The sequence below is a fragment of the Aotus nancymaae genome, unplaced genomic scaffold, assembly GCF_030222135.1.
Source record: "Aotus nancymaae isolate 86718 unplaced genomic scaffold, 86718_ANA_hifiasm-v0.15.2.pri h1tg000033l, whole genome shotgun sequence".
Taxonomy (NCBI): Eukaryota; Metazoa; Chordata; class Mammalia; order Primates; family Aotidae; genus Aotus; species Aotus nancymaae.
This window is the reverse complement of record NW_026988447.1, coordinates 12,062,389-12,134,477: the sequence shown is the minus strand read 5'-3', so window position 1 is coordinate 12,134,477 and position 72,089 is coordinate 12,062,389. Positions and strand designations below refer to the sequence as shown.

At 36.4% G+C, this 72,089-nt stretch overlaps 1 protein-coding gene, 1 long non-coding RNA gene and 1 pseudogene across 6 annotated transcripts; 1 reads left to right on the top strand and 2 right to left on the bottom strand.

Annotated features, from left to right (window-relative positions):
• Positions 1–21,175: 21,175 nt before the first annotated feature.
• Positions 21,176–47,806, bottom strand: MAP9 (microtubule associated protein 9). Of its 5 annotated transcripts, none has more exons than XM_012448503.3 (15): positions 47,722–47,796; positions 46,708–46,803; positions 46,099–46,165; positions 45,852–45,936; positions 44,384–44,704; positions 40,032–40,249; positions 37,098–37,191; positions 35,199–35,446; positions 32,273–32,343; positions 30,525–30,693; positions 29,878–29,967; positions 28,031–28,192; positions 27,764–27,909; positions 27,450–27,582; positions 21,176–21,662 (listed from the first exon to the last, which is right to left on the bottom strand). In XM_012448503.3, the coding sequence occupies exons 2-15, from the start codon at positions 46,773–46,775 to the stop codon at positions 21,540–21,542; spliced, it is 1,995 nt and encodes a 664-aa protein (XP_012303926.2). In that variant the 5' UTR covers positions 46,776–46,803; positions 47,722–47,796; the 3' UTR covers positions 21,176–21,539. The 5 variants fall into 5 exon arrangements, with proteins under 5 accessions (XP_012303926.2, XP_012303927.2, XP_012303928.2 ...); XM_012448504.3 differs by having other exon boundaries at positions 40,032–40,246; positions 47,722–47,795; XM_012448508.3 differs by lacking the exon at positions 21,176–21,662 and adding an exon at positions 21,669–24,978 and having other exon boundaries at positions 27,426–27,582; positions 47,722–47,806.
• LOC105714547 (uncharacterized) lies at positions 29,063–35,492 on the top strand. The gene is made up of 3 exons (XR_001106837.3): positions 29,063–29,219; positions 31,905–32,024; positions 35,316–35,492. It is a non-coding gene; the product is annotated as an uncharacterized LOC105714547 (long non-coding RNA).
• Positions 47,807–49,556: 1,750 nt separating the features above from the next.
• On the bottom strand, positions 49,557–54,083 carry LOC105714585 (14-3-3 protein epsilon-like; annotated as a pseudogene).
• Between the last annotated feature and the right edge of the window lie 18,006 nt (positions 54,084–72,089).

Below are 72,089 nucleotides of genomic sequence, written 5' to 3'. Positions count from 1 at the left end.
TTACAGTATAGGTCATGTGAACTGCACCCCTAGAGGAGCAGTGTGCCATAGCTTTTGCAGACATATTGAATTCAGTCTTTATCCTTCTATTAAAAATGGCCTCCAGGAATCACAAAAGAAATGTATTTGTGTGGTTCTAATATATGCTTTATTCTGATCTCCTGTCCTAAAAAATCTGGTTTTGAGTCCTGAGTAAGCTGATTTCCTTTAGCGTTCCCTCTTAGAGAAAGACCTGTTTTCTGCCTTACTGAAGCACTTTCCCCTGGGCTTTGTGAGGGAGTTTCTGTCTCTCCATTTCAATACCGTGATGTTAATCTTCACGTCTTTAAACCTAAACATAGTCTTCAAAATTCTCTAACAAATTTTTTGGGTTTGGAGATAGAAGGGGGGCCAATAAAGGTGACAGCATGGTCAGCTGGTGGCATTTTAGGCCCCCTTAAAATTTGCTACACATGATGTATGTTAGGTCCACTGCCATACTGCCTTATGTACTCATGGAGATGGAAAAAGGAAAAAAAGGTCTGTAAAATCAAAAGCACGTTTATGTCCTTAAAATTTTAAAATGGCTTATAAAGACATCTCTGTCATTTTCTTCCTACAGAAATCAACTCACAATAACACAAAAGACTGAAAAAATAGGAAATACAAAATTTATCTATGATGAAACAAGGGATAATCTTTGCCCCAAACAACAATATATAAGGAAAGGCTGCTAAGGAAAGATAACATTGGGGTCTAGGAAGACAGAGAGTACTCTCCATGCCACTGGGGGACATGCTACTCTGGATCCCAAACTAGCAAAACACCATTGTTTTCTAATGGAAAATGCATACCCAGGAAAAACCTCTTTACCTTTTGGCTTAAAGGGATTAAATAGAAGGCGTATATCTCACTGAGATTATCGTTGAAGACTGAGTCTCTGTAGAGTAATAGGAGAGTTAGATCTAAGAGAGAAAATTGAAAATGTCATGACTGCATGTAGATGATGCAAAAGTAGAGAGAAACTGAATTGTGAGCAGTTTAGAGAAGCCAACCTGTTGTGGGTGTTCAGAAAAATACACTAAGAAAATTCATGCTTATACACAAAACTCTGTAACATCAGAAGTTTCACTGAGAATAAGACTAAACTCCTGCTTGCTTTGCTTTCCCTGGTCCCTTTAGTACATAAGTTTCCTTAAAATAATTGAAACAGGACTGACTTAGGTCATTAGAAGTGAATAATAAATAAAAAGAATTACCACAGGTCGATATACATTACTACTACCACTGCCAGGTGGGAAAAGAGGAAAGAAATAGAAGTGAGAAGAAATGATAGAGGCAAGTATCTCCATTGAGGAAATGACAATCCATAACAATCTTAATTGTAAGCCTTCATGAAATTAACAAAAAACACAAAGCAGAGATCGAAGAGGTTAAGGGAGATATAGAAGTACAGGAGGATGATAAACGGGTGGAGTTCAGGATAAAAGTGGTGCAAAACCATCACACAAATGAAGGTTACACTGAAACCAACAGGAGAACAGAATAGATGCCACTTAAATCCTAGCAAATGGCACAGAAGGTAGGATTGAGAAAAGTGAGGACAGTGAAATATAGTAATCCAGGATGAAAATGATTAGAGAAAATATGTTAGAGATGGCAAAGAAAACGTAACACATACATTGTTAGGTCCCTCAATAAGCAATCTGACAAATTAAAGACAAAATATCCAAATACATAATTCAAAAAAACTTTCCAGAATGAAATCCAGTTAGGATCCATAGATTTTTAACAGTATTCTTTGCCACAGAAAAACTGATACAGAATGATCAAGCTGTGACATCTCTAAGTATATATGACTAGGTTTAAACACTAGGAAAAGAATCCCTTGATCATTTTTGCAAAAGGAAAAAAAATTACTGTCCTAATCAGCATGGGCCACCATAATAAAGTGCCGTAGACTGGGTGGCTTCAACAGAAAGTTCTTTTGTCACAGCTCTGGAGGCTGGAAGACCACAATCAGGATATCAGCATGATCAGGTTCTGGGGTGGAGCCGCCTCCTGGCTTGCAGATGGCCACCATCTCATTGTGTCCTAAAATAGCAGAGAGTACACAAGCTCTGGCCTCTTCCTCTTCTTTTATGGACACTAATCCCATCCTGGGGATTCTATTCTCATGGCATCATCTAAACCTAATTCTTTCCCAGAGGCCTTACCTTCTAATTCCATCACATTAGTCATTAGAGTTTCAACATATGAATCTGGAGAAACACAAACATTCAGTCCATAACAGTCACCTATACAGGGTAAAAATTCATTCCAGTCTCCTACCTCTTCATAGATACACTCACAGCACTAAAAGACAATGGAATACACTAAAGAAAGGAAGGAAAAACCCACTAACTTTATATTTAGCAAAATTGTCACAAGACATAAGAGCCACAACCCTACATCTTTTTAAACATAAAACAACTCAGGAAATATAACTGTCAACAAGATTTTTTTTTTGTGTGTGGAAAGTACCACAGGGTAGCCTTGAGAAAAACCAAGTAATGAATGGAGAAAGGATCTAGTGGTCAGCTCTGAGTTCATTTAACTCATTAAGAACTAATACTTCCTGGCCAGGCACAGTGGCTCACGCCTGTAATCTCAGCTCTTTGGGAGGCTGAGTTGGCTGGATCACGAGGTCAGGAGTAAGAGACCATCCTGGCCAACATGGTGAAACCTCAGTTCTACTAAAAATACAAAAAAAATTAGCTGGGCGTGGTGGCGTGCTCTTATAGTCCCAGTACTTGGGAGGCTGAGGCAGGAGAATCGCTTGAATCCAGAGGTGCAGGTTGCAGTGAGCTAAGATCTCACCACTGCACTCCAGCCTGGCAACAGAGCGAGACTCCATCTCAAAATAATAACAATAATAGTAATAATAATAATACTTCCTGACCCAACATGGGGAAACTCCATCTGTACTAAAAATACAAAATTAGCCGAGGGCGGTGGTGGCATGAGGCAGGAGAATCACTTGAACCTGGGAGGTGGGGATTGCAGTGAGCTGAGATTGTGCTATTGCACTCCAGCCTGGGTGCTTGTTGTGGTTATAGAGTGGAATGTAAATGTTTAAAATAATGATAATGTAGTTCTAGTATAAATAATCCTAATCGGGAGGGGAAATGAGAGACAAGGTATAGGTAGTGATAAAGATTCTGTTCTTTTCATAATGGATGAAAAATGTCACCGCCAACAAAATGCTGTGAGTGGATCACATATTTACAACCTGATCACTGACACACGGAGTAACAAAATTGGAAATATTTAAGCAATTGTAGTCTTACACAAATAGAGGGTTACATTTCAGGCTGACCTTTTAAAAAATATTTTATGTTGTAAGGAGCTGGATGAACCTCTAGCTCTTAGCCCATTTAAATTATTTCTGCAACCAATATAAACGAATAAAAACATTCAAATGTCTACAGTTATCTCAAATTGATCATGTTTTTCTACGTTACCCTTAATACTCCAGCTCTCCTCCCATCATTGCATTTGAAGATTATCCTAATTTTGAATTACTTCCAAGATTATTTTCTTGACAAATAGTGCTTATTTACTTTTATAGTAACTGTAATTTTGGGTAAATTTTGCCTGGCATTTACTGGTATATACTGGTATTTGTCTGCTATATGCTGACAAAATTCATAAATAACTGCACACCAATTTTGGATGGGATACTCATCCTAGTTATAATTTTGACAGAATTTGTGAAATAATTTCACATTTAGGAAGTTTTCCTTGATAAACAACACTGAAAATAATTTTCAAAATTTGCAAGTTTTACTGCATCATAAATATGTGTGTGTACACACACACACACACACACACACACATATACATATACCAGTCCATGTTTTCTTGCAAAACTTTGATCCTCTTTGGCCTATTCGTTGATACTGGGGTAAATTATTAAATAATACTATACATTAAAATAGCAGCTGTCTCTAGTGTGGCTAAAAACTCAATTTAAAATGATCTACCACCAGGCAAAGAGGCAAAAATCTAAACATATAATGATGCTACATTATCTCCTGTGCTAACCTTGATTGCTTCTTGACCTATGTGTAGGCAATATTGTTAGTAATATCGTATTCATGACAGCTGCAGGCAATGGTATCCATGAAATGATAGATTAATAGTCACAGAGTTAGCTCATTAGTTTAAATATTATTTATGTCAGAATCTAAGCTAATTTCTACTTATTCTGAGGCAAACTCTGAAAACGAAATATGATTTCTCAGAATTCTTACAAGAAAAACATCAACTATAAGATTCATATATAAAAACACAGGCTGATAATTAGGTAAAAATATTCTAAATTGGTGGATACATGGGAGTAGTATGTGGGGAGGCTATTGATTGGGAAGGAACACAAGAGAACGCACTGAGATGATGGAAATATTCTGTGTGGTGCTAGGAGAGTAGGTATTTCTCAAACAGACTGTATGAAATTCTTAATCTGAGAATTTTACTCTATGTAAACTATACATCAATAACAAGTAATTCTTTTAAACCTGACTAAAAATTACCCCTGTAAATTCCACTTGATTTAGTTTATCAGTGAATTTTGAAAGTACACGCAGGGATGATAACTACCTGTGAATTGAAAACACTATTTAAACACTAGGAGTTCAAATCTGAGACGCCTAAGAATTTGAATACAAGTTATTCAGTATCCATTTCACTCCTATCAGGCATGTATAAAGCTGAGATAATAACATTACCAAACTGATTGGGCTGTCTTAAGAATAAATTAATTGAATATCTCTAAAACACTTAGCAATAGAAGCAATCATTCTTTGTACCCTATATAGTTAAGCTTGACATGTAAAATGAAAAATCATCACTCTTTTTCACAGTTGTAATTTTAATTTATGCTATACATTACATTTATAGAGGTAAAACTATGTAAATATCTGTAAAACTGGGGACAGGTCATTATTATTTTGCATAATTTATTTTTGGTGAGCAGAGAACCTTTTTGGTCAATTTATGTAAATGCTATAGTGTTTTTGTCATTGTAACCAGGAGACCAATTTGTTGAGTTGGACAGCTGGAAGGAAGGAAGGAAGGAAGGAAGGGATAAAATACTTCACTGCAAAGGCAGCAGACTGACATCAATTCCAAGCTGTGGAATCAAGACAATTTGGGCTAAGTCCCATTTTATATAGGACTAAAGGAGAGTGCTGTCCCCCAGGGCAATAATACTTATGAGAACAAAGAAGACTATGGAGAAATTTTAGGCAGTAGAAGACAGCAGAGAGGTCAAGAGGATCAGCAAATCAGGCATTGCCCGATTACCTAGGAATTACATTCAGCCAAAGCAGAAATACCTGAAGCTAATTACTTATATGACCAAATATTTAGAAAGAAGGATATTTTCATCTAGAAGAATCCTAAAAATCACTCTGGTTTCCGCCAAAGGTAGGGGCAGGTATACAAAGAAAGAGATATTTATGAGAGAGGGCCTGACATTTAATCTATTTATATAAGTGACATCAATACATATTGTCATGCCTGGCAATGGATATGACATAGTGAATCATTAATGCAAACTAGTTGCAGAATTTCTCTTTAAAAATAAAGTTATGTCTCAGAGTAAAAAAAGATTCCTAGCTCTAACATTTATTGCCTCTATTTTCATGGGCAGATTACTTCAACTCGCTAACCCTCAGTATGCTATCAGTAAAATATGGATAATAATAGTGCCTACTTCATAGGACATTTGGGAGAGCTAATGATAAAATGCTTGCAAAGACATTTAGCATTTAGTGCTTAGAATAAAATAAGCACCCAATAGATGTTAAAATCCGATATATATATACGCACACACATATATACACACATATTTACACATATTTGTGTGTGTGTATATATACATAATGTATATATATACACACATATGTGTACATGTATATATATACATATACATGTAAACATTTACATTATGTGTGCATGTATATATACATATTTATTTATTTATTTATATTAATATATGCATATTTATTTACTAATTAATATTAATGTAAATATTTAGCCAAATAGACAAATATACATAAAAACTCTACTTGTAACTTATGGAAGAGACTGGCTATTTACCATATCTGTTTCGCTTTCCTTCTGGGTCCACAGCTGTCTTATGTGCCTTAAAGTAAGGGATTGCAGGTACTGAGTTCTTGCCACTGGGATGAGTAGCAGGAATGTGCGCTGCTGTTTCTAGATCTGGCAGGTGAAAAACTTTCCATGAATTCTTCTACCTGTTCTGTTTCCACCCTGCCAGTGGAATGTTGGGAATGTTTTGCCAAAGAATGGCAAGGCTCTGATCATTGGAGGCTCGGAAAGGTGAAGGGATGGCAGAGGGTGAGGGATGAAAAATTACCTAATAGGTATAATGTACACTATTCTGGTGAAGGTTCCACTAAAAGCCCAGACTTTACTGCTATCCAATATGTCCATATAACACAACTGCATCTGTACCCATAAATCTCTCTTAAAAAAAAAAAGAATGGCAGGGGTCAAATCTGACTGCAGGAACTGAGTGCTACTGCCACCCCCATCTCCACCCTTGGGTTTGTTTCCTAGAGTTTTAAGTGAATGAAAAATATACTTCTATTGCATTAAGTCCATTGAAATTTGGAAAGTTGCCTATTGTAGCAACTAGCATTACCTTGACTAATACACTACTGAATCCAAATGGTGTCTATATTATGGAATATCAGTTTCGTGTTTTTGCTGCGTGTATTAATGGAATAAGAGTGTGTCATTCAGAATTTTCTTTCGTTTCACATAATAGAATACCAGTTGCCAGCAGCTTTAACACCTATTTGTTTTTCTTATAAGAATGTAGGTCCAGAAATAGCAGTCAGTGCTTTATTTCCGCAGCCAATATATCTGGAATTCCGTTGCTTTTCCCTCATTATTACCACATGACTGCTGTGACTCCTACCATCATGTCTACGTCCAAGGCAAAAAGAAGGTAGAAAAACTCACTGTATCTGTCTCCTTTTATTAGGAAATTCAAAGCTTACCTAAGCTTAGAAGACTCGAGTTACAGTGTAACTCGAGTTACCCTGGCAGAATTGTGTCATCTGGTCACCACCAGCCACAGAAAAGATGCAAAGTCAGTATTTGACTGGGCACCTTATTGTCCTAGACATACCCATGGTTTTGTTATCAAAGAAGAATTGAGGAATGGCTATTGGCTAAGTAACTGACAATGTCTGTGACTTACAGTGATAATGAACTCTAACCTGACTGATTTTTGGTTCAGGCTATTTGTCTATAAATGTGATACCAAAACCCCTGAAAAGGTCAGAAGGACTGGGTTTTTACTAAATTCCAAAACTTAAGAGATATAGGTGTATCTCTGAAAAGGCTATATGTTGTCACATGTTTATAACCTTTGCTTCCACAAGGAAAGCCACTTGACATCTGAAAATCCAGCTGTCTGTTCAGGGGTTTTCTTTGTTCTTTTTTACCACATGATGAAACAGAGATAAAAATGTTTTATCTGTATAACTTTTAAAATAATTTGAAAAGACAGGGAAAATGTATTTAAAATTATTTGGGTTAAATCCTTAAAGTCGCTAATATACTGCATATTTAATCACTTTTTAATATTTTAAGTTTATTTTTCTTTTTCAACTTTTATTTTGGGTACAGTGGGTACATGTGCATGTTTGTTGCATTGGTGAATGAATTATCCCATCACCCACGTAGTGAGCATAGTACATGATAGGTAGTTTTTCAACCCACATCCCCTCTCTCTCCCTCCTCCTCTAGACGTCCCCTGTGTCTACTGTTGCCATCTTTATGTCAATGTTTACCCAATGTTTAGCTCTCACTTATAAGTGAGAATAGGCAGTATTTGGCCTTCTGTTCCTGTATTAATTCACTTGGGATAATAGCCTCCAGCTGCGTCCATGTTGCTGTAAAGTACATAATTGTTGTTGTTGTGGTTTTAAGACACAGTCTCACTCTGTCACCCAGACTGGAGTGCAGGGGCGTGATCTTGGCTCATTACAACCTTCGCCTCCTGGGTTTAAGGAGTTCTCCTGCCTCAGCCTCCCAAGTAGCTGTGACTACAGGCACATGCCACCACACCTGGCTAATTTTTGTATTTTTAGTAGAGACAGCATTTCATCGTGTTAGCCAGGATGGTCTTGATCTCCTGACCTTGTGATCCACCCACCTCAGCCTCCCAAAGTGCTGGGATTACAAGCATGAGCCACTGGGTTTGGCCCTAAAGTACATAATTCTATTTCTTTTTACGGCTGCATAGTATTTGATAGTGTATGTGTACCACATTTTCTTTAGCCACCATTGATGGGCATCTAGGTTGATTTTATGTCATTGCTATTGTAAATAGAGCTGCAATGAATATAATGCAGGTATCTTTTTGGTAGAGCTATTTATTTTCCTCTGGTTATATACCCAAGAAATGGAATTGCTGAGTCAAATGATAGTCATTTGGGAAATCTTCACATTGCTTTCCACAGTAGCTAAACTAATTTGCCCTCCCACCAGCAGAGTATGTGTTCTCTTTTCTCCACAACCTCCCCAGCATCTGTTATTTTTTGGCTTTTTAATAATAGCCATTCTGATTGATGAGAGATGGTATCTCATTGTCGTTTTAATGTACATTTCTCTAATGATTAGTGATGTAGAGCATTTTCTCATATATTTGTTGGTTGCATGTATGTCTTCTTTGGAGAAGGGTTTGTTCATGTCTTTTGCCCACTTTTGGATGGAGTTGTTTATTGCTTGCTTGTTGAATTAAGAGCCTCAGAGATTCTGGATATTAGACCTTTGTTGGATGCATCGTTTGCAAATATTTTCTCACATTCTGTAAGTGTGTTTACTCTATTGATAGTTTCTTTTGCTGTGTAGAAGCTCTTCAGTTTAATTAGGTCATGCTCATGAATAAAAAGAATCCATATTGTTAAAATGGTCATACTACCCAAAGCAATTTATAGACTCAGTGCTATTCCCATCAAACTATCAATGTCATTTTTCACAGAATTAAAAAAACCTATCATAAAATTGATATGGAATCAAAAAAGAGTCTGAATAGCCACAGCAATCCTAAGCAAAAAGAACAAAGTCAGAGGCATCACACTACTGACTTCGACCTACACTAAAAGGCTACAGTAACTGAAACAGCATGACACTGGTACAAAAACAGACACAAAGATCAATGAAACAGGACAGAGCATCCAGAAATAAAGCCACACACCTACCACCATCTGATCTTCAAAAAAGTAGACAATAACAAGCAATGGGGAGGGGACTCCCTATTCAATGAATGGTGCTGGGAGAACTGGCTAGCCAGATGCAGAAGATTGACCCTGGACTCCTTTCTTGCACCATGCTAAAAAAGTAACTCAAGATGAATTAAAGATGTAAGACCTAGAACTATTAAAGTTTTATAGAAGAAAACCTAGAAACACCACTTTGGACATCAGCTTTGGCAAAGAATTTATGACCAAGTACTGAAAAGCAATTCCAACACAAACAAAAATAGACAAACAGGACCTAACTAATTTTAATTTTTAATTAATCAGGTAATGGTCTTGTTTAGTTTGAATGTGTAAGTACAATGAAGAACACATTGACTTGTTTTCTCATTTATCTTATTGGGAGTTTCTAATTAAGCAACTATGCTGTATGACTCATTAATAAAACATAAACTTTTGCCCAGTGAAAAACACCCTGAAGCTGCTTTTATATATTTATGACAAATTTCACTTGCTGTCATGATTCATGGATGATAATAATTATCATTTATTTGAAGGCTGATGTTTTTTTCTTAGTATGGGGTAGCTTTAGCTGAGACATTCAATCTAAGCAGAAAATTTTAATATATTATAAATATATATATCTGGAGTATTTACATATTCTGTTTATTTTCCTTGCAAGTATTTTCTTCAATGTAAAAGTTATTATGTGTGAGTATATTTGCATATTTTCTGTGATTACTCGTTAATTTATGGTAAATTATAATTATTTTAATGAATTTTCATATACACATATTTGTTACTTAGGGAAATTTATCAAAAGCCTTGAATTTTTTGTTTGGAAATATTCCAAACAAACATTCATTATTGCTAACTTTTTCAGGTGGTCAATATTTTTTTTAGCAAGAGCCAAAATTTACACAATTGACCAGAAAGGACCTTGACGGATATCAAGTAGTCTCCATGATATATAGGCATTGCATTTTGACTCTATTACTCAAGATTATATTTTCCTTATTAGACTGTGCTTGCTAAAGGGGAAAATACTAACATTATTGTCAGCAGGGCACAGATAATTTTCACCTAAATTAATTGATTTCTGCAATGCTACAATATGTGCTGCTCATAAAAGCACAGGAGGCATAATTCCGTTTCATTTTTATTAAATGATTGTTGCAAATAAGTTATAAATTCTTCCATCTTAAAAACAAATAAATGCGGCCTTGACTCATATCTTCTTCACCTATGATCCCTTCTCCAATTTGCTTTGTTTCTTGTTAGGAAAGCCTATCGAAAGTAGCCTATACTTTGATTCCAATTTCCTTTCTCCCTTCTTTTTATTGAAGACAATAGCCAGGTCGTCATCCCCATCACTCTGTTGAAATCTTAATTTCTTAGGTCACCACTAACTAACTTCCATATTACCAAATAAGTCAATCATCAGTTTTCTGATTACTTGCTATTTACAATAGCAATGACATAAAATCAATCTCTGATCATTCTCCTTCTTGAAACACTTTATTCCATTGCTTTCCAGAGAATGAACCTCTCCTGGATTTTCTCTAAGCACACTGGCTTTTCTTTCTTGGTTTCAGGTGTTGAGTCCCTTCATCTTTTTGACCTCTAAATGTTGGGTTACCCTAGGGTTTAGTCTGGGACTCCTTTTCTTTTTTCTTTTTCCTTCTTCCTCTTTTTTTTGGAGATAGAGTCTCACTGCAAGGCCCAGGCAGTGCAATGGTGTGACCTCAGCTCACTGCAACCTCCACCTCCCACATTCAAGTGATTCTTCTACCCCAGCCCCCCAAGTAGCTGGGACTACAGGTGCATGCTACCATACCAGCTGATGTTTTGTTTTTTGTATTTTTAGTAGAGACAGGGTTTCACCACACTAGTCAGGCTAGTCTTGAACTCTTGACCTCAAGCTATCTGCCTGTCTCAGCTTCCCAAAGTTCTGGGAATACAGGTGTGAGGCACCACAACCCGCCTTTTTTCCCTTTTTCAACACAGGGTCTCACTCTGTTTCCTGGGCTGGAGTGCAGTGATGCAGTCACAGCTCACTGCAGCCTCAACCTTTTCTGGCACAAGTGATCCTCCCACCTTAGCCTCCCCAGTAGCTGTGACTGCAGGTGTGCACCACCACACCCACCCAGATAGTTTTTTATATTTTTTGTAGAGACAGGATCTCCCGAGGTTGCCCAGACTGGTTTCTAGCTCCTGCACTCAAGCATCCCACCTGTCTTGACTTCCGAAAGTGTTGGGATTACAGGCGTGAGCCACCATGCCTGGCCAGGGACCCCCTTTTCTTCTTAATGTATACCCACTGTCTAGATGATCCTATTTAATCCCATCTATACGCTGATGACTTTCAAATTTACATTTCTGGAGCTTTTGCCCCTCAATTTGAAAATCCAAACTAACTACATGATGCTTCCTTTTGAAATTAACATTTCCAGAATTAATTGTTTTCCTTTCCAGTCTTGATTTCCCAGTGTTCTTCATTTCAATAAATAATACCACCATTCATTCTGTTACTCAGCGCCATCCTTGATTCTGTTTTTTTCCCATAGCCTCATCCAACATATCAGTAACTCTTGTAGTTTCTCCCTCAAAACACATCTGAAATTTGATGGCTTGGCATCCTGCACAACTGCTCTCATCTTTTCTTCAGAACAACTGCAACAGCTCTTAAACTCTTCATGCTTGCTCCCTAAAGTCTATTGTCTACTCAACAGTCAAATAAATACTTCTATGTTATATGATCTTCTGCAGTCACTGCTATTCACTCTCCAATTTTATACATAAGACTTAAAATCCAAGTCTGTGCCATGCCCTATAAGGTCCTACAGGCCAAATTCTATTCCTCTGGGTATTCACATGGTTTGTTCATTCACTCCTTTTAGGTTTATCTCAGTATTCTTTAGATAGACCTCTGACAATCCTATGTAACAGCTTCTATCACTCTAACCTCTTACCCTGCTTAGAGGCTATCGTATTTACAATCAGTGAACATTACATTACATGTGTATTTGTTTATCTGTTCAGTGTTTCTCTTCCCTGCTAAAATATAAATTACATGAGCACAGGAACTTCGCTTTATCCATTTAAGTATACTCAGTACCTAGACAAGCACTTGGCATATCCAGTCCATCTTCTAGGCTTCCATATAATACATAATCATCATTATGAACCAATGTCATTCCTATATGTCACAAAAAACTATATTTTTTTTCTGTCTTTGGAATTTTTTTTTTCAAGACAGTGTCACACTCTGTTGCCCAGGCTAGAATGCAGTGGTGCAACCCCAGCTCACTGCAGCCTCCACCTCCCAGATTCAAGTAATTCTCCTGCCTTAGCCTCTCAAGTAGCTGGGATTACAGGCATGTGCCAGCATGCCCAGCTAACTTTTGTATTTTAGTATAGATGGGATTTCACTATGTTCTCCTGGTTGGTCTTGAACTCCTGACCTCAGGTAATCCACCTGCCTCGGCCTCCCAAAGTGCTGGGATTACAAGCATGAGCCACCACACCTGGCCTGTCTTTGGAATTTTTGTTAAACTTGCCCACTACCCAGTGAGATTAAATGTTTTCCCTTCTTTTAACAAAAGAACGTATCATTGAAAATGTTGCCATTCACCTTTACAATTAGCATGGAGAAGATAAGTTGACCTGGACAGATCTTTGTTTTGGGAAGAGTCACAGCTTTGGTTATGTACTCTGAGACATGAGATATCTGATTATCTGGGGAATAGTAGAGCTGGTTCCCAAGACTTGTCATATGGTATCAGAAAAACAAAAATCATTGTTAGCATTGATTACCCTGAATGTTTAAGAGTGCCTGTATCAGCCTTGGTTAATACAGTTGCATTTTCTTTATATAAAAGTAAAAGTAAAAATTATCAGAAAATAATAAACCTGTATCAAATGTCAAAACAAGGTGTTTAAAAATGTATAATGGGTGATATGATTTGGCTGTCTTTCCCCACCCAAATTTCATCTCAAATTCTAATCCCCACATGTTGAAGGAGAGACCTGGTGGGAGCTGATTGAATCATGGGGGCAGTTTCTCCTCTGTTGTTCTCATGAAAGTGAGGCAGTTCTCCACGGGAGAGACCTGGTGTGAGCTGATTGGATCATGGGAGTGGTTCTCCCATGCTGTTCTTATGACAGTGAGTTTTCATGAGATCTGTTTGATATGTCTAGCATTTCCCCTGCTCTTTCTCTTTCTCTCCTGCCATTATGTAAGACATGCCTTGCTTCCCCTTCTACTTCCACCATGATTTTAAGTTTCCTGAGGCCTCCCCAGCCATATGGAACTGTGAGTCAATTAAATCTCTTTTGTTTATAAATTATCCAGTCTCAGATACTATCTTTATGGCAGTGTGAAAACAGACTAATACAATGGGAATCCTGAATTTGCTTGTGTGACATTTTAATATCAGGTTTTATATTTGAGACGTCCATATGCAATCCTGATCATGACATTTAAGACTGTCTCAAACCCTTAGAGACAATTTTGTTAGCATAGATAATAAAATATTTGAAAACATATATTGCATCATCAAAACCTTACCACTGGAATATTTAAGTAACCAAACAGCCTTCTTTTCTTTCATTAATAATTAAAATAAGATTTCATGTGACAAAGCAAATTTCAAATCATATCAAATATTTTCTTGTGAAATATAGTGTATCAAAATAATCATGGAATTCTGGTTTGATGAATGGCACTTCTGTGGTTGGAATGGATGGTGCAGTCACCTTGCAGCTAGTTTGGATGCCTCTAAAAGCTCACACACATTATGAAAGGCAGTATATACTTGAAGACAGAGACTATACCCTCCAGGAAACCCCAGGTAGCCTCCAGGCACCACTCAGCTTCTATTAGTCTGGCCATTAGGCTGGCCACCAGTGATGTTTTTTGGGGATCTGACAAATGAACCCCTCCAGCAGCCCACAGGCCCCTATCCATGGGATATCCACAGCTGGCTATTGAAATGGATTCCATATGATTGAGGATCTTCAAGGCTGAGGTAGAGCAATGACTGCCCGTGTCTCTCACTTTGCAGTAGCCTGCAGGTACAAAGTGGCACATCAGGAAGCTCGAGTCTCCATGTGGTACCCTCCTGGAAGCCCATATAAAGCAGTTTGAGCCAGAGGGGACAGACTCAACTGAGGCTCTGCGCCAAGCTTCCCTGACTCCTTGACAGGAACCGCCACAGCATTTGTAGTATCTCAGTGCACTTTAGCTTATGCATGTGCTTTACCACACCAGTTGGAAGTTTCTGGGAAGAAAACATAACCAGGAAGGCTTGCAGATCTGTTTCATTTGGACCTTGCAGTGTTCACTTTAAGAATCTTGTTTGTTTAGTTGATGTGGTCGCTGATATTTTAAAATCCAAATTCTGTCAAGGCAACCATTGGCTGTTACTGAGGAAAAGGTAGGTTCTGCATCCCAGTTCATCATCACCATTGCCCCTCCATTTTTCTTCTTCATTACTGAGGTCGTTTGTCCTTAAACATTTATCAACACACAATTATTTTTCTTGTGGTAGAATCAGAAAAAAGTCAAATATTTCTTTTAATTGTGTCTATTAAAATGAAAAATCTGGTGATAGAAACAAATTCATGTTTTAAAAATAATAGCTCAGGGTGTGGGAAGATCCCCTAAAGTAATAATTTTAAAAAGGAGCCACAAGCAACCATACAATCCATTCACTAGGGTTGAGGCATCACTGTAGACTTTGACTTCAGCATCCACACTTTGGTATATCCAAATTACAGCTATTTTCAGAAGATAATTCTATCTGGAACCCCCTCGGCTTGCTTCTTTTATCTTTTAAAATATTTTATTTTTAATATATTTAAAAATATTACCACAGGAAGGACACCAAGAAAGAAAAAAAAACAGTGCTCTGGATAGGGCTCAATCTACTTAATTGTAAGTATTAGAATATATGTGACCTTATTTTCTTTCCCAACTTAATGCAATGATACACACATACACAGTTTTTCATTCAAAAGATTTTTTTTTGTTGGAACTGAAAAAATAATGTAAAATTTACAGTAAAATATCAAACTATCTGTGTATTATAATACTCATAATTTTAAATTCCATTTTAATACTCTTAAAATTTCTAAAATTCTTTCCACAAAGTCCTTGTTCATATACATAAGATACACGCATTGCAAACATTCATGCACTATTTTTACATTTTATTTTTAACGTACTATTTTATCAGCCAAAGACTATCCAGAACCAAGTGATAAATTAGAAATGTCAAAATGTGTAAAATATAATTCCTGCCCTCATAAAGCTCTCATTTACGTTGGAAAATAGATGCATAGACTTTAAAAGATGAGGCTTTCAATAACAGTTATTTTGTGTAGGGAAGCAGGGTAGAGAAGAGAGTAAGTTACACCACGTGTGTGTGTGGGATGGGTAGGAATCTCAGCAGACTTTCTTCAAAGGGGATCCATGAACACCATGGAGTTATTTTTTAAAGTTACATGGCCATGCATACAAAAATATAACAGAACATCAATTAACCTCTAGAAGGGGATTAGTTTTATCATATCTACTTCAAATGAATGGATTCCATTGTTGCTTATGGTTACTACAAGTCTGCCAGAAATTGTAATACAATTTGGTTTTAAAAGCTTAACAAGAACACTAAGCTTATGTCAAAAATAAAGTGAGACTATTCAAGAACAAAATCTGAAATGAAGAGTCACTGGGAAGTTTGGTTGCATTGTTGCCTTCTTATTCAGCATTCAACCCAGGTTTAAGCCCTTTAGCATCTGATTTTCTCCTAGCAACTATAATTGAATTAATGATGACTCATCTGAGATGAGCAAGTTGGTCCAGTCAGAGCAAACAAAAGATTCTATAATCAGGGAGAAGCCTTCTCTATATCTCTCTTATATAAGCAAGTAAGCATTATTATTATTGCTTTGTTGTTTTGAAAATTGTGGCCAAATATATATAAATTTTACCATCATAACCATTTTTAAGTGTAGGGTTCAGTAGTGTTACGTACATTCTCACTGACATGCAAGTGATCTCCAGAACTCTTTTCATCCTGCAAACTGAAATTCAACACCAATTAAAAAACTCACATTCTATGTCTTACAGTTCTGGAAATATCAAAAGGTTTCTAGTTTTATTTATAAAATTTCCTTTATTTATCTACAGCAGTAATATGACCTTACAAAGGGACCCATGACATCTTTCTAATCTTGCACAAGTACTGCAGCAAGGTTAATCCTGTATGTGAAAACTTCTGAGCAACTACTTCAAAGTCTACTTGTTATATAACCTGCTGAGTCCTCTGACATTGTAATACTAGATACAAGATGTCTGAATAACTCCTTACATTTATAAATTCTTCTATAGCTTTAATAAGGTCCATCATTTTTAATAATGATATGGGCTACAAGAATAATGATTATATTGTTTACCATATGATTTACCATTTATAAAGCAACAAATTATCCAATAAGAATTAAACTGTAGTTACAGCATCTGAAATTATTAGAAAATTTTATTAGCGTGGAAATATGTTCATGATATATCAGAGTGAAAAAAATCTGGCCACCAAATATGTAGTCTGATCTCATTTTTATTTCAAATAAAAAATATGTGTATTTTTGAAAATATGCACATTAGTGTTTGTACTTTATATTATGTACATTTTATATATATATATATGCATACATATTTGTATATATACACAGTTAGTACAGGAGACAGACAGAGTAGAAGAGAGAAAAAGGAGAGAGGAACTATTCCTTTTTTCTCAGCTTAATTTCAGCTAAAGGGGAGAGTACACTAGAAACTAATTAATGGGAAGAGTACAAAATAATATGCTAGTTATAATTATCTTTGGGAGATGAGAACTGGGAACATGGGTGACTTTTGCTTATTTGCATTTTCTAATTATTTAATAATGATATAATTATATTATCTAGCTCTATAATTTGTATAGTAAAACATCAGTTATAGATCCAAATTTTTAGTCATTTATAATAAAAGGTATATTAGCATAATATGATTATTTCATCCTTAGTCCACAAATAAAACTCACATCACATTTCCTAACACTGTGGCCATTTCAGAACACAGTCAATAAATAGTATCACCCAATAAAATAAATCTTGAATGGTAGACTTTGATACATTAAGCATTACATGAAAACATGCTATCAAAAGCAGACACTAAATATATCTTTTAATAATTCTTAAAACATCCTAAATTCAATACCAAGAATTTTGCCTATCCAAGTTAACATTATACAATTACATGTAATATACATATTCAAAATGGCAGAATCACATACAATTTTAAAGTAAAAATAACTCAGAGAAGCTACAGTTTAACATTTACACAGCAATTTATTATTCTATTAGCCACTGTAAACAGAAACTAGGAAAGTTGGTATCTTTGTTTTTTTGTAAAAGGAGGCATATGGGTTTAATTACCTTTTTCTATAGCACTATTGAAATTGGAGTCAAGATTAAATTAGGGAAATCTAAGTTTCTTTTACTATTTTATTCTTGAGAATGATTATGACATGTTAACATGTAATTCCCCCTATTTTGTGAAATTCCTTTTCTTTATTGTATCTTAGTCCATGACACAGGATTTAAGAAACTTCATTATTTCCCTACACTTTAAATGATAGTGTAGGTACCCAAATAGCTTTGATCTGGTGGACAGTTATAAAGAAGGCAGTGGAAGAATAAGAAAATAAATAAGAGGGTAAAAATCAACTAAATTAATAATAACCACAGTTCAAAAGTTAGTGTGAAAATTTTATCAATATCGTAAGTGTGGAATGATGAACAGAACACAACTGGGACACCTGATACTGAGATCTAACTCTAGATGTGCTAGAGTTAGTACAGAGTTGTATGAAATTGGACAAGTTAAAGTACTTGACAATCAGTTTCTTCAAATTACAAATAAAACAGTTTAGGCCAGGTTTATTAAAGTATGAAAATCCCTTTCAGAGGCACAGTTCTATAACTCTAAGGAGGAATATAAGACTGTAGATACCTAACTACTGTCTAGTGTAGTAGATACCTAACTACTGTCTAGTAGTGCTTTGGCAACAGTGAAAATATCAGTTTCAATATAACTTTAAATAATAAATGAAGTAACATTTTTGAAGTATGAGGCAAACACAAATCATTGGAATATTTTTTCCCATAAATAGTTATTTTTTTCATTAAGAAAACTTTAACCTCTTGATCTAAAATGCCACATTGCATCTTTTAAGTTACTTGGCATTACCATTTTCCTTGTTATTATGAAACTTAAATTCTGTATAATACTTTGCTTTTTAGTATTAATATTTAAATTTACCCACAAATATGCTAAGTGAATGTGTTTTAAGTAATGTTTTAAAATATTCATAAAACTTCTGTTTTTTTTACTTTGAAATCTCTGCATTCTCAAGTAATCAATGTAATTTATAAAACTGGAAGTTTTATATGAAAGTCCATGTGCTTTTAATGTCCTTAATTTGAATTAAACATTCCCTCATAATATAAATTAAGGTAAACCTAATGAGTAAATATCTATATTGACATGATATACTTTCTAAGTTTAAATAGATAAATATATTCAAGAGACTACTACCAAGCTTGATTCTCTCCCTTGGATCTTAGAAAGTAAACAGTAGTACTATATTTTCACCCAACTCCCCAAACTCAGCTTTATTTCTGCTAGAAGAGGTGATTTTATTCAACTAGTTAATATCAGTACAGGCTGCTGTAAAAGGGAAATAAAATATTCTTTATCATAGTAAGACTAAAAAAAACCAACCATTTGAATGTCTTGGTGGGTCTATGCAAACACCTCATTCTACCTCAGAAGCAATCCTAAGAAATTAATACTTAGCTTTCTTTTCAGGAAGGCTCTAACATAAGGCATCTCTCTTTATTTATTTATTTATTTATTTATTTATTTATTTATTTTTTTGAGTGAGACAGCCTGAAACTGGGCAATAAGGGAGAGATTTCTTCTTGCTAAAAACATGCAATGTCAAATAACCATTATCGACCCTATCTATGTTAATATTCTCACATTCATGAAATGGGGAAATGTAGAGCTCAAGGTAGTAAATCGATGATGACAGCAATGAGCATTTAAGTCCTTAGTATATGTCAAATACTTTACATTAATTCAATTCTCACAACAACCTAAGAGGTGATAATGGTTAGCCACTAAATATGACAATGTAGAAGAAAATAATTGGAAAGTACCTCATTATTGTAAAATCTATAACATACGCATTCATGATCTCACATCCCCAAAAGTAGCTGTACCTTTTTCAATTTTTCCTTTTACTTCCCTGAAGTTTGCAAATATCCTTTTAGTTCTAAATAGCTAATACAATAAACACTTAATCTATTTTGGCAGGCACTGTGTTTGATACTATGGGGGACACAGAAATGAGTAAGAGAGGTCCTAAATTCCATGCTGATACTACAGATTGCTGATAACTAGTTCAATTTCATAAAGTATTATAGTTCTGGCCAAATAAAAAGACTTCTAGTTTTATCTATGAAATTTCTCTTAATTGTCTATGGTACTGATACAATCTTACAAAGCTGTTTATGACATCTTTCTTGTCTTGTACATGCACTGCAGCAAGAAGGCTGATGCTGTGTGTGGAACGTCTGGAGTGACCATCTCAAAGCCTTTGTCACATAACATGCTGAGTTTTCTGATATTCTGATAGTAGGTATAAGATGTCTATGTAACTCCTTAAATCTTATGGATTTTTTATTCCATTTTATAGATTTAATGACGCCCACTATCTCTAACAACAAAACAGCTATTTCTGTAGAGAAAGATCATCTCTGGATAACAGTACCTGATTTTAGGCTCTAAAAGTTAAAATGTGTTTGTAACGTTGATAGTACGCAGAGGTCTTGACTGAACTTAACAGTCTCCGAGGCCACACAGAAGTGTGAAAAAGAGTACAGGGATTCCAGAAAGAGGCAGATTCAGTAAGACAGACTGAATCCTGTTTGATCCCAATTCAGGCATACTCCAAATGGAACGGCAAGTTACTTGATTTATCTGAGTGTCGCTATTTTTATCTGTAAGGTGAAGCTAATAACACCTACCCTGAAAAGTTGTTATAAAGATGTTAAATACATTCGTAAAGATACAGTATATATTATATATTAGATGCTCAATAAATAGTAACTGTGTATTCTCATCTATCATCTCTGCATTGCATTATTGACTAATGCTGCATTTCAACTCCAAGAGCATACACTTGGTCTATGTTAAACTAGACGACCAGGTCAAGTATGAGACCAATTAATACAAGGACATGCAGAGATCAAATAAATAAACAAACATTTTGTGGACACTGTCAACATATTTACCTTCCCACACATCTGTCTTCTGAATATAAGCTATAAAACTGGACTAGCTAAGAAGACAATAATTGCCTAAATCACCTTTATGGCTTTAGTCTGGAAAATAATTATAGTGATAATAACCTTGAACTCCTGTGGAATTTCCATAATACATAAGTATGTCACTTCTGTGACATTAATCTCTTTTGGTATCACTGAAATAATAAAGTGAGATAGAATTCAGAAAGAAAAATTTCAGAGGTGGAGTCATTATAGTGCCTAAGATTGTCACATAAGCCTGGAACAGATAAAGTATACTCATATTAAAACATAAGGCAAAGTTCTTAAATAAAAAGCTTTGATGATTAGAGTTCTGCTGAACTACTGCCTCAGCTGATCAAAATTCTAACTTGTACAGTACAAATGCAACTGCTTTGAGCTAAACATCACTTTCAGAAGGAATAATATATGCATACTTCCTAGCAACCACTTATTTCAAAACCTGAATCTAGATTTACAATCATCCACAAACGGAATCATTTCTATCATTATGGTACCTAAATGGTTTTATTACTGGAATTAAATATACTTAAATAATATACAGAGCTTAGTGAAAAAGATCATGAATCATTCCACAATAAGAATTATCAGGACATGATTAAACTTTATGTATCTTAATGGTAAAAGCAATCTGATTATTAGGTCTTCATTTGAGGCAGTTTTTCTACAGTTCAAAAAATGCTTTCACTGATTACACTCCAAAATATCTCTTTCATTGTCAGCAGAAGTGCCTGGCATTTAAGTAAAATACATTCCTCTAACTATAAATAATTGAATGGTTTTAAATCTGTGGCTAATATTGGCAAATCGATAAATTACTAAATAATGTAAGAACTAGAATTATCAAAACACTTTTGCAAACACGGTTCTGCTTGGAGGGCTCCACGGAGGAAGTGCCTCACTTTCAAGAAAGGAATGACGTTTCTTTGGTTTTCGTTCAATTCTTTCCTGCCTTTCCTTATTTTCCTAGAGAGAAAATAGAACACTATAAATTTATGTACATATATGAATATTATTTTCAAATAAGGTTGCTTGCTGAAGAACAAAGAATCCATTATAAGATATTTATGTATCACTTCCTGGTTTGACAGATCATAAAGAAATAACGGGTATGGGTTGGGCATGGTGGCTTATGTCTGTAATCCCAGTAATTTAGGAGGCTGAGGTGGGTGGATCACTTGAGCCTAGGAGTTCGAGACCAGCCTGGGAAACATGGTGAGACATCATCTCTACAAAATAATACAAAAATTAGCCAGGTTTGGTGGCACGCACCTATAGTCTCAGCTACTTGGAAGTCTGAGGTGGGAAGATTGCTTGAGCCCAGGAGGTGGAGGTTGCAGTGAGCCAAGATCGCACCACTGCACTCCAGCCTGGGCAACAGAGTGAGACCCTGCCTCAAAGAAAAAAAAAAAAAAAAAGAAACAAGAAAAAAAATAGCTAGGAAATATTGCTAATTTGTAAGTACATTAATAGGTATTAATATCCCCTAATTTTTTAAACTTTAAAAGTGAAAATATTAAAAAAAAATTGCATAAAATAGAAAAAAGACCTACAATTATAACTCAAAGATAATACCTATTATAAGTTGGTGATGACTTTGTGAGAACAGATTCTCAGAAATAAATTTCCTGGGTCCAAAGTTTCAAGATGTCATGACAGTATGAGATACTTCACATTTTTTACAAATAGTTAAAAATTCTGCCTCATGTTTCTTTGTTTATTATTGAGCTTGAGCCCATTTTCAAACATTTCTTTAGCCTTTTTGTAAATTTTCTGCTCAATTATTTGGCCCATTTAAATGTATGGTACCAGTGCCTTTAATTTTTAGCAATTTGTGCATTTTCATATACTAAATATTAATGTTATCTTTGCTTCAAATATTGTGCCTACCTTTGTGAGTCATTTTTGATCATTACACAATGTATACATAGATGGAAACATCACGCTGTACCCTATAAATATGTACACTTTTATATGTTAATTGCAAATAAAAATAATTTTTAAAAATCTGAACACACAGGTATGGTCCCTGTCCCCCAGGGAACTTTCAAAATGGGCAGAAACAAACAAGAAAATAAACCACAGGTAATTCCCAAATTGTGTGAATTTCTATGAAACATGTTTTAAAACTATGAGAAGGAATAAAAAAGAGTACTTACGTTTAATGAAAAATGGACTCAGGGAAAGCCCCTTTCAAGTGTGACATGATGGATAAGAGAAGCTACTTGTGATAAATATTGGGGGATAGCTTTGCAAGCAAAGCAAACAGTAGTGGTGAGCACTCTGAGAGTGGGGAAGAAACTTGTGATGTGGGAGGAAACAAAAAAGATCCACTGTGACTAAGGCTTCGCAGGAAGCAGGACACAAGAGACAGGAGAGTGGCACCAGGTGAGAAAAACATGAATGAGGACTAAGATCATAAGGGCTTGGCAAGCCATGGTAACATGCAAGATTCTTTTAGGTAAAAGAATTCAACCAGTGACACAGAAGCCAGGCAGAGAAGTGAGGGGATGACTAGGGGAGCATGACAGCCAAAGGAAGCGACAGCTGCAGGAGGAGGAAATCAACAGTGTAGAATGCCGAGACATTCTGAAGCAGGGACAGAAACACACGATAGACCGTTCTAGATGCAAACCTGTAACTTTCAAAGTGTGATTTTGCTGTAGTGATGAGGACAAAGACAAAACTGAAGTGGGAAGTGAATTAAAAGGATATGAGGAAATAAGGACGTATAGGCCAAACTTTCTAGATGTTTCACTATAAAGAAAAGCAGACAAAAGTGGGCCTATAGATGGAGGAAAATGCAGACTTCAGAGGGTGTATCTGTATCCTGGAACATGATGGGAACAATTCAGAACAGTAGAAATAATGATGATTCACAAAAGTGGAATGGTAAATTTCTACTTTATTGCTTGACAGGGATAGTCCTACTTCATATTATCCTCAAAATATTATCTCCCATATTTTTATTCTACAGATGAATTTGAGAATCATTTCATTTCCCTGCACGTACTCCCTTCAAAGAAATAACTGAGTATCTGGGTATTACTATGAAATCTAAATATTTATCTAGGTGTACTTGAAATATTAGTAGCATCTGGTCTTTCCAACTTACAACTTGGATTGTCTATTTCTTTATGTTCCTGCTAACACTTTAAGTTTGTTTGGTGGTATTTTCATCTCGGTAATTTTCTCATATTCCTCAAGGAGCAGGAAAACCCTTAGTGAAACCTGCCTCTGCAGATTGATGGCTTGGGAAGAGAGGCATTGTGGAGAATGATTAGGTGTGTATGCATCTCTTCATCAGTATATATGTAAATGCCACAAGAATAACATGGCAATACAGTACAAGGTTTCGATTCACATATAGTTATTCACATATAGTTACTCACATATAATGAACAAAATGAAGTAGGAGGTTTTTTTTTTTCAATCTTAACACCCATGTCCTCGTTCTATGTCATGAGAATGTTTGCATGTTTGCTTGCTATTTCTATTAAGGCAAAAGGGGAACTTCCTTTCAGAATTTTAACTGAGAAAAGCAAAGCTGTAATTACATCATCTTCAATTACTTTAGTATTTTAGAGAGAGGCAGACCATCCAGCTAGGCAGAAGAAAAGGAGTGACCAGACTGTGTCCAGAGAAACTGACTGAATAAATCTCTTTTTGTAATTCTACTTAACATGGAGGGGACAGTAAACTAAAATATACTTCATCTTACTAGCAGGGGGCTGTGAAGCCAGGTTAAAAAATAGACAGTTATAATAACTGTAATGTCAATTCACAAGAATCAATAGTTACCGTGATAATAATTAAAAGAACCTTGTTAAAATGTCCTCCTGACATTCATCTGTGGAAAACTAAACTTTTTGCTCATTTTCTTGCTAAAGATAATGGTGAATTAATCTGAGAATTGGCAAGAAAAATATTTGAGTCTTATCTGATCTCTGGCTATAACTTTCCCCTAAACTACCCACCTAATGCTTACTGTGCAAACTAGTTTGTATATAACAAGTTTGAGATGTTATTTTACATGAAAACTGAAGTCACTAGACTTCTATATGGGGCAATTGTTCTATTCTATCTGCAAACAAATTTCAACATGAAGGAGACTGGATCTGTAACATGTATATTTATGTGTTTATAGAAGCACTATATTTGTAGACATTTTACTAGATACCAAAACATGTTATTTTGTCTTTGGTCTTTGAGGAATTCTTGTTCTTCAGAGGACTGATGAGAATGACAGTGTAATTCAGTACTATAATTAAAAACAGCATACCTAAATGTGACTTATTAAGGAAATTCTATTCCATTTCCATGAAAATATGGAAATAAAATGGAAAACTCAAATATTTACATTTAATTTCCCTAACTGATACTAGCAGTCAGTATTCATCTTCTTAATATAAGTGAACTTTTAAATGTTTTTTTGGAATATAGCATTATTTAAAAGTTTAATCTAAGGAAATCATCATGAAATACTATGTTCTTTATTCAAAACTGAACCAATTTTGATTATTTTATTACTATTTCTCTGTAAGGAATTAGCATATAGCAGTACTAAAGTCAACACACAGAGTAAATCCTGTTCTCAAAAGAGAATAAAAAATGGAATTCTGTTGTTACGAGTGCATCAAATTACTTCAGGGAGAGCTGACATTTTTATAACATCTTCTAAGACTAAGTGTGTTTGTATGCAAGGGCAATTCTGACTTATTTTCTCAAGTCTTCATTTGTGTTGTTCAGGAGAGTTCTACAATTTTCTTTATGTTGATCTTGCATGTTTCTTAAGTTTATTATTGTTTTATCTTTTTATCCTACTTTAAATAGCTCATTTTGGTCCTATGTGCCTTTCTAACTACTGCTGATTCTTAAGTTTATGGAAAAAAATAAGACTGGTCAGAAAGACTGTGAAAGAAGAACTATAAAGGGAGATGAACCCAATATATATTTAGACATATGAAGCCTAATAATGAAAGTGTGGCACTGGAATCATGACTGACTAATGGAACAGAAAGGTAAGAAGCAGACCCCAAAATAGGAGAATGTATCATACAATAAAAGCAGCACCTCAAATCAATGGGTAAAAACAGGCTACTTTATAAAGGACACATTTGGAAAAACTGAAGTTGAAATCATATTTCCCACCATGTATTGGGATAAATTCTAAGTAGAACAAATGTTAAAACGTGAAGATATTAGAGTCAGAAAGTTGTTAGATGAAAAATAAGAGAATTTTGTTTAATCTCAAATTGTAGAGGTCTTTTCAACTATGCTTGAAAGTCAAAAGTCCCCACCCCCCCAAAAAAGATTGATAAATTTGACACCTAAAAAATAAATTCTTCATGGTATAAAATACTATAAGGAAAGCTGGGAAACCAATGGTATGTCGGGGAAAAATATTTGCAACACATATAAAAAATGATGGGCTAACTTCCCTAGTACAAAGCAAAACATTCTAGAAATTGATAAGAAAAGACCCCAACAATCTAATAGAAAAGCATGCAAAGTCTATGAAATGACAATTTACAGAGAAAATAATATATAAATGGCTCATACACTAATGAAAAGATATTCAAGCTCAATTCTAACCATAAAAATGCAAATCAAAAATAACCTGGATGATTTTTTTTAACTAGTTGATTGATATGAGTTGTTTTAAAGTTTCACAGGAAACCTGACTGGATAGACTTCTAGTGCAGAAATGTTCTACTTTTTGATTGCTGAATCACATGTTAACTATTCATATGAATGTGTTACCTACTTATGTAAAGTATTTATTCATAGTAATGTACTTACATAAAAGTTGACAAAAATGCCTACTTATGTTAATATTCTAAAATGGAAAATAATATTTTGCTTGACATCAACAAAAAGTAACTTTTATAAAGAAAAGTAAAGGGAAATCAAATATATACAATATTTGGTTCAGCTAGATATTGCTCCTCCTAAATCTAAAACTTGCTCTCTTTCATTAAAAACACCTAAATAAGAGATTCTCCTTAAGGTCATCGGAAATATCAAAAGAGAATAAAAGATGGAATAATTTTCTCACTATTAAATTCAGTGTTACTTTGTGTCATGACCAAGTTCCACCAAGTAGTACCCTCAGTAGTATACCTGTCTTCTTTCTATGATGTTAAATGTGAGAATCACTTCAAAGGAAGAACGGGCATGAATAGTAAACGGTAAATGTGAGGATGCAGGTAAGGAAGAAGATTATAACAAGTTTTTTTTTTTTGAGACAGAGTCTTGCTCTGTTGCCAGGTGCCAGGCTGGAGTGCAGTGGCGCGATCTCGGCTCACTGCAACCTCCGCCTCCTGGGTTCAAGCAATTCTCCTGCCTCAGCCTCCCAAGTAGCTGGGACTCCAGGTGCGTGCCACCATGCCCAGCTAATTTTTGTATTTAAGTAGAGACGAGATTTCACCATGTTGACCAGGATGGTCTCGATTTCTTGACCTTGTGATCGGCTGCCTGCCTCGGCCTCCCAAAGTGCTGGGATTACAGGCAAGAGCCACCATGCCCAGCCTATAACAAGTTTTAAGCTGGGTATTTGAGGGAATAGTAGAAACATTAATAGAAATGATTAAATCAAAGAAAATAGGCTATGTGCAGGAGGAGAGCTTGAATTCAACAAAGTAGCTTCTAGGTAGAAATGATCAGTAGGTCTGGAGCAAATAGAATTAGGAACAGAAAAGACACAAAAGGTATACATGAAAAAGATACAGGTTCGTTGACAAAAATTCCTACCAGCCATTTTTCATATTCATCAATAGCTTGTTTATCCTTATCTTTTTTCTCAGCTCTTTTCAGTTCTTCTTTTCTTTTCTCATTTATTTTTTCCTTTTCCTTTTGCTTGAAAAAAGCTTCCTTTTTCTCATTCCTATAGAGGATGGTATAAAACACTGGAGAGTTAAAGGAAAATACATACTAAAGGTTTCCCAGTACATCTTTGACAGTAATGAGATCGAAATGTATTAGTAAATCTCAAGTAAATAATTTTTATACAATCCTGAAGTGTTATTAATTTAAAATATATGAAAATATTTATGATCTTGGATTACCATTTTTCAACAGCAGTTAAATTATCTTTCTTTTTCTCGGCAACAGTCTCCTCCTCTTTCTGTTTCTTTGCCCTTTCATATTCTCTCTCCTTTCTGTTTTTCTCTTTAAGATATTCCATCTTTCTCTCTTTCCATTTTTCAAAAGCCTGAAAAAGTTCAGAATAATGTTCTTACTGTGAATATTTGAAAATAAATAAAAATATGGTTCAGCATTAATTGGATTTCAAATATTTTTAAGTAATTAAGATGTGCAAAACTCTCAAATACTTGTAATGCTTCTTCTTTTCTCACAGCATTTTCCTCTTCAGTTTTCTTCTTGTTTTTTTCTTCAAGCCTCTTTCTGGCAGCTATTTTCTTTGCTTCCTTTTCTTTCATAGCCTTCCAGGCCTCAAATGACGCTAGTGCTTCTTCTCTTTTAGCAACTCTTTTCTACATTGGAAAAAATAATAGAGTGATATACACACACATATGTATACACACACATCTATAGGCAAATATGGCTAGATATAAATATACACATACACATTTATCTTTAATCTTCTGATACTCACTGTACTTAGAAATTAACTTTTAAAGTAGATTATTTAGAGTGGTTTAGATAAGTTAATTTACAAAGAACGTTATCTGAATTATTCATTGATTTTAAAATGTCATTTTCTGAAAACATTTATCATATATTGACCTATTAATGAGAAAAATGCCAATTTGAAATGTACTAAACAAATGATATCAAAATAAATTGTAAAAGGCTAAGTAGTGCAGTACGATTTTCATAATAAAATATTTGAGTAAAAAAAATCAGTAAAGTTAAAGGCTTATAAAGTAAGTTAGAGTAAGGCAAATTGGCCGTCACGCAGTAAGATACAGATCTTTGGTTTCAATCTTAATTTTGAATAGTATCAAAACATAGAGTTCTTACTAATGTATTCCAAATGTTGAAAGTATGTGCTAGAATGAAAAATAGGTTGGAGACTGTATAGCAAGTTCTGTTATTATTTTATTTCCTTCAATCTAATCCCATAATATTCTATGTTTGCTCTACTGTTTATTACTAAATGACATAAAACCTTAATATGGGGTAACATAATTTAGAAGTCAAAGTACATCTACCTCACAGAGCTGGGAAGATCAAAGGAGAAGGGGCATGGCGCTGACCACAGCTACAGATTGCTACGAACGTGGGTAACAGATAGACAGGCACGCCCCCTGGAGGACTGCTCCCTTGCAGCCCTGACTGATGAATTATCATTCATTTCACTTTGGAAAATAGTTTTCTTCTAAACTTATTTTAGTACTGAACAACACACTGGAATATTTTTCAGAACTTTTATTTTAGAAGATAGGAAGTAACTGAGTGTATTATAAGCAGGAGTTAGAGGAATAGACTCAGTACAGAAGAGACAGGAACAAAAGTTCACCTCCAGTCGATGAGAAAGGATATAAATCAAGAGCTCAGGTAGGGGTTGGATTTGAGATACTTATAAAATTCAAGAGAGAAAAGAGGAAAACTCAAGAATAACTAGTGTCTAATGATCCTTTATCTTCTCGTGCTTTTTTTTGAGACGGAGTCTCTGTCACTGTGGCTGGAGTACAGTCGCTCGATCTCAGCTAACTGCAACCTCCTCCTCCCTCCCAAGAAGCTGGGATTACAGGTGCCCGCCACTATGCCCAGCTAATTTTTGTCCTTTTAGTAGAGACAGGGTTTCACCACATTGCCCAGGCCGGTGTGAACTCCAAACCTCAAGGGATCCCGCCTGCCTTGGCCTCCCAAAGTGATGGTATTACAGGTTTGAGCCACAGTGCCTGACCTTCTTGGTTAAGTTCTAAATGAAGTCAACTTTTAAGAGTGAATTAGGCGCTCACAAACAATAAAACTTCATAATCAGCAGGAACAAAGCTATCCTATACATATACAAAATTAAAATCTGTTTTAATGTAAAACAGTTATATCAAACTAAAATGTATGAAGCAAAACAGAAATAAAACCAGAAATCAATTATTTAATATACAAGTTATTTTGCCATTTGAAAAGTTGGTTTAGAAAAGTTATATATTCAGGAATATTTTACTGAAATAAAAATCCAGAACATTTTTACTTCTATAAGTCAGAATACCTGTTCATTTTGGATCCTTAAGTTTTCACTTTCAATTCTTTTTATTCTGTGCATTTCATGTAAATACACATTTTTCTTTTCTAACCACTCCTATGAGAACAAGAAAAAGGTTATATAATATTCAAAATTTCTTAAATGAATTAGAATTTTTTATATTAACATTTTTCTCTGAAATTCACATGTATAATTTTCTAAAGTGCACTATTCTACATAAAAAAGACAATATCTTTTTTAGAATTGTGAATAAATTAATAGAATATTTTTTCTATGTATGCCTAACAACATCTCAGGAAAAGAAAAAATTTAATAACTTTTTGTTCAATAACTCTTTTGTTCATATAAACTTCAAGAAGAAAAGATGAAAATGTATGTAGACTTTAAAACATTTTAGCTTTTGCTATATTTCTATAAATTGCTATGGCATATTCTCTTTTTAAAAACAACTATGATCAGTTATGCAAAGTGTGGAAGCAAATAATTTAGTAAAATATCTATGGATTACTCATGTATTAAAAGAAAAATCTTTCTCAATAAATTTAAGTATTAAACCATCATTTCTGACAGGGTTACTTTATTCTTTATAAACATGGTGGGCTTATAAAAGTGATTATTATTCTTCTCTTCTTAAAAATATTTTCCTTTTTTACCTGATAAACAGCTGCTCTTATGTTATCTGCTCTATCAGATTCTATGCTCTGTTTCTGTGAAGGTTTTTGGTCCAACACTTTCAAAGTCCCTAAATAGTGAGAAGAGGCAGTTGTCGGTGGAGCTCTCCTTTTAGAACTAGATTTCTTCAGAAACTCAGAGGTCATTAATCTGAAAAGATCCAAAGTAATAAGGACAAAATATTACAATTGCATTTGGTAGAAAAGAAATCTGTTAGAATATGCACGTATAATATTTGAAAACTGGTCAGGCACAATGGCTCATACCTGTAATCCCAGCATTTTGGAAGGCCAAAGTAGGTGGATCACTTGAGCTCAGGAGTTACAGACCAGCCTGGGCAACATGGTGAAACCCTGTCTCTACCAAAAATACAAAAAAAAAAAAAAAATAACTAGCCAGTGTGGTGGCACGCACCTGTAGTCCCAGCTACTCTGGAGGCTGAGGTGTGAGAACCGCTTGAGCCCAGGAGGCAGAGGTTGCAGTAAGCAGAGATTGTGCTACTGCACTCCAGCCTGAGCAACAGAGTGAGACTCCATCTCAAAAACAAAAACAAAAAAATTGAAAACTACATAATAATTTAACAAATTATAATTACTTTGAAAATGATGTAGGTAAAATGTACAGTCTTAGTATACAAAGAGTATGAAATTATGTTGAAGGAGATATATGTGCCCTTCAACATTATTTAAATTTTGTAACTTTCAAGTTTATATAGCTTTAAAATGATTGCTCTTTTAAAATACTTGTAATTAGACCCTTTTTAAGAAATATGGACCACTTCTCAAGTTACATGGAAAAAACAATAAAGTAGGTTATAATCACTCTTTTAATACTTTCTTTCATCATTTTGTTACATGTACTATTCCAAATATAAAATTAGAAAGAATAGTACCATCATTTAAGGGACTGGTAGGAAGAATGGCCAGCCCTCAGTTTTGGTATACAAAGTTTATTGCACCATAGCTGTAATCGTTCACTTAAGTTTTGCCTGTGGCTGTTTTCCTGTTAAAACAGTAGAAATGAGTAGCTGCAATAAAGACTGTATTTCCTACAAAGCCTAAAATATGTACTAACTGGCCATTTGCAGAAAAAGCTTGGTGGCTATTTTATTTGATTAATGATAATTTGACTAACAATAATTTAGAGATTCAGAAGGTTTTGATGAGCGCTTATGAGTTAAGCATTCATTATCATTGGTGTGAGTGAAGCTATGTAGATTATCATTTTAATAAACATACTTAGTTCATAGATTCTGAAGGCTTTCAGTAAAATTTTTCACATGTTAGATAAAAATACTTGATAATAAATAAGTATCATTGCTGGACTTCAGCTTTATTACCATTTTGTATCTCTTATCTTAGGAAAAATAGGAGAAGGAGAAAGAAGCTCTATTCCAGAAGCAGTGTGGAGCATAGAGAACCCCTAATCACTGACATTAAGAAAGAAGAGAAATATTCCTAGGCTGATCCTGGAGACCAAATGTATTGTATAAACATTCCAGACATTAAAACAACCAGTAATGGACTTACTTTTTATAAATTACTTTATTTCAAATAATATCATCAACCAAAGGGTTTTATCATGAAGTAACTACTTCTTTCATCTTATGAAATGGAAATAAAGAGAAAATACAGTAACATCAAATGAAATTTACTTTGTGAAAGTTAAATTAAAACCAGCTTTGCTAGAATGCAAGCCCATAAATGACAAATACTGATAACTTTATTACCTGGCAGATGCACTGGATGCTCTATTATTTGTTGACTTTTTATTCTTCATATTTCTATCTTCAATTGTTTTCTATTAAACAGAAAATGCTATAGATGATTTATTCATGACAACTATCCTTGTGAGGCTTAGAAGCCAAAAACTGCCAGTAAGTCAGTATTTTTTAAGCATCTACTCTGCGTCAAACACATCAGACCCTGGGAACAAATCAGTGAATAAAATGCCCTTAAGATTAAATTTTAAAGAGGGCTGACCAAAAATAAACATATAAGCAAACATGATTCATGAAGGAAATAAAATATTGTACAGTGACAGAGAGTGACTAAAGCGGGTTTGAGGGGCTGCTTTAGAGAAGCTGATGAGAGAAGGCTGTCCAGAGGGCCTGACATCAGAGCTGAGACAAATAATGAGTGTCAAGGGCCCCCGTGAAAGTATATGAAAGAAAGAAACAGCAAGTGGTAAAAGCCTGAGAAAAGACAGAGCTTGGTATCTTTGAAAAACAGAAAGAGGTGAATGGAGCTGAAGCATAGTGAATGGCAGGGAAAGCGGAGGAAGATGTGGTCAGAGAAGAACCATGTGAGACCACTAGGTGGCGATGAGGAGTCTGGACTGTATTCTTGTGATGAGAAACCAACAAAAAGACTTTAATGGAGAAAGATGATTCCTGTTTAGAAAAGGTCACTCAGTGGAGAGTAAGAATGAAGTCAAGGGTCCAGTCAAAAGAAATATGTTACAACCTTACTGTTACATATAAATTGCCTGTTCTAATTAAACATTCTACAATCCTGTCTATAAATTCCAGAATACCCTTTCTTCTTTTAAGGAAGAACTTTTTTACTTTACACAGACTGATGGATGCTAATGGTAAAGTGAAAGCACAAATATAAACACATCCCTAACTGTGTTTTTCCCTAAGGAAAGTAGCTAAGGATGATATACCTGGAACACGGCTTAATGAAACTCCATACATTTTAAGAATAGCTAGTATTTTATGTTATGAAAGTATTGCTCAAACACAAATTTTCAGCTAGCACTGTTTTCTTCCCCTGATAATAAATACACAGAGCTCCTAACTAATTGCAGTTATAAGAGATAATGACAAATTCAGGAGAAACAAGCACTGAAAATGCTATACCATAAATTTTTAACATACAGCACTCAGGCACAATTTAGTGCAGAGACAGGTAATCCTACACATCACATATCTGTTTCTGAAGGTTATAATAATGTTCCCCTCAACAACAACAACAAAAAAACAAATAACCCCATTAAAAAGAGGGCAAAAATGTGAATAGATATTCCTGAAGACATACCAGTGGTCAAGAAATGTGAAAAAAAAAAAAATGCTCACCATCACTAAACATCAGAGAAACACAAATTAAAACCACAGTGAGATATCTTACACTAGTCAGAATATTCAGCTATTAAAGTAACAGATGTTGGTGAGAACACAGAGAAAAGGAATGCTTATATACTCTTGGTAAGAATGTAAATTAGTACAATCTGTATGGAAAATAATATGTGAATTTCTTAAAGAAGTAAAAATAGAACTACCATTCAATCCAGCAACCCCACTATGAGTGTCTGCCAAAAGGAAAATAAACCATTATATAAAAAATACCTGCTCACATATGTTTATCACAGCACTAGTCACAACAGCAAAGGTAAGGAATCAACCTAAGTGTACATCAACATATGACTGGCTAAAGAAAATGTGGTGTACACACACACACACACACACAATGGAATACTATGCAGCCATACATAAAAGAAGTATGTCTTTTACAACAACTTGGATGGAACTGAAGGCTATTACCTTAAGTGAAATAAATCAGAAACAGAAAGTCAAATGGTGCATGTTCTTACAAGTGGGAGCTAAATAATGTGTACAAATGAATACAGAGTATGGAATAATAGATACTGGAGACTAGGAAGAGTGGGATGGAGGTGAAGGATGAGAAATTATTTAATGGGTACAATGTTCACTTTAGTTTATACTAAAAGTCTGACTTTACTACTATACAATATAACCATGTAACAAAAAAAGAACTTTGTACCTGTTAAATTTATATGAAATAAGAAAAGAAAAAAAAACAAAGCAACTTCATCACCTCCGGAGGTTGCTAGGGCACTAATTCATTATTTTGAAAATTAGGAAATAAAGGCAAAGGATCAAGTATTAATGTTCCTGATAACCATCTATTTCAAATAAGCATGGATGTTGATAAACATTTTTTAAGACTTTCATTAAAATGGTTAACATGTTTTAAAACAATATCCAAAAACATAACTCTAACTTAAAATCTCAGAAATTATTCCAGACACTTATATTTTTAAAATATGAAGTCCTATGGGAATATATACACTATGGGTATGCATTTCTGAAATATTTAAAAGTATATTATGATCAAATACCTCTAATAATTTTTAAACACTGGGTTTCATTATATTCACTGCAAACTTTCCTTAAAGTTAAATTTTATTGGATTAAGTAAGAACCATGTGAAAATACCCCTATCAAAAAATAAATTTTCTCCAGGTAATTCAGAACACAGAAGATACAATTTCTGGCCTGGTGTGGTGGCTCATGCCTGTAATCCCAGCACTTTGGGAGGCCGAGGTAGGTGCATCACGAGGTCAGGAGTTCAAGACCAGCCTGGCCAGTATGGTGAAACCCCATCTCTACTAAAAATATAAAAAATTAGCCAGGCATGGTGGTGGGCGCCTGTATTCCCAGCTACTCTGAAGGCTAAGGCAGAGAATCGCTTGAACCTGGGAGGCGGAGGTTGCAGTGAGCTGAGTTCGCACCACTGCACTCCAGCCTGGGTGAGAAAGCGAGACTCCGTGACAAAAAAAAAAAAAAAAAACTTAAAGTTCTATTTCAAGTTTTAAGCTATAGAATGAAAGGTATGAATTTTTATAAATACCTTTGCAGACACTGTTGAACTGGCAGGTATTAACATACTCTGAGATTTAGATAGTAGTGGATCAACTGTTCTGTCACCATCCATAATCAGTTCAGCTTTCTCCTTTTCTTCTTCAAGGTCATCAGCAGTCACTTGACTTTCCTTGGATTTCTCAAATGCAGCAGTGACATGGTCTGCTGAAAATGAATGCTCTTCATTTTCATCTGATTTCAAGGAATTATGGTTTTCAGTGATTTCTTCATTTGGATCTATTTTGAGACAGAGTAATACCATTAAAACCCTCTTCTGAATTAATAAGGTGACAGATTCATTTGCTTTCTTTTAAACTATTTATAATCTCTTCTTTTCTTACAAAATATGAAGAAAACTATCATATTAAACTTGCATAAACTTTTTCAAAAGTGATTTACCAAAAAAGTCTACATTTAATGAAGCACTTAACCAATCTAATACCTAGAAAAAGAGCATATTAACAAACAGAATGAAATAACTACCCTAAAACAAAAGAAACATCAAAAGAGCTGTTGATATACAAACCAAGTAAGTGAGATGACAATATTTGTTCAACCCTAAAGCCTGAGTTTCTTAGCTAGAACAACAGGCTGCAAAAGAAGGAGCCACACCTCTCTAGGCTTCTACAGTGACTAGTAGTACAATTGTTGAATGGTATAGATGCAGAAAGAACCAAGAATCAATGCAGTTTTACAGTCTCTACTGAGTTTCATCCCATCAAGATGCAGTGCTGCTCTGATACCATAAGGGCCAATAAAGACAAGCCTATTACTTAACACTCTCAGTGCTCCAAGAAACAGGCTCAAGCTCTGGCATACAAAGACTCAGTTTTGCATGTATAGAATTGCTTCTACTATCCTGATTCTACTACATTTGGGAATGGATCACCAACTTTCAGTTCTACGAAGATCCACCTCCCAGCAAAATCTGAATCTTCACTGTCAAAAGTCTTAATTCTGTTGGTTTCATTATGACCATTTTTTTTTTTTAGAATTTGTTTTGAGGTAAAATGGGCTTAAAATTACATTATTATTCACATTTGGAAATTACTCATGACTCAATTTATTACTGGAGCTCTTAATGTATTCAGTGAAAGGAACAAGAACTTTGGAGCTCAAGATTTAACTGTGGCTCCATCACTAACCTTGGGTACGTTTCCCCAAATCACTGTACTTCAGCTTTTCTCATCTGTAAAATGGCAAAAATGATACTACCTAGTAAGCACTTAATAAATGTTCACATCTCAGACCTAGAAATAGCTGTATCTTTTAGCTTTCATTAAGCTACATATCACAGCATTAAGAAAAAAAATTATGTTAACAACTCACATATCACACTAAGTGCTTACTATGGTATTGCTGTAAATACTTTGCATATATTATTAATTTATTTAATTTTACACCACCCTATAACAGATTATTCTTATTTTATACATTTTTAAAGATCAATATAAAGGGTCAGAATTGCTTTACTTATGTAATATAATGTATGCTGGTATTCAAACCTAGGTTAGTCTCACTTTAAAATTCCACCTAGCTCTTATGTTTTCCTGTAGAATATCACAGCAACACATACATAATGATAGTTTACCGTAAGTGCTCACTCCACTTGGGGAATGAATTAGGCTAGTGGCTAAAATGCCCTATATCACTTAATTTTCACAATAATCTTATGAGACAGATAATATAATTTGGGGAAATTGAGGCACTGAGATTAAGTTCTGCATCCAAAATCACAGTTAGTTAACTATATGGTCTGGATTAAAACTCAAACACACAAAAACATATATTTCCCTTATAACTATAGAAAGTATTATTTCTCTTACAAACAGGATATTCTAAGTAGTACAGAGTTCACAAATAAGATAGAATTATTAGACATAACCACCTTTTATGGATGCATTTCCCTCAGATCCTGGTGAAAGAGAATCTCCAAGAATTTGTTTAAGAGATGACGATGATAGACTTGTTAAGCATGAATCCTGTTTTTGCAAAAAATATATATATTTGCCAAGTAAGTTTAGTTACCAACATTCGTGGGAACAATAGCATTATTAAAACTACAAATTCTGAAATAGTGCATAATTCTGAAATCTGCATGATTACGCATTTGTTGCTGAAACACAAAATGTGATAAGCCAATGGAGGTGAGTATGCTTTACTTTCAAGCCTTGATGTCTTGGTCATTAAAAGGGGCCACTGAAAGAGTTATTCAAGTTCTGTACCTAACTACCACCTCCTCTCTATTTGATTTTACCAATTTTCAAAACTCCTGTTACTTTAAAACCAAATTTCTTATACATATTTAAGGCCAAGATTTCATTCTGAAAATTATCCTTTGAAGGCAAGCATAAAGAAGACAGGTAAAATACTTTGGTTCCAAGCAAATATTACTAGTTATCCAAATGAAAGCATTTAATAAAATCAAGTAAGCAGCTACTTACAAATATTTTAGATAGAAAAAGCACATAGATTGTATGCACTTGAGTTTTCCTCAAAATTCTGAAAATTTTATCTGAAATGAAATAGTTATATTTGTGTATCAAAGGTAAATATTTCTTCTTAGAATCGTCTAGCCTAAATGTGATATTATACTGTAAGAAGTTCAACTTTGTTGTGCAAATATTTTAATATTCTTTCCCCACGATATTTTATGGGTACAAAGGAAATTATATGTCAAAAGCAATGGAGAGAAAACATTTGAGAAAATGGAAGAAGGCTGAGACACTGGAGTCTACCCTGAAAGACAAAGCTTCACCTGAGGAGGTCTGCAAATTAGTAGCTTTTTGCCAGAAGGCATTCTGCAATCTACACAGCTCAAGTAATAGGAAGCTACAGCCTTGGTGGACTGACTTGAGGGGACAGAAGATAGAGTCTAGGACCACCAGATCAGCCAAAATAACAGAGGACAGTGACCACAAAATCTGCATATGAAATTCACCAAAAACCTTTGCCACCTCTATCTGTGGCATAAGGGAGACCTCAGCGGATCCTGTAAAAGCAGATCCTGTATATATCTATATATACTATAGATATACACAGAATATATATCTATAATATGTATTTAGTCTTTAATTCTTTAAAAGTCTAATATAAAGAATTAAAGGGCTCTTTAAAGAAAAGTTATAACTTTATTGTGGGGATTGTATGATACGTAGATATAATATATACGACAACAATAGCACGATGGATGAGGGACTATATGGAACTAAGCAAGGTTTCTGTATCAAATGTGAAACAACACAGTATCAATTCTAAATAGACTGTGATAATTTTTAGATTCATTTTGCAACCCACTGAGCAACTATGAAAAATATAATGCAAAAGGATATAGATAAATGGTCAATAACAATAAAAAACTAAAAAAATTCATTATTATATCCTCAAAAAAAGGCAAGAAAAGAATAACAGAGAAACAACAATAAAAACAAAAATAAAAAAAAAAAAAAACAGAAAAATACTGACAGAACTAAAGAGAAGTATAGACAAACCCACAAACATAAGGGGATATATTAATACCCCTTATGTTTACCAGTTGGTAACTGGTAAACAAATTAGATGAGAAGTCAATAAAGATAAGAAGATCTGAATGATATCACCAACCATGTTGACCAAACTTAAAAACATTCAACACCTGAGGAACACATCTACTTTGCAAATGCAAAAGAGACTTTCATAAGATACACTAAGGCTAGACCGTTTAGCATTAATAATTAAAAAGAATCCATTTCTGTTGTTTTAAGTTAACCAGTTTGTGGTAATTTGTTACAGCAGCTACAACAAACTAGCACAATAGTCAACTGACCAGATAATTTTCTCAAATATAAAGTAATTGCTTGGGCTTCGCCTTCTGGTTTTCAGAACAAATTAAGAAACAGCCTGGTGGTGTCAGGTAGACGTGTATCAAATTGTCGGCTGTACCCGTAAAGTTCAACTGCAGAACAAGGTTTGAATTGGTAGCCTACTGTGCTTCCTAATGCTTCCGGTCTGAATAAAGGGGGTTCCCCATTTATTCATAGCACAGAGGAGCTCCTCTCAGCCCCTTCTGCCTCACCTCCCAGGGAGCAGATCCTTACACACCAACACTGCGGACAAGCGATGAGAAAAAGAAAGAAGCTTGGCCAGGTAGCATGCAGTTCCTTTTCCCCAATTTGCCCAAGCAGATAATGGAGAAGAAATGTTCTTCCTGTCCTTTTCCCTTCTGTAATGTTCAGAAGAGAAAGTTTACTTCTCACAGTGAAATACTAAGAGAAAAATGAAGCGTTCTCCCTTAAGAACAATGCATAGTAAACTCCCTGATGGAAATCTGAAAGGCCACATTTAATGCTATCGGAGCATAATCCAAAGAACACAGAACAGTGCCATGAACATTGAACACACATTTGTTGAGTGAATATAATCAAATGAATAAAATGACACTGTTGTTCTTAGCCATAAATTACACAATTCAAAGATACATAAATTAAAAAAATTATTAAAGGTAAACACTATATATAGATTCAGAAAAGCAACATTTTTTGACATTTTACTTTCTCTAAAACTGGATGGATGCACTACAATCACTGGTGTGTTATAGTTTAACTACATTCATTTCCTTCTTCCTTACTGGTATGTAAAATAATGCTACATCTTACAATTCGTGCAGGTTTAGACTTGGTGGAATACAGTGTATTTTAAAAAATTATTTCCTTATCAGTTGCAGAAGAAAATATGTAAAACACACACATGCATACAAATTCATTCTCTCCCTTTTTCATAATTACATAAAAAAGCATAAATTCAAGAACACAATTCAATTCAACAGTTTAGCAGTAGTGCTAACCTCAGCATCAAGGTTTTCAGAGAATGCTTTTTTCTCAGCTTCGAATTGTGTACCATTCAGCACTGGAAGGGCAGAATGTAACTCCAATTCTTCACTGAGGGCAGTTTCTTTATCTTCTATCCCATCTGTCTCCTCTCTGTGGCTATTCTTTTTTAACATACTCCTTGGCCGAGGTGATGGTTTAAAGTGATCATCTGTGTCAAGGCTGTTGTTTTCTGCTGAAAAATAAAATGCTTAAAGTGTGTGTACAAAAAAGTCACCATGGCTTTATCTATCTCTCTGGGTGCCACCATACTTCCCTCCTTAGCTCTCTGTCCTGAAGAGTCCAGATGAAGCCCACAACTCTTTTCTATACAGAGCTCTAGTAAGGCGCAAATAAATGATAGTTAATAATCAAAGTAAAAAAAAATTGTTGTCATCCTGAAAGTAACCAGTATACTTTAGCTTCACAAGAAGTTAACTCTTCAACATTATGAACTCTTTTTTTTTTTTTTTTTGAGACAGAGTTTCACTCTTGTTGCCCAGGCTGGAGTGCACTGGCTCACAGCAACCTCCATGTCCCAGGTTCAAGTGATTCTCCTGCCTCAGCCTCCCGAGTAGCTGGGATTACAGGCATGCGCCACCACGCCTGGCTAATCTTGTATTTTTAGTAGAGACAGGGTTTTTCCATGTTGGCCAGGCTGGTCTCCAACTCCCAATCTCAGGTGATCCACCCACCTCAGCTTCCCAATGTGCTGGGATTACAGGCATGAGCCACCGTGCCTGGCCTATGAAGTCTTATAGTTTTCAAAAAAATGTTTAAAAAAAAATCTTGCCTGTTTCTACCACTAAAAAATGAGGAGGTTCATCCAACAAACCTTTGAGTACCAAGCCCTGTATAAGTTACTAAATCTCATAATCAACAAAGTGGCAATGGACCTGTCCAGGGCCTTTACAGGTTGATTTTTCTAAACAAAATTACAAGACAAAGGTCAGTTCTATTACAAGGACAAAGATGATGATGTTGGCACACAAGGGATAGGAGTGCTAAATCTCACTAGAAGAAGGAATATTTTATGAGTTAATTGTTCTGAGTCCATAAAATTTCTTTAGCAGTTATTAAAATTTCACTATTTCCATTACTTCTAAGTTTAAAACAAGAATCTAATGCTGATAAGCACTCAAGCATTTGAAACATAATGGAAAGGGTTTCCACGTATATATTTTTTGCCTGAATTTTACCTGCTATATATATTTACATTTCTATTGTTCTACAAATGCATTTTTCTAAACTTCAAAACTAGTCTAAGTAACATCTTCCTCTCATTTACCTATAAATGGGTTTATGACTGCTGCCAGAAGATTCCACAGCCATAGCAAGTTGGTATTATAATAAATATTTCCTTGAAAATTTTAGCTACATCCTTAACTCCAGCCAAATGTTCAACCCCAAATCCAAGGGCCCTAGATTCCTCCCTCTATTCTCCCCTATATCCAAAGCATTAATATACCCCATCAATTCTACTTGCCAAATGTCTCATTTATTCCACTTTCTACATCCCTACTGTCAGGTCCTTAACCACTCTTTCCTAGATTACTGCTTCCATGATATATACAAAATGCGAATCAGATCACATCACTCCTCTCTACAAAATTCTTCAATGGTTCCCCAGGATCCCATCCTAAAAGCTTAACTGCCTTTGAACAATATAAAAGGCTTTTATGGTTTTGTCCCTCACTGTCTTGTTTACAGCCATTTTGTAATCTGTGTTCCTGAAATGCTGGGCTAACAGTTGTCACGCACACATGCCACAATCCCTCCTACCGTACCTTTACCCAAGCTGATCCCCCTGCCTAGAATATCCATTTCCTGCTTTTCCTTCTGACAAATGCTTGCATGTCTTTCGAGCCTCATTTTAAGTAGAGTATTATATAATGCCTGAAAGAAGGTGTTGAGTCCAATTTTTTTTATTATTGTGGTGGGAACACAACATGAGATCTACCTTCTCATTAAGTGCAAAAGACAGTATTGTTAACTACAGGCACAATGTTGTATAGCAGATCTCTAGAACTTACGCATCCTGCATGACTGATACTTTATATCTGCTGAGCATGTTGATAAACAAATGCTAAATATAAAATGAATAATCAGAACATTTATAGAGTGGTAAATTTATGCCAATACTGTTCTAAGCACTTCAAATATGTGAACCCATTTAATTGCCACAAACTCCTAGAGGTAGACAACTATTACCCCATTTTTAAAGATGAATAAAATGAGAACAAGGAGGTCTCATGCCCAGAGTCACAAACTATACCAGACTGCAGATCTCAGATTAAAGGAGAGGCATCGTGATTCCAAAGTTCATGATTTCAGTCATGTTAGTATTAAAATAAAAACATATCCTGCAAAAAATACTTTCACTTTATAGAGCAACTATCACTTCAGTAGTGGTTGTAAAGTCTGGTTATTATACTTTTTATAAAAGATAAGCAAGGACAGAGAAAACCTTCAAGTTCTAATATTTTGATAAAGCATTACTTGCTACTCAGCAATATCTCACCACATTAAAAATACTGAGTTCCAAACCTATATATGCAATAAAAATGTCAAAGAATTTAGAGAAGGATAAACTCATGAACTATATTCCCTCTTTCAAAGATAAATCATTCATATATCAACTTATTCATTTAAACACTTAATACATTTTATATGCCAAATATTTAGGAATGCTAGGCTCAATTTTTACTTTTCAACATGAAGAAGCTGAGAATGACAATTTTAATAAATTTTCTACAACAATTCCACTTCCAGAAGTACTGTCAAGTTCCCAGAAAGAAAAAAAATGCCTATACTTTAAGAAAAATGCTCTTCTGGTAATTAATGTATACAATTACCTATTTAGGTAATTATTTTTATATTACACATGCTGAATATAACATTGCATACAGCATTTAGAAGCCTGATGCCACCATGTGGTTAAAATACAGTATTTCCTGATTGATTTGAACCCTTTTAACCCACCACAGGCAGGTTTGTTTGTTTGTTTATTTTAAGGTATGAAATCAGTGGATTATTGCTTTCCTAATTACCATAACTTCTAATTATATACGTCCACCTGTCTCAGACAAATTTTTAGCTGCTATATGCTATCATTTTCTCAATAACAAAGTTCAATTATATTCCTCGTCTCTCCAGCTTTGATTTCACTCACTCTACTTGGAAGGTATATTTTAACAAGTTAATTCTGCTTAATTATGCCTCCTGTTTGCATTTTTGTAGTTTTTTTTTATAGTTTATGAGAATGCACTTCAATAAATTCTCACAACAATTTTGCAGGAATAGAAAGGGGCTTTTTTAGCTTCCTCATCATGAAGATAGTGAAGCTTAACTTATTTGCTGAAGTCATATATAACTAACACACAGTGGCTTTTTTCCCCCGTGTCCTGGACATTATTCTAGTGTTCTTTGGTCTGCTTAGATCCTTTGCTTATTTCAAACTTAATGAGATTGTGGGGTCAAGAAGAAAGGAGCAGATCCCTAATACATGCCTGAAATAAAATTTTGTCTGATGTTACCACTAGTATCCAATAAGCAAAGTATGAAATATTTACCAGCACTGTATTTACTGACGATATGGAAGGAGACTTTTATGAAGGTTAACATTAACTAATAATTCCTTTATAAAATAGAAAGAAGACTGAAAAACACAAAATCCTTAAACTTGCACGTACAAGTTCATGAATGGTAGCCCAGGGCATGAGAGGGCTTGGTCTCTGTTTCATTCTATCTTTGTTCCTTTATGCTTAAAGCTCAGTAGAATTGTGAAAAATCTACTGTAATCTCAGATCACACCAGAACTTTTCTTTGGAAAACTGAATCTTAGTAGATTTTCATACATACAGAGACCAAATGGAGATTTTCTCAAGGAGCACCTGGTAGCTTCAACTAACAGCAGCAACAACATAACTCATCCTTCAAATATACAAATGTCAAGAAAATTTTCTGGCGCAATGTTGGTATAGCAATGACTGTTTTAAGGATTAGTCCCAATAGTGCTGTAACTCTAATCTCTGGAGTGTGAGAGGGATTAGACAGGATTCCGTTCCAGTTCCATGCCTGCAAACAAAACTGAAACTCACAGGTCTAGGTGTGTGGAGGGCTACGGCGATGGGTGGATGACTAAAGGTGCTCTGGCTTTCTATCAGGCAACAGCCTAGATGCGAGACAAAATACAACAGGTGTGTAAAACTGAAGTTAAGTCTGTCTTTTTTTCTTAAATATATACTAGCTACCATATAAAAAGTTTTGCGACTGATTACTTTAAAACAAACTTTCAAGAAATGCAATTACAGTAATCCTAACAAATTACCTGAAGATATGCTTTTAATTGAGCGAATTCTGGGTTTAGGTTTCATTTTTATTTTGTATTTTTCAAATTCCTCATTCTTATTTTGAGATTCAGAGAAGGATTTTACAACAATGTCTTCACACCCTTCAGGTGCTGTTTCCTCATCATTTTTGATGGCACATACAGGCTCATCTTTGGTTATGTTACTGTTTAATTTCTTGGTTTTCAAAAAAGATAGTTTTGAAGGATTCTTTTCTTCATCATCTGATATATGAAAGTCATTCATTTTTTTATTAACTGAATTTTCATCTGCTGAAGTGTCAGAAAAATCACCTAAAGAAACTGAAAAAGTGAAAAGAAAAAATGTTTTCAACAGTATTTTTTTAAAATTGTCAATGTTATATTAACTTAATCAAGAAGATTACCTTAAAAACTACAAACAAAATTGCAACAATGAATAGGCACAAATGTGTTTTATAAATAGATTTGCAGCTTTAAAAACACAGCTAACTCAGGCATGTTTCATTGACATTTATGAAATAATAGTTCCAATTTCATTAATTTATTCAAAACGTATTTATTGTGTGTCTGTAGGGCAGTAAACACTGTCTTTGCTTTGGAAAAATTTGTCGAAAGATCCCTAACAATCACCCATGTAGCATTTAATTTCGATTTTGGACTGTAAAACTTTTATTTGCAAATTACTTCATCATATGAAATCAAGAACATTTGTAAATGAAAGAATTTAATTAGCAATTACTATTTTTTCCTTAAAAATTTTGAAACTAAAATTTCATCCACAACAGAATATTAGCTTTACTAAGAATCATAAGGAATGCTAAGCTAACTATACAGCAGTGATTTAACTGTGGTTATGACTGGTTTTACAGAAATCATTAACAATTATTCACCAAATTTTAAAGAATAAAACATCAAGTTTAGAATTCCATATGCTTACAACTGAAACTAAAATGTTAATATTTTTACATGGCTAAGAGAAACCAAATTCAATTATAATAGTACTGATATATGAAACACGAAGAGTCTGTGGTTTTTAAATTGACTCATTATCATAGCCAAAAAAAAAAATCCGATTTATAGCAAGCATTATAAAGTACTTCCAATGTGCAGCAAAGCTTAGTTCTGTAGGACCTAGTTGCTAACTAGCTGTAGCACCTCCTAGGCTTGATCTTAAAGATGAATACCACTGGCAGCCCTCCTTTTGCTGCAAACCTGGCATCAATTAATTTATATTTTCATATACACATTCAGAAAAAAAAAACAGAACAAGAAAAATCATACAACTTCTTGAAAATTAGGAGTGGCTTTCTACTAATTAAAAAGTTGAAAATCTAAAACTAGTGGATGCATGGGTATTATTTTAACCTAAGGGATTTGGGAGAGTGGGTTGTTGGGGGGGGCTGGCTTAACAGAAAACTAAGGAAGCAAAAAGAAGAAAAGTGGTTCATTTTTCCAAACTGCCACATACCAATCTCATCACTGTCAAAGTCATCTGAGTATTCAGAACTCCTTTGTCTGGCTGAGCGAGCTGTAATTGCTCTTATTAGCTCATCCTGAAATGAGATACTGAAATCAATTTCCAGCCAAACATGGAGGTATCATATTTACAAGTAATTCTTTAAACAAACAATGCTTGATTAATAACTGCTTTCAAACTTAGGTTTCATTCATCTAACAAATATTCCCTGCAAGCTCACTTTGTGCCATGTACTCACTTTATGCCTCAAACTCAATGCAGAGCAACACAGACAAGTGCCCTTCCTCATGGAGCTTGCAGTTAAACTAGAGGAGACAGATATTATCAAACAAATTAATTGCAGGTTGTGATTAGAGCTGGAGGGTAACAAACAAGAAGGGGCTCAATTTAGATTAGAATTTATCAAAAAAAAAACAAAAACCCTGGCCTTTTGAAAGAAATTGGTATTTTTAAGAGCTCTTGTCTCAGCATATTTCAGAAATGGATGCAATCAATATTGCAAACTCAGAGGCTGAGTTCAAAATTGTAGTGACTCAACAGAAAAAATTTAAACATTATGTTACAAGAGAAAAAAGTTTTTATATAAAAATGGCAATTTAAGACTGCTATCCAACTTAACTTACTAGGAACCTAGTACTGAGGCTACTTTGGTGATCTTAAAACCATATAGGGGAGTTTGTAATAATGGATGAAGCACAAACATGATCATGTGCAAAACCTCAAAAGAAATGAAAGATTTACCCCTGCTTTGTATAGGACTGTTCCTAGAATCACCAATTTCTACACATCTAATACAGTGCTTACACTGTGAGATGACTCAAAATAAAAATACTTTGAAATACTTTACCTGGAAAGTAGTTCTTTTGGTAACCTTCGGACTCTTTGTATATGCCAAAGTGGTGCTAAAAACTTCATCAGACATAGTGTATTTTTGTCTCTTTACCTTTAGAAAATAGCTAATTGTTAGAATAATTCAACTTCTGATAGTGGCTGAAATATAAAAAAAAAAATCAGACTTTGCATGCTTGAGAATTTATTTTACTACATTTGATTCTACTCATTCCCTGAAAGTCAAACCAACTAAGAAAAGCATCTCATATGAACATTAGGCTACATCTTCACTTAAAAATGTAAAAGGAGTTCTGGTAAAGAAGTATCAAATTCTCACAACAAGCTTGTTAAAAAAAAAAAATCAAATGAAAATTATTCTAAAATAGTTTTGCAACTACTTAAAAACTCAGCAAATAAATGATTACAATACCACAAAACGCTCTCAATTAAAATAGAGCACCTTATTTTTCACCTCTTTTCTAAAGTATAACATTGCCTTCAAAATAAGTCATGCCTTATTTAAAAGGCCATCAAAAGGATAGTCGGCGTAAAATTATGAGCACCACCACCAAAAAAATGTATTCATATATTTGCATATAGCGCTATTCAAAGAAAAAGATCGTCATGCTGACCCGCGAACAACCAGCGATATTTATTGCAAGCCACTTTTTCCTCTCACAAAAGTGTTGAGAGAGCCAGGTAAGACAAAAAGACGAAGCTTTCGCGATGAGCCGCATTAAAATCGCGGTTTCCCGAGCTCAGAACAGAGGCCTGGCAGGGCCGCCAGTAGCGGTGCGCGCCCGGGTTCAGCTCCCGGCCAGGCCAGGTGGCGTCCGGGTGCCCGCCCGCTCCTCACCGCGCCGTAGGTTGAACGCCCAGCGAACGCCAGGCCGGTGCACGCCCACGTGTGGTCTCTGTCCGGATCCCTAGTAGCCTCTAGGTCCTGCTTTCTGTTCCCAGCCCCCGACGCCCGCGGCGAGTTCCCCGCGACCCTGAGAACCAAGAGCCTGGCCTCGGGTACGCTGCTCACCTTGGCCTGCCTGGGCCTGGCAGCGCCCGCAGAACCGGTCCTGGACCAAGCGAGGAGGAGGGACTAATAACAGAGGCGGAGGGAGGTTGCTAGGAAACAGCGACTCCGGGAGGAAGTGACTTCCCGTCTCTCTGGTACCCAACACCGCTCTTCGGCCCAACGTGTCGCTGGGGCAACCAACCAGACGAAGGAAGTGACATCACCTTCCTGGGTCCTGGGAGAGGGGTGTATTATTGGCCTCTTGTGCACACGTGCTGTTGCCTAGGAGACAGGAACCGCCCAACTCCCACCCAGATGGCCTTACCCTCACCAATAAGAGTAAGGGTCATTATCTGCATATGTCGCAGACAAAGCACATTCGCCGTTTTGCCACCGTCAGGACGTGAAGTTCTGAGAATCAAGGTACAGTGTCAGTGGATGGGACAGAATAGTACGGTAGTGACGTTTGCAGAATCCTGTTTCAGACTGCATGTTTGAATCCTGGTGCCCCTTTCCTACACACGTGATTGTCCCAAGTTAAGGTCTTTATGACTCAGTTTCTTCTTCTGGGGGAAAAAAGTGTACTAATAATAACCCACCTGAAAGGTTGCTGTAAAATTGAATGAAATAATGCAAGTGGAACACTTGGAAGAGTGCCTGGAATTGCATTCGGTATTAGATACGCTCTTTATGCAACAAAGCCGCAAAGGTCCTGGAGAGAAGTCAACGCCTGTGGACACAACTGAAAGCCCATTTGACGTTAACTTTAATGTAAAATTTCCCCCTTTGTATACTTAGTGAGTAATCTTATTCGAATCAAACCAGACAACACACAAAATAATCCACTAAGCTAAAAGTCCATGTGCTGCTCAAGTAATACGCGAAATAAACATCATTTAATTAGCATAGGTAATTCTTAAAACAAATAAAAACCAAAAATATTTATTGAAAATCTTTAAAATACCATGAATTTTTACTATTTTTAATTTTTAAAAAGCTTAATCCTAGTTGAATTGTCTGACTGAATACAATTGACTAATAATTAAACTTGTACCTGACATTTTTTCCACATCTCTAAAATATGCTAATATTTCACTTATTCAATTTTGTATAAACAAATCACGCCGAGATATAAACTTAATAAATCAATGTATTGAAAAACTAAATGTGCATAACAAGAAATATGATATTTAGTAAAATACAATGCTGTGTTAGTCAGGGTTCTCTAGAGGGACAGAACTAATAGGATATATATATAAAGGGGAAGGGCTAATAACGGAGGTGAAGGGCGGTTGCCAGGAAACAGCGTCTCCTGGAGGAAGTGACTTCCCCAGCTCGAGACTCTCCCATACCCAACACTGCTCTTTGGCCCAACGTGTCACTGGATATATAGCACTGGATATATAGTATATATATAATTATATAATATATAAACATATATATATATAAACTCACAAGTATTAACTCACAGGGTTCCCACAATAGGCCATCTGCAAGCTAAGGAACAAGGAAGCCAGTCCTAGTTCCAAAGCTGAAGAACTTGCAGTCTGATGTTTGAGGGCAGGAAGCATCCAGCACAGGAGAAAGATGTAGGCTGGGAGGCTAAGCCGGTCTCCTCTCTTCACATTCTTCTGCCTGCTTTTATTCTGGCTGTGCTGGCAGGGGATTAGATGGTGCCCACCCAGATTGAGGGTAGGTCTGCCTTTCCAAGCCCACTGACTCAATGTTAATCTCCTTTGACAACACCCTCACAGACACACCCAGGAGCAGTACTTTGCATCCTTCAATCCAATCAAGTTGACAGTATTAACTATCACACCTTCTTCACACCAAGAGCTTTTGTTCTTCCCCACAACTTATCTGCAGGCACTGTCAGGGGAATTAAGAATTTCATAGTAGAATATGGAAAAAATGAGAGCAAGATCTTTTTATTTTAGCGACGGGCTTTCACCATGTTGGCCAGGATGGTCTCGATCTCTTGACCTCGTGATCCTTCTGCCTTGGCCTCCCAAAGTGCTGGGATTACAGGTGTGAGCCACTGCACCCGGCCGAGAGCAAGATCTAAGCGAATGGGAAGCGTTGGTGGAAGTTCTGACATTGCAATATCACTAGTAGCTTTATAATCCACTAGGCTATTCCCCTCAGCCTCCTTCCTGTCATTTCCTGTGGCAAATTCTACCAGATACCTGTAGTAGTCCCCTTTCCTAAAGCAAAATCAAAAATAAAAATTTTTAAATGAGGAACGATGATTTTTAAAGGAAAATAAGCTGATTGTTTTATGTTATATAAAATATGTGACAAAAATATATGTAACAACAGGTGTGCTTCAATAATTTTAAACACTCAGGAATGGTTGGCTTTGTTTCATTTTTTTCCTTAGAAATTTCATATTATTAAATGTAGGTAAAAACCCCACAGAAATTAACTGAGGAGCCTCTAAAACTTCACAAAATTATCACTTAAATTAAACAAGCCAGTGGTTCCAAGGAATGGCATGACAGTGTATTAATCATGAAACAAAATTATATATAAAACATTAAGATAGCACTGTGAAATGTATGGTCATTTGGGGGAGGGAAATGGAATGGGTCCCATGAAAGCAAAAGAATAGAAATAAGTAAAGCAAAAGCTAATACATTTTTATAATAGCCTGACCAACTTTTTATTCTAACATTAACGATCTTTCTAACATTAAACAATTATTCTTAAATAAAAGTTGAAAACCTACCTAGAAAATAGTCAGGATACTAAAAAGTCCAACTTTTAATCTTACATTTTCCATTCTAGCATAGAACCTACATTTTATAATAGAAAACTTTGGATTTGCCAATATTAGCTGCTGGAATGAGGTATTTTTCCAGTACATCAAGAATGTCACAACAAATTAGCTCAGTCTCAACCTGAGAAAACAAAAACAAATTTAAAAAAAATCAGATTGTTTAAGTCTAGAAATTCTATAAAGTATTAGACATTCTATGTACTCTGGTTTTGAGGAAGAGAGCTTAGTATTAAACAGAATTCATATCCTCCAAACTCTCTTCTTCCCTCTTGACAGGAAAACAGATGAACGATTCCCCTGGATTATAAAAAGTATCTTTTCCTTAATGAATGCTATCAAGTGCTACACACACACACACACACACACACACACGTACTCACCCCCTCACAGTCAGCTACAGAATTCCCAATGACTAAAACTGAAAACTGATGCTTCTTTGCTTCTTGGTAAATGCTGGGCAATTACATGAATTAACTTATTTCACAAGGTAGCAACTATTGTGTCCATTTACATGAGCAAACAGAAGCTAAGACATTTCCCCAAAGATCATCAACTTAAAAGAACTTAATAAACAAAGCTAGGATTTGAACCCAGACAGGTTGTAAGGGACAGAATCAAAATTCAAACCCAGGCAGTTTGCCTCCAGTCCTCACATTCCTAGCAATGTTCAACAGGCAATTCCTTTAGTGGTAGAGATCTATAACTAGTTAAGACACCAAAAACCTATGGACCAAAGCAACTATTGCCACTCATCTCTATCCATTTATGATGCTGAAAATGTACACCACCTCTACACACACATGCCCAGGATAGAAAATGCTCCCTATTTTCTATTAACTCATGGCACTACTGTTGAACTTTTCCAGGTTCCTCTCATGCTCCTGGAACATCCTTTCCACTATAAAACATTCTCTCACTTTTTCTTCTATAATCACATCCTCATCTTAGCTAAGCAAAACTGTTTTCTGAATAAACTACCTCCCCGAGGGCTTTTCAAATAGAGACTGCTCTAGGAGAAGGAAGATTTCTAAGTTCTCCTAGGTCCACACATACTCAATAACTGCTCACTTCTTACTCCAAACCCTTCCTCCTCACAAGTCAATATTCTACGTTCTATTTCTCTGTTTCTGTCATCAATAGATCTCTAGGCCCTTCTCCCACGTTCACTGAGTATCCACAGCCAACCTATTCAATACCTGAGATCACACCAAGGTGTGGTGTCGTCATGTTCTATTCAACAGAGTTCTTTGCTCTTTACTCCAAGACTTTCACTTGTCCATACCCCTAATGGTGCTGCTCCGTGCTAGAAGACTTAAACTGTAATACCCTACTCCAAAAGGTCCACGGCTTGCTTTTGTAGTTCCTCTTCTCTTGCTATTTCTATATAGAAACTCATCAAGACATCCAGACTCTTTTTAATGCATGTATCTCATCTAAGACATCCAGACTCTTGAGCTTTTCACATCTTTCCCCGATTTATCAGTTGCTGGCTTTGTTTCCTGCTTCTCTTCCTAGCTAGTCCAAATCCCACAGTGTAGCTCATGGATTTCTTTCTTCCGCACTGTCAACTTTCTCACTTCCTCATTCCTCTGGGACAAAAAACTTGTCCATTGATCATCCAGATACTTTGACCCAGTGTATTTCAGAGTAGTAGTAGCATCAATTCCAGCTTACAACTTTATTTTTAGAGACAGGGGTCTCATTTTGTTTTTCCCACTACTGGCTCAAGTGATCCTCCTGCCTCCAACTCCCCAAGTGCTGAGCCACCATTCCTGGCCCCAGCTCACAACTTCCTGTGTGACCTCAGGTATGTTACTTAAACACTCAAAACCCCAGTTTGTGCATTCATAGGTTGGGATAATACCTACCCCTTCCAGTGCCAGTGTATTTATGACACTTTGCATAAATATATAGAATAAAATTATTTCCCCACTCAGGACAGTGCCCAGTACAGCTGGCGAGTCAGTAACTGTGTTTCCCCCACCTTTCCCTCTCCCTACCAAGCTCACTTTCCACCTTCCCTCTAATTCCCTCCCCTATTCTCTTTCATGTGTTTACGTGCCTGTATCTTCCACTAGAATCAGTTTCTCAACAGCAGCACTATTGGCAGTGTGGGCAGAATCATTCTTTGCTGTGGGAACTGTCTTGTGCATAGTAGAATGGCCAGCAGCATCCCACTCTCCACCCCACTAGATGCCAGTAGCATCTTCCAAGCTGTGACAATCAAAAATACCTTTAGACACTGTCAAATGTCCCCAGAAGGACAAAATCACCTCAATTGAAAACCACTGCACTAGAGTAATGGCTATCAAACTTTTTTGAACAAGAGCTATAATAAGAAACACTTTGTGTGTGTGTGTGTGTGTGTGTGTACAATATGTGAAATAACTTCATTAAATCATTCTTACCCTTACAGTGTCCCACTCTGATATGTTTCATTCTGTTTTAAAAAAATAACTAGACTGAGCCTCCATAAGAATAGCAATCATACGTTTCATCTTTATACTCACAGTACCTAAGCAAATTGTGTGGCACACAAGAGGAGCACAAATACTTGTTAAATTGAAACTAATCATCATTTCTGGTAGTCAATGAAGAGTTTTAGTTAACAGAAGAAAAACAAAAATTAAATTTGTTTTCTGGTTGTACAGTGCTCAAAATTGACCACCACCCTTGGGAGCTTCCAGGATAAAAAGTTCTTTGCCTCTGCTCTGAAATATTCTGTGGCCTAATTCACATGAGCAAAAAACAAAAATCTACTAAGATATAAAATGTATACTACATATATAAGCATTTGTGCACGAGGCTGTGGCCTAAAATGCCAATGGCTATGGGCAAATTACTGACAGATATAATCCCCTGACTTAAGCCAGACACCCAAAAGAAATAAGCCTCCGTTTCCTTGGAGACATTTTCTAAAACTATAAAATTAAAAGGCAAAAATTGGGACATAGTCAGGTAACAACAATCCTCTCTCTTCAAAATAACTTCTGTTATATAAAACCCAAAGATTAAAAACTACAACATTTGGATATAAAAACGGAGTCTGTCAATAAAAAGAGGAATGAGACAAATTAACATATTCTTTTAAAAAAACTTGTCATTTTTCTTGAAAGTACAGTAGTTTTGCTTTATCTGAGAGGGATCCATTTGGAGACCCCCTGGTGGATGTGCTGAAACCAGGGATAACACCAAACCCTATAATACTATGTTTTGTCCTATGCATACATACCCATGGTAAGGTTGAATTTATAAACTAGGCACAGTAAAAGATGAATAACAGAATAGTTATAGCACACTGTAATAAAAGTTATATGAATATAAATGTCTCTTTTTCTCTCAAAGTATCTTATTGTACTGTACCGTAGGTAACTCAAACTCCGGATAAGGCGGGACTATTGTACAATAATCTCACCATTTGCTGATATTCCCAAATCATTTTTAAGCTTGTCTTCTCCTCCCTTGTTTCTTTCTGTTCAATGCTGCTGATTATTCTCCAAAAGGCTCTTCTAGCTACAATCACATTCATATTTCAACAGATAGAAGGTCCTTCAACCATCAGCTCCACATTCATCCCTGCTAATTTCTTCATTGCCTCCATCATTTCTATGAGGGAAAAGTGAAATCTGCACACCTGCAGAATTAGCACCACGCAGATGCTGCCAAAGGGTAGTTTCTGCCTGTGCCTTCTGGAGAGGTGACATCACATCCCCCACTGCACCAGGACCCATTGAACAACACTTGGGGCAGCCAAGGGGTGCCACACCAGAAAGTGGGGGCCAGTGACTTCAGTGATTGCTGGGAAGCAAGCCCCAAGGTCCCCAGCTCACCCTAGGGCCTTCCTTGGAAACCGTACTGCCCTCAATGCTCTGGCACCATGGGCCTGTGATGAAAGTGCACCCCAAGCGATCTACAAAACGCCTTCAGGGTTTCTCTTTCATTGTCCTGGCAAATAGCACAGCCCCGATCCATGTCTCTTTACCCACACCCTTTGCATTCTCTCCCAAACACACTTTCTTATTTGTTAAAATGTGGACAGGCTGAGAAGGCTAAAAGTTTCCCAAATCTTTAAGTTCTGTGTCCCTTTTGATGATAACTTTGGTCTCTAAATCACTCCTCTTTTCTTTCATTTTCCTATACACATTCAAGAGAATCAAGCTGCTGCTTCACTATTTTGCTTAGATATTTCTTCTAGCAAATTTCAGTTTCATCATTCACAAGTTCTGCCACCCAGAAAACACTTGGACGTGAACACAATGCAGCCAAGTTCTTTGTCACTTTATGACGCGTCACCTTTCCTCCAGTTTCCAGTAATGTTCTTCATTTCCATCTGAGACGTTGTCAGAATGACTTTTCCTTCCATGTATATATAGAAAAAAATTCCATATATATAGAATATATATATATACACACATACATTTTTTTTTAGAGACTGGGTATCCCTGTATTGGCCAGGTTGGTCTTGAACTCTTGGCCTCAAGCAGTCCTCCTGCCTCAGTCTCCCAAAGTGCTAAGATTCCAGGCATGAGACACCACGCCTGGCTCCCTCCATATTCTACAAACATTCTATCCAGCTCTCATCTGCTGAGCTCTCACCAGAATCACCCTTAATGAAGAGTCACAGGGAGAAGACAGCCACCCACACGTCAGCAGACAGGCCTGGAATACAGCCTTCCTGCCCCGCCCTCAGAAGGGATCCACCTGCTGACAACTTGATCTTGGACTCACGGCCTCCAGTACTGTGAGAGAGTAAGATTCTGTTGTTGAAGATGCCTAGTCTGTGGTACTGTAAGACCACCCTAACAAACTAACACAGCCTGTTAGCCCGCGGATGGTGGAAACATGGAACGCACAATGGAGCTCCAGACTTACTGTCTACAGCTCCCAAAGTGTGTTATGGGACCTTCTGGTGGGTGTAGTTATGCAAGACAATTTTTGGTGGTGCAGGGTGAATAATTTCAATTTACATAATAATCTATGTATCTTATTGGGTAAATCAGGGTTCCCCACCTATTAGGAACGAGGCTTCACAGCAGGAGGTGAGCAGCCAGCCAGTGAGCAAAGCTTCATCTGTATAAACAGCTCCTCCTCATCCCTTGCATTACCACATGAGCCCTGCCTGCTGTCAGATCAGCGGTGGTATTAGATTCTCATAGGAGCACAAACCCTATTATGAACTGTGGATGCCAGGGATCAAGGTTTTGTACACTCACTCCTTATGAGAATCTAAGGCCTGATGATCTGTCACTGTCTCCCATCACCCCTAGATGGGACCATCTAGTTGCAGGACGACAAGCTCAGGGCTCCCACTTGTTCTCCATTATGATGAGTTGTATAATTACTTCGTTATATATCACACTGTAATGGTAATAGAAATAAAGTGCACAATAAATGTAATGGGCTTGAATCATCCCCAAATCATCCCTTCCCCTTCTCCTGGGTCTGTAGAGAGGGTGTCTTCCACAAAACTGGCCTCTGGTGCCAAAAAGTTTGGAGACTGCTGGTGTAAATGCTTCTAAGAAAAGTTAAGCAACTTAAGATTTACATGCTACTAAAACTACGGGTTTAAACCTTAGTAAAAATGGATGCAAATAAAGACACTCTTGCTGTGGTCCCAGAAATCTTAACCATTCTATCAGAGAGATATGTAGCTTCGAGCTGGAGCTGCCCTCCCAAATCCTGTCCACTGGAAACCCCTGAAACACACACATGCACAGCATGCACAGAAACATACACACACATACATACACACACATGCATATACCTGCGTGCACGCACACACACACACACACAGGGTGTGATTCATACCCTCACAAAGGTGGCATGGGAGGAAATGAGTGTTTTTAAGAGAAATGAAGACAACTCAGACCCCTTGTTCTCCTGGTATTTGCACAAGTGCCTTCTCTGCAGACCATGCTTTGGTTACTTTCTTGGCTCTCCCTCTTAGTGAAAGAAAGAAACAGAGCCCTAGCCCAGTGTACCCAACCACTTAGGGCCCAAGTCAAGTTCACAAGTTTCCTGGGGGGTCTAGTGACATGAAGGCACTGCAGAGCTTCCCCAAAAGAGGTGTCAGCTTTGATGGATCCTTGAGCCCAGGAAGGCGATAGGTGAGACATCACCACTCATCAGAAAACACAACCAAAATCCAGTGAGGAAAGGCAGCAGTTGAAGGTTTTATTCTTCAGGAGAAGGGGTTCTCAGGGACTGCAAGCAGCAGGCAGAAGACTTCATTGCATGTGTGGTTAGGTGATGGCTACCTACAGTTTTCACTGGGAACTGGGATCAAGAGTCGATCGAGGGAACTCAACTTCCTACTCATCCACCTCTCTCTCTGTCTCTCTCTGCCTTTGATGTTTCTCTCCCTATCTCTTTCCCTCCTCTTCCTCTCAGCCTCCTCTATCTCTCTCCCATCTCTCTTTCTCTCTCTCTGTCTCACTCTCTTCTCCCTATCTCTCTTTCTCTCTCCTTCTTCTGCACTTCTTTCTCCCTTTTCCTCTCCCTCCCTTCCACTGTTCAGGCAGGACTCCTAGGCCACTTTTCAGGGTACACGCAGGGCTGCAGGACCCTGGTCCCCCATCTCCCAGTGCCCTCAAGGTCAGGGGTGTGGGCCTTTCCGTGTTCTCCCAGGTGGGCATCCCACGCTCCAGGAAGCAGAAGCTGCAGGTCACTGCTGGCTCACTTGGTGCCCCCATGGGACTGCCAGCTTCCATCTTGTGATCTGCTGAGGCCAAAGCAGAAGACACATGCCCAGGCCCGACCCTGTGCCAGGGTGGGGGCAGGGGTGGGTTTGGGGGTAGAGGTGGGGATGGGAGCAGCCACTGCAAATTGGTCCCTGGCCGGCTTCCTGTCCTTCACTCTGTCATGCAAGGCCTCCTCTCCTGCCCCTCCCCCTGCCTCCCGCCACCTCCACCCCTAGGCAGCCCCAGACCCAGGCTCTGGAAGTTCCGCTGGATTCAGGAACTAAGGGCAACCCCTGGGCGCCACAGCCCTTAGGCCAGGTGCCAGCTGCCAGCTGCCCCTGCTGCATGCTGACAAACCTTGGCTCTCACTTGTGCCCCCAACAAAGCCAACCACGCCCCTCCAGCCCCCACCGACCCCTGGCATAACCACCTTCTGATTTTAGCCCTGACAGCCCTGCTTTCTGGTAACTCCCAGGTCCAGGTAAGCCCAAAGGCCAGCACCCTACACTCACCCTTCCTGGGGGCCACTCTTGTCTGCTTGCCAAGATGCCTTAACCTGGCTTTACCAAGATAGAACAAATAACAGGGCCTCTCCCAGGAAGGTTTGGCAAAATGCTCTCCATTTAGAATCAGGGGCAGTGATGAGACCCAGGGATGACTCGAGGCTTGTCACTCAAGCAGCAAGAAGGGCAAGGAGCCCAGTTTCATGCCCTCACCGTGGAAGGATGGCCAGGGCTCCACAAGGTCCTGCGGGGGGCTGGCAGAAGCAGATCCACCCTCCTCTTGAGGAAGCAGGCCACCAGCACAGGAAGCAACAGATGGTGGCATACGGGGCACAGCCCCCAGGTGCTGTAGAACAGCACCAGCAGTCTGCACTCAGCTCAGCCCCGGCGGAGCTGCAAGACAGACTGAGACCCTGATGGGTTTGCCTCTGCGTCCCCACTCCAATCTCATTTTGAATTGTAATCCTCATGTGTCAAGGGAAGAACCTGGTGGGAAGAACTGGATTTGGGGGCAGCTTCCCCCGTGCTGTCCCCCTGATAGTGGGTGAGTTCTCAGGAGAGCTGATTGTTTTAAAGTGTGGCACTTCCTCATTATCCGCTCACTCCCTCCTGCCGCCTTGTGAAGGAGGTGCCTACTTCCCCTTCTCCTTCCGCGATGACTAAGTTTCGTGACTTATGAGTCAATTAAACCACTTTTCTTTATAAATTACCCAGTCTCAGGTATTTCCTTTTTTTTTTTTTTTTTTTTTTTTTTTTGAGACGGAGTTTCGCTCTTGTTACCCAGGCTGGAGTGCAATGGCGCGATCTCGGCTCACCGCAACCTCCGCCTCCTGGGTTCAGGCAATTCTCCTGCCTCAGCCTCCTGAGTAGCTGGGATTACAGGCACGCGCCACCATGCCCAGCTAATTTTTTGTATCTTTAGTAAAGACGGGGTTTCACCTTGTTGACCAGGATGGTCTCGATCTCTTGACCTCGTGATCCACCCGCCTCGGCCTCCCAAAGTGCTGGGATTACAGGCGTGAGCCGCCGCTCGCAGTCTTTTTATGCATCACTTCTTCGGTGTGCCACTCCTCTGTTCATCCACCTTTCTGGAATTGCTTGGTGACTTCCTGCTTTGTATACCTTCCCTTTAAGACAAATCTAGTTTCACAAATGAATGCAAATACACTTTTAGGTACTTTTTGGAAGAAAGATACGAGTGGATGCCCAGTTCTGTTTGTTTGTATGTTGGATTTCTGGGTAAACTTTCTTAAATAAAGGGCTCCAAACTAATGTTTGAAAAAACAAAGGGCAAATCTAGTTTCAGGTTTTTTAAATCACTTATTTACATGTTATTCTTTATTCAAATTGTTCTATTTTATCTGTTATCATTACATGCATTTATAAGTTTACAAATTTTTGTGGAATTAAAATCTAGCACTGAAGAAAGTCCAGGCATTACTTACTGGGAATTTCTTTGTAAAAAATAATTACTTTCAGGATTCTCAAGGAAAGTCCAGAGCCCAACTATAGGTTAATGAGAATGAAGAAATTATTCAGCACACGCATAACAGCTAATTTTGGTTTAGCATCGTGATCATGTAAGAATGTAATTATTCTTTTGTCTCTTCTGGGAAACCCAGAGTATACAGCAGTAATCAAGTTCCAGAAGATGGCAGTAAAGGATTTACTATCCAAAGAGAACGTGCACGTAATCATTAATATTCTTGAGATACTTTATGTTGCTTAGAGTGATTAAAAGTTACATTGAAACAAAAACTGTTTAGTCATTTAATAAAGCTTTTTGAATGATTAGCTTTTTCTATTAGAAAGTTAGAAACAGTTTAATGTGTCAAGAAAATATTGTTTAAATACATGTTTTTATAAGATTTAGTATAAGCTACTCACCTCCCATCCTTTCCCTGCCCGCTTAAACTCAACCAGGATCATTGTTGATAGTTGGGATTCTTTTCCATACTTTTATTTTATCCTTTACACACAAAACTGGTCACATTACATATATTCTTCTATAACCTGGTCTTGCCCCTTGAAAATCTTTCCATGTCAATCAAAAATTAATTGTGCATTTTTCTATGGTTATATGTATATATTTATAATTATGTGTAAATATTTATAATTACGGTTCTTTCGGTTGTTTCCAGGTTGCACGAGCAGCCTTGTGGCACATTTAGTGGTTTGTTTAGAATACATCCTCGAGGTAAAATAATCGGGTTAAAGTATATGAAAATTAACTGTGGTTATTTGTCCTCCCTGGACAAATTGAAAGTCTTTACAATATAAATTCCTGTGAATATTTTGAGGATGGTTTTTTACCTAAATGTATTCATTAGATACCCTTATTTCACCCTTATAAGATGCAATTTTATTTTCTAAATTTTTATTCTCATTTTATTTTATGCAACTGTACTTATTGTCTCCTTTAAACATAATTTCATCTGTTGTCTCAAAGTGAACACTGGATATGAAATGAAAATATAAAGGTAAAATATTATTTTGGTTTAAATATGAAATATTAAGGGTTAAAAAAGACATTATTTGAATGTAACTGGAAAATGGTCTTTTGTGGGTAAAAATAAATCATTTTTAATTTAATTTATTCCTATAACTATTATTCGTAGCACTAGGAAGATACAATTTAACAAAGTTCTCTTGAGGAAATTCATTAGGTCACGGGAACTAACATGAAAGCTCTCTATGTTTAAAACAGGCAATGATGCTAAGGCATTACTAAATACTTCATGTAACTTCAAAGCCACTATATTGCCCAATCTCACGTATTCCATTTTAGACATTTTATATACGTACACTGTAGCCAAACTTAGAGTAAACTTTGATCAAAATTTTCTATTATGCAAGTTTCTTAACCTTAAAATGAACCTCTGTGATGCTTAAGTAAATATTATAGGGTGATGCTTTTATTCTTTGGGCTGGATCCAGATGTCAACTTTGCATTTTATAACAGCATGTTCTTTGAAACCCATAGGCAATTAATTTTTTCTAGTATAGACAAAAAACAAAGAATGTGTCCTGTGAAAATTTTATACAGACTTCTTTTTCCTGCCTTATATATTACATATCTCCTTGTCATCTGTGATTAAAGCCCACAAATATTTTCCTTTAAAAAGTCACTATTATATCTGTTAGATAAGACAAATTCTTCCTAGTATCTGACAGCGAATCTGGTTTTCTTCCGTTTGTTTTCTGTTTTATTTTAAAATTTGGAGTGATATGTGTCTGAGATTGGTAGCCATTGAGAAAAGAGTCTGTAACATCTGAAAAGGAATAGGTAGTACAGATTTTTTTTTTTGAGAGGGCTTATATTTCAAAAGCCAAATCTTTTGAAAGTTTGGAATCACATTATAAAAACTCACTGTTTTGAATGAAGTTAGACAATGAGGTAATGAAATATGATCAGCTAGATTTACATCTAGCGTATGAATATCTGTCTTATATTCAAATGTGTGTTAGACTATTTTGTTTTAGACTTAGCAATTTAAGAATATTATGTCTCAGAGACTTCTACTGTTTAGATCAACGAGGCTACACTTAATTGTGTGTAGTTAGAATCTTAGAATGCCATGGAATAATGTAATTCTTGGTACATGCATCCTTTGAATAATATTATGAGACCTGCTTGAACACTTTCAAGGACACGGAATGAATACATTAGCATATGACACATGTTCCATTGTTGGACGGCTTTAATTGTCACAATTTTATTCTTTATCTTAATCAAAATATGCGTCCCTTTTTATGTACACTAACCTTAGTTTTGTTCTGCAGAGTCACAGAGAATAAATTGAATACTCCTTTCACATAACAAAACTTTCATTTGAGGGAAGGTTTAGCACATTGCCCTCAATTTACCATTTTCCTTTACTGCTGCTTCTCATGTTCCTCATAGTTTCAAATCCCATCACCATCTTGGTTATGCTTTTTGGATAATCCATTTGATTTCATCCCTTAAGAGTTGTAATTTAAGATAAACAAAGTAACCCAGATGTTATTTAACCTGAACAAGGAATAATCCCTTTTTAATGTATGGAGACTGCTTACAGAGTCTGAGCTTACATTAACATTTCCTGGCAGATAGGTTCCAGTCTTCATTTACCTGTGTACATGTAAGCAACCAAAATGCTAAAGCTTTCCAGGTCCCATAGGATTCAAAAGATTATTTAAACCTAAATGTAGTGTTTTAAATTTTAATGTGTGTACTATGATTATATACATTTGTGAATATATAGATATTTTAAACTTTCCTGGAATACCATTTTTTTCTTTTTCTTTTTTTTTTTTGAGGCAAGTTACTGCTTTGTCATTCAGATTGAAGTGCAGTGGTGTGATCTCGGCTCACCATACCTCTGCCTTGTTGGCTTAAGTAAAAAAAGAAAAACAATGGTTTGGGACATCTCTTTTTCAATCTTTCAACCTATAGATAACTCACTGAGTTCTATTTTATCATCCAATATACTATGTTTCAGTTTCATATTTAAATGTTACAAGCTTATGTGCTTGGCACATGTTTATACGTCATTACTAAAAAGAATATTAAGATATTTACTTCATCCACATTCATGGGTGTGTTTCTAATCAGGTTCAACGCAACGTGATTTTGCTATTTTCTGTGGGGCAATTTTGGAGAAATTGAATTTATTTCTGAGCCATAATGTATTCTCGCCTTCCCAAGGCAGCATATCCGGGCTTACTTAGACTTCATTCTCTTGTCTTTGGCAATGGCTGCTGAAGGACAAGAAAACCAAATCTAAGTAAGCCCTGATATTGCTATGCTGCCTTGGGAAGGAGGGAATAGATTGTGGCTCAGAAATAGATTCAATTTCTACTGGGAAGACTTCTTTCTTAGGAAGAGAATCTCATCTTATTTGATGAGAGGGTTGTTTTGTTTTGCTTTTCGTTTTTTTGTTGTTGTTGTTGTTTGTTTTTTGTTTCTGAGACAGACTCTTGCTCTGTCTCCGAGGCCAGAGTGCAGTGGAGCCATCTTGGCTCACTGCAACATCTGCCTCCCAAGTTCAAGTGATTCTCCTGCCTCAGCGTACTGAGTAGCTGGGACTACAGGTGCCTGTCACCACTCCTGGCTAACTTTTGTATTTTTAGTAGAGACGTGGTTTCACCATGTTGGCCAGGCTAGTCTGGAACTCCTGACCTCGTGATCCACCCACCTTGGCCTCCCAGTGCTGAGATTACAGGTGTAGCCACAGTGCCTGGCCTGATGAGAGCTTTTTTAGGATCAACAGTTTCATGACATGATTGGAACCTAGAACACTGAATAAAAATTATAAATGCCTAAGAAAGGTTAATTGACTGAAGTCTTAATAGAAGTTAATACAGCATGTATTTAATCATAATGTGTAATTTATTATTACTCTGCTGTGATTTTTTGAAAGTAGGTTTTCCTTTCCAAAACTTCCTGAACTCTATTATATTTAAAACTCAATTAAGGTAACTTTGGGGAGAACAGAATTGCACTCCTACAAAAGGTTATATTGCTAGACAGTTCAGTAATTGAACTATTAAAAGACATTAATAATTTTCTTTTATTTTAGCAAATAAAAAATTTAGGGATGGAGTAAAAGTGCAAAAGGAAATAGTCCGAATGGTTTTAAGATTAATTAGGAGACATTGATAGACTAGGCCGACTAAATTTCATGGAATGTAAGCATTCTTATTTTGAGTATTATACTGAATTATCCAAAATCCCAGAATAAACTACGTTTCTATTACAGGAAACACCAATAAAATAAACACCATTTGTTTTATTTTTAACTTTAGACATTCTGTTATTGGTGAGAATATTTATCTCTGCTTGATTTCGTGATTACACTTTTGTTACACACAAGGAGAAGCTTTACCATTTTTAAATAGGATTCAACTCTTGTTGTATAAGGTATTTGTTACTTTAGGCATTGCTTTTTATTTTCTGGAATTAGATTTTGCCATGTTTCTATTATACTACCTTTATTGTATTTTTTTTCTATAAAAGCTCAAGCCTATGTTCTATATCCATGTCAATATAAGTCTAAGTCTCGAAAGAAGGAAATATATGGAGTGCTTTAAATTTTTGACACTTTCAGTATGAATAGAATTGGGTGCAATGCAGTGAAAGCTGTAATATAGTTGCTATTGCTCTCTAGAAATTCACAGTTTAGTTCAGCAGTCAGACTATATACATAAAAGAAGAATTGATGATTACCTCAAATGTTCAACAAACCTACCTGACAACAATTAACCTGTACACTCAAAACATAAGCAATGTGGATGTATGTATGCATATATGAAGACCTTGAAAACTGCAGAGTAATGCACAGAGGTAGAAAGAATGAGGCATGGGGAAACAGCAAATGCTGTGACTAAACCAGTGAGTGTTGTACTAAGAGGTGTAGCATTTTTCAAACTATGAATGTGACCATCTAGTACATCATCACATTAATTTAATTGTAATCATGATTAAAAAGAAATTCTTAGCATAGACTAGATTACTACAAAAATACTCAGTGCATTACAAATTGAAAAGGTAGGGACCATTTCAGAAAGACTTTGTTTCCATATATAAAAATATACTGTGTATGGAAATATATTATGTACATTTATGTGTATATATAAGATATATTTATGTGTATATGTGTATATGTGCAGTTAGGTTGTGGTATAAAATATATTTTCTATGTATGCAGTGACAAAAATGTTGATAGCCAATGAGGTGGTGAATATAGACTACTCTTTCAAAAGTCAACAGAAAAAAGAAAGATAAAGTAATTTCCTGGGGTTTTATGAAACCTGAAAACTAGTTTCCCTAAAACCATAATACTTAATTTGTCTACTATTATTGAAAGACAATTTCACTTCCTATGACAGCTTGTAACTGGAAATGGATTAAACGTCCCAAATAACTAATCTCTCAGGAGCCAATGTAATTAATAGTAATAAAACATGTAGATAAGTGTTAAAAAAATGCATAACTCTGTGACAGCAAAACTGCTTCTGAGCCTGTCCTCTTACTCTTTTCAAACAATCTACGCTTTATTTAAGTTGCCCATACACTTCATTTTGGAAGCTTTTTTAAAGAGAAATATCTGTTATTCCAATCTTCTTACATACCATTATTCAAAACCTTTTCCTATTTTACATCCTCCAGGAAACTTTTCATTATTAACTCAATACAATGGGATAATTTCTCTAAGTGTATCTTTATTCATTACTGTCCTAATCTTAAAATAGATTCTATTATTTAATCTCTAAGATATGGGGGCAGTTATAGAGGAAGGCAAAATAATTCTTGTATACAACTTTTATGTATGGTAATTAAGTGATACTACGTGGAGTATTTGTGTGTGTGTGCACATGCGCGCGTGCACGCTCACGTGCTGTAAATCATTGGTAGTTACTTGCCTCTTTAGTTAATGCCCTATTTTATTAAGTTTCAGCCAGCTTTTTGTGATATTTTGGCTCCTATTCTTGCTACCTACAACATATATCTCCAAGGCTTAACTTCTTACTTCCATAGAGACAATGATGACCTGACTGGTCCAGTTAGTAGTATGATCCTCTTGGGCAGAATTTAGGCACCAAATTCAAAGGTAGCCCATCAGCCTGTAGATTGTTGATTCTTGGGTTAGATAATCAGGCCTGCTGCAATTAGCTGTGGACAAGGTGGGAGAATAAGTGGTCTCTAGCTTGGCTCTCAGCATGACAATCCCTTTAGAAGGAAGCCACAGGATATGGGCACACAGATGTTGAAAGACTTGTAGCCTATTTAGTACATGCTATTTGTCTTAAAATAGCCTTTATTAAAAAGAAACCACTTTATTTTATTAATGCTTAATATCTTGCAAATTCAGAAGTCTTAGGCTGTGTTACCCAAGAAACATTTTATGTAAAATTAACACAATAGAAATCAGCTCAAAGACAAAGTAAAAAGTAGTGGCAGGGGAAAAATGTTTTGAAAAATCTCATTGTCTTATTGTGCCCAAAGAGAAAATATTAAAGGAATTTAGAAGTTGCAAAATTTTTAGTAATACCATTTCATCCATTAATGCGTATAGTAACATCAGTAAGGCATGTAGTTCCTTATAATGTACAGCTTGTGAATACATAAGCATGAAAGGTTTTTAGCTTTTGCATAACATTAGATGCTTCCACTTAAAACATTTTTGGTTTCGATGTGAGATTTTGCAGGCAGGCATGAAGCTTGATTTTCTTTTCAAGCTCTGTAATTTGTGTGAACTTATTTACATAAGGAATACTAAATTAGCTTGTTATACTAAGAGTCATTCAAGTATGTCCGATTTGTGTTCCCATAGTTGAGTTAGGGCCTTGTTCTGGATTAGGTTTTGGCTTGAGGGAATGTCATGGCTGGTTTCTGTCTAGACCATTACAACTTTCTCCATATCAGCAATAAAGCTGTATATTCTCTGGTGTAGCACATTTAATTTCCTTCAACAACTTTTCCTTTGCACTCACAGCTTAGCTAACTGTTTGGCACAAAACTAGCTTTCACCCTGTCTGAGCTTTCGACATGTCTTTCTCACTAAGCTTCATCGTTTTTAGCCTTTGATTTAAACTGAGATATGTACAACTCTTCCTTTCACTTGAACACTTAGAAGCCATTGTAGGTTTATTTGTCGGGCCAATATCAATACCGTGTGTCTCAAGGAATAAGGAGGCCTGAGGAGAGGGAATGAGACAGTGGAATGGCTGATCAGTGGAGCAGTCAGAACACACACAATATTTATTGATTGAATCTGCTGTCCTATATGGGCTCAGCTTGTAGTGCCCCAAAACAATTCAATAGTAACATCAAAGATGCCTGATCACAGATTACTATTAAATATAAAATAATCATTTAAAAGTTTGAAATACTGTGAGAATTACCAAAATATGACACAGAGACACAAAGTGAGCACATGCTGTTTGAAAAGTAGTACCGATATACTTGTGGGAGCAGAATTTCAATTTGTAAAATATTGCTGAAGCTCAACAAAGTGATGAATAATAAAGTGAGATGTGCCCATACTCAAAACTTTGCACCCATTTTAAACAGTTTATTTATAGACCTCCATGTCACCAATTCTCTAATCTTTTTATTCCTAAGAGATCATAAGAAAAATTATTAGCCCAAATCAGTGTAGAGAAATCGTAATCCCTCTTGTACGCCATGAAATGTGAATAAACACATCCCTGGAGCATTGCCCACTGGAGGATTTTCCACTCTCACTAACTTTCAGGGGCTGAAATAGTGCAACAGCAGTCCACTTCCGTTTGGTACTAATATACTGCCTACGTTTTTTTCTTCAAACAACTGATCATAAGAAATTCCCAATGAGGTCTTTGTTTAGGATGTTGAGAATGTGAAGTGCAGTTTGAGTGGAGTAGTTGCCATGGAAATATGAAGCACCTACTCGTGTAGCTCTACTTATGCTTCCAAAACTTGCTTGAGCCCAATCGTGCATGAAATATTGCACTTTCACAATAGTGTGCGCCTTTACACCCTCAACTTAACCACTTGGAAAGTCAGACAACAATTCATGTTTATAAGATTATCGAGATTTCTACCAGGAATGAGTAGCAAGCCAGAGGCTTCCTCAAAGAAATTAGCTGTTTGCAGATGTAAGTCTGGCTCTTGCATTTGTGCCCTGGTCTTTATCAAGTCTTTTTAGAAGCCTCATACAACCAACCTATATGCCACAGATACTTCGAGCCCCGTGGTGTCTACTGGGTCATTAAGTCAAGTTGCAAAGTGGCATGTAACTATGGTCTTATCTTGCTCTGCACCCATCCGAAACTGGTGGCCTTATAGGTACTTAGTAATTGGGTTGGAGAAACAAACTCACTTGTTTTATATGTTGCCTCCAAAATACACAGAAACCAACCAAACATAATGTCTTTTCTCTTAGTGGTAAGAGTTACAAGATACAACAATATATCTTTATGTTTGAAGTGAACATCTTAATATATCCAGGACGTTGGACCTCTAGACACTTTCCAGAGATGGGAGGCTCACTGACATACCTCCCACTCTTTAGTATGCATATATCTTACCAGGACATCTAAGATATTTACTACTTCCTGTTCACTAGGTCTAAATATGGTGGTATTGTAAGAATATCTACTAATTATTCTGTGCTCTAGGTTATGACAGAACAAGATCATGTAGCCCTAAGTTAGGACAGAGAAGGTATGGTACTCTCTCTGCCACGTGAAAATAAACTGATACAATCGTCTTTGGTAATCAGTATGTAGAAGAAAAAAGGCTCTCAGTGATCAATAGCTGCAAGCCTTGAGCTCTGTAGATTTCGTTCCATAACAAGATCACATCTGAAACAAGTTTCAGTTAAAGCTACCACTTGAAATGTCTACAATAAATCATTTTATTTTCCAAGATAAATCTGTCTTCCACACAGAATAAATAGGTGAGTTAAATAAAGATTAACTAAAGGAATCACTATCCTTCCGTTCTTCTGGTCTTGGGTAAAAGCAGCGCCCTTTACCATTCCCTCAGGAATGCAGTATTACTTTTGACTGATTAGTTGGAAGAGAAGGCCAATTCCAGGGCTTCCTGTTTATCTTTCCTGCCACCATAGCCTTCAAACCACGTTCAGAGAGCTGAGGTGGGGATTTTGCAAATCGAAGAGTATGTGTCTGCCAAATTGAGAATTTGAAAACCAGCAGAAGGTTGACTCTCAGACTAAATGGGCCTACAGTGAAACAGACTTGGGCGAAACATTTATTCCCTGAGTGTTTATCATTTCTAGGTGTTGGAAGCATTTCCAGTATGCCTTTCCTTTAACTAATGGAGCAGTATGATATTTTGGATCTTCAGATATTAGCTGTATCTTAGAACGAGTGTTCAGTGTTTCTCTTTCCCTGGTGCTGAGTCACCATGAGAGAATGGCTACAGGTCCCTTCAGGGAGATTAGAGGGAGATTCACGGCTGGCACTTGTGCTTTTGCATGGCCCTCCCTCAATAATATTAATTCTTCCCTTCAAGTGGCTTCAGACTGTGAACTGGCTCAGCTCTGGAAACTGATTTAGGGGTAACTGCAGTGACACATATCTGGTCACTGTTTAAAAACCTAGAGTTATGTGTATTTATTTTAGAGATCCAGTGAGATTTCTGTAGGCTGAACATCAATCTAATTGACATCAGCAGTTAGCTCCCTCTAAAGATCTCTGCAAGTTACATTATTCTGGTTATTACTCCAACTTTGATGCCTAGTCCAGAATCAGAGACCACCTTGTATCTACAGATTAAGTGCTGTCACTTGGCCTCTGCCTCTTTCAGATTCTACTTTTCCCCAATAAAATCAAGGAGTATGTTTTATTGAATCATATCTGCCATCATTCCTGACCTGCAAAGAATTACTTTAGAGCTTTCCAAAGGCAGTAGAGCTCCCTTCCCCACTATATGTCTTAGTACTGCAGAGGAAATATATTCTGAGACTTCTTAGGGTGTATAGTAGGCATTGGGTGAAAAAGATTCACATAAAAAAAGCTAGTCCAGCATTTCTTTTTTTTTTTTTTCGAGACAGAGTCTTGCTCTATCACCAGGCACCAGGCTGGAGTGCAGTGGCGTGATCTCAGCTCACAGCAACCTCCGCCTCCCAGGTTCAAGCAATTCTCCTGCCTCAGCATCCCAAGTAGCTGGGACTACAGGTGCACGCCACCATTCCCAGCTAATTTTTGTATTTTTAGTAGAGATGGAATTTCACCATGTTGGCCAGGATGGTCTCGATCTCTTGACCTCGTGATCCGCCCGCTTCAGACTCCCAAAGTGGTGGGATTACAGGCATGAGCCACTGTGCCCGGCCCGCTACTCCAGCATTTCTATCTCCTTTTTTCTTTTTACTTTTTTTGGAATATACAAAGTTCTAGAATCTCAAGTTCACTAACATAGACACTGTTGAGTCCAGATTTCCATCAATCAACTATTGGAAGTACTCTTAGCTGCTTGACCTTGCACATTAAAGAAATAACATCTGATAAATGCTGTCTGTTAATACCTTCTGCCTGCTAGAGTGTTAGATGAGTTCCTCCCCAGTTTAACACCCTTAGAATCCATTCCCACCAGTACTCTTCTGGTTTGAATTAAAATAAATTACAAATATATTGTGACTATTTTGGTATTCATGCTATCTCTTCCTTTTACTTTCACATACCTTTTAAAATTGCTATAAAATATTTTTATATATTTGTGGGATACATGTGAGTATTTGTCGCATGCATAGAATGTGTAATAGTCAAATCAGGGTATTTGGGGTATTCATTACCTTGAGTGCTTATCATTTCTATATATTGGGACATTTCCAGTGTTCTCTTCTAGCTACTTTGTTATATACAATGCATTGTTGCTAACTACAGTCATTCTACTCTGCCAGAGAATATTGGAAGTTTTTTCCATCTAACTCTGTGTTTTCAGCCACTAACCAACCTCTTTATAACCCCCTCCTACCCACCCACCATTCACACCCTCTGGTATGTATCATTCTAGTCTCTATCTCCATGAGATCAACTTTTTTAGCTCCCACATGTGAGTGAGAACACACTGTTTCTGTTTTTCTGTGCCTGGTTTATTTCATTTAATAATACCCTCCAATTCTATCCATGTTGCTGCAAATGGCATAATTTCATTCTTTGTTTATTGCTAAATAGAATACCATTGTGCATATATGCCACCTTTTCTTTGTCCATTTGTCTGTCGATAGACGACACAGATTGATTTCACATCTTTACTATTGTGAATAGTGCTGCAGTAAGCATGTAAGTGCAGGTAGCCCTTTAACGTATAAATTTATTTTCCCTTAAATAAACACCAAGTAGTAGGATTGCTGGATCATATAGTGGTTCTATTTTTAGTGTTAAGAAATCTTCACAGCGTTTTTCATAGTGGCTGCACTAGTTTACATTCCCAACAGTGTATAAGAGTTTACCTTTCTCTCCATCCTTGCCAGCATCTGTTATGTCTTTTTAATCACAGTCGTTCTAACTGGAGTAAGGTGATATCTTATTGTGGTTTTGATTTACATTTCCCTGATTAGTGATGTTGAGCAATTTTTCGTAGACCTGTTGGCCATTTGTATGTCTCCTTTTGAGAAATGTCTATTCCTTTGCCTGCTTTTTAATGGGATTTTTAAAATTGTTGGGTTGCTTGAGTTCCTTGTATATTCTGGATATTAGTCTTTTGTCAGATGAACAGTTTGCAAACATTTTATCCCATTCAAGAGATATCCCTTCACTCTGTTGATTGTTTCCAATGCTACGTAGAAGCTTTTTAGTTTAATATAATCTGATTTATCTATTTTGTTATAGTTGTCTGTGCTTTTGAGGTTTTAGTCTTAAAATCTTTGCTAGACTGATGTCTTGAAGTATCTTCTCTCTTCTTACATAGTGGTTTTATAGTTTGGGATCTTAATGTTTTACATACTTTCTCCTTGTTTACATGCAGCATTCTGAGATCCAATTCTAGTTATGGGTCTGGAGACAACAAGAAGTATGCAAAGCACATTTTGAAGAATAGGATAAATGCCTCAAATCAACATAATAAAAGGTTTCCAAGAGAAGGAATCTAACCTCAAGACCAAAGAAGCCAGCCTATTTCTTCTGGACACGCACAACAGAACCCAAAGCGTAAGGATAAACAAATTATTCTGAATCCATCCATATTACTCAAGTTCAGTTTTTCAGGAGCACAATTTCCCAACCATGTCCTAATTTTCGTAAAGGAGATCTGATAAGACCATAAATTCAACTTGCACTGTAATTTTGTAAGTACCAAGATAAAATTAGGGTTGCTTTGGTAAACAATGTCCTTGGGGCACAAGGGTCAAGATAGTATTTTAGGGTTCTCAGAGAAGCTTTCTGATGGACCTAGATCTACTTCTAGTAGCAAATACTGACGGCATCAGCCAGAGTTGCAACCTTTTATTATGTTGATTTGAGGCATTTATCCTATTCTTCAAAATGTGCTTTGCATACTTCTTCCTGTCTCTAGACCCATAACTAGAAACTACTCCAAACATTTCAGGCAAGAAGGAGTGTGACACAGAGAATTAGAAGATTACAAAACTACAGAAAAACTCTGGGTAGGAAGGACTAGAAGTCATTGCCGCAGTTAAGGAACTCAGATGGTGTTTAAATCACCGGGAATAGCTACAGATGTTCTCTTCTGCCTGAAGCAGCACAATGGTTGGTTCATAGGAGGCTCCCAGAAGCAGATTAGAAAGGCACTATTCTTTTCCAGATACTGTCTAGTATTTCAAATAATATACTTCAAAGGAGTTACTTCAACCATGAAATGTCTCTGTTTGGCGTAATCAAAACTCTGTTTGGGGTAATCAAAACTCTGTTTGGGGTAATCAAAACTATTGTATGCCTTGAGAAACCAAGCACACAATTTATTTTGATTAGCTAAGTAAA

Bases quoted from the DNA above. Each gene is read 5' to 3' on its own strand.
- MAP9 (XM_012448503.3), bottom strand. From the start codon at position 46,775: ATGAAGTTTTTAGCACCACTTTGGCATATACAAAGAGTCCGAAGGTTA. The intron at 45,937-46,098 runs GTGAGTACATGG...ATCTCATTTCAG, and splicing joins CATTGAGTTTGAGGCATAAA to GATGAGCTAATAAGAGCAAT. The intron at 35,447-37,097 runs GTGGTTATGTCT...GTCTCAAAATAG, and splicing joins GGGAAATGCATCCATAAAAG to ATCCAAATGAAGAAATCACT.